Source organism: Nelumbo nucifera, chromosome 4 (genome assembly GCF_055504915.1).
Source record: "Nelumbo nucifera cultivar China Antique chromosome 4, China Antique-T2T, whole genome shotgun sequence".
Taxonomy (NCBI): Eukaryota; Viridiplantae; Streptophyta; class Magnoliopsida; order Proteales; family Nelumbonaceae; genus Nelumbo; species Nelumbo nucifera.
Window position 1 is genome coordinate 88,747,866 of NC_142652.1, and position 59,871 is coordinate 88,807,736.

The 59,871-nt window shown below is 38.4% G+C and overlaps 5 protein-coding genes across 8 annotated transcripts in view; 4 read left to right on the plus strand and 1 right to left on the minus strand.

Annotated features, from left to right (window-relative positions):
* The window catches only part of LOC104612464 (protein trichome birefringence-like 11), an 8,256-nt gene extending 7,342 nt beyond the window's left edge, over positions 1–914 (plus strand). The window contains exon 4 of the mRNA XM_010279882.3: positions 101–914. Within this exon, the coding sequence (XP_010278184.2) occupies positions 101–476 (376 nt within the window). The 3' untranslated portion in view covers positions 477–914. The remainder of the gene's footprint in view (positions 1–100) is intronic.
* A 2,501-nt stretch (positions 915–3,415) lies between these two features.
* On the plus strand, positions 3,416–12,834 carry LOC104612445 (RING/U-box superfamily protein). The gene is made up of 7 exons (XM_010279865.3): positions 3,416–3,651; positions 3,987–4,081; positions 5,653–5,732; positions 5,811–5,866; positions 5,996–6,108; positions 12,137–12,198; positions 12,418–12,834. Exons 1-7 carry the CDS (start codon positions 3,552–3,554, stop codon positions 12,707–12,709), a joined length of 798 nt encoding a protein of 265 aa, XP_010278167.1. The 5' UTR covers positions 3,416–3,551; the 3' UTR covers positions 12,710–12,834.
* A 1,800-nt stretch (positions 12,835–14,634) lies between these two features.
* AMI1 (amidase 1) lies at positions 14,635–19,746 on the plus strand. Of its 2 annotated transcripts, none has more exons than XM_010279846.3 (9): positions 14,635–14,987; positions 15,194–15,346; positions 16,675–16,799; positions 16,907–17,032; positions 17,696–17,878; positions 17,981–18,140; positions 18,292–18,460; positions 19,155–19,289; positions 19,385–19,746. In XM_010279846.3, the coding sequence occupies exons 1-9, from the start codon at positions 14,887–14,889 to the stop codon at positions 19,535–19,537; spliced, it is 1,305 nt and encodes a 434-aa protein (XP_010278148.1). In that variant the 5' UTR covers positions 14,635–14,886; the 3' UTR covers positions 19,538–19,746. The 2 variants fall into 2 exon arrangements, with proteins under 2 accessions (XP_010278148.1, XP_010278157.1); XM_010279855.3 differs by having other exon boundaries at positions 14,639–14,987; positions 17,993–18,140.
* Positions 19,747–19,882: 136 nt separating this feature from the next.
* LOC104586742 (aluminum-activated malate transporter 8-like) lies at positions 19,883–24,348 on the minus strand. Of its 2 annotated transcripts, XM_019195963.2 has the most exons (6): positions 23,918–24,342; positions 23,678–23,818; positions 23,279–23,551; positions 23,025–23,137; positions 22,531–22,674; positions 19,883–22,077 (listed from the first exon to the last, which is right to left on the minus strand). In XM_019195963.2, exons 1-6 carry the CDS (start codon positions 24,300–24,302, stop codon positions 21,751–21,753), a joined length of 1,383 nt encoding a protein of 460 aa, XP_019051508.2. In that variant the 5' UTR covers positions 24,303–24,342; the 3' UTR covers positions 19,883–21,750. The 2 variants fall into 2 exon arrangements, with proteins under 2 accessions (XP_019051508.2, XP_088759209.1); XM_088903083.1 differs by lacking the exon at positions 22,531–22,674 and having other exon boundaries at positions 23,918–24,348.
* Positions 24,349–48,238: 23,890 nt separating this feature from the next.
* On the plus strand, positions 48,239–59,290 carry TSC10A (NAD(P)-binding Rossmann-fold superfamily protein). 2 transcript variants are annotated; one of them, XM_088903349.1, is made up of 4 exons: positions 48,239–48,994; positions 49,839–49,986; positions 51,564–51,854; positions 56,513–56,969. In XM_088903349.1, exons 1-4 carry the CDS (start codon positions 48,461–48,463, stop codon positions 56,887–56,889), a joined length of 1,350 nt encoding a protein of 449 aa, XP_088759475.1. In that variant the 5' UTR covers positions 48,239–48,460; the 3' UTR covers positions 56,890–56,969. The 2 variants fall into 2 exon arrangements, with proteins under 2 accessions (XP_088759475.1, XP_010278135.1); XM_010279833.3 differs by lacking the exon at positions 56,513–56,969 and adding an exon at positions 59,129–59,290 and having other exon boundaries at positions 48,240–48,994.
* The last annotated feature ends 581 nt before the right edge of the window (positions 59,291–59,871 follow it).

The following is a 59,871-nucleotide window of genomic DNA, read 5'->3' on the forward strand; positions in this document are numbered from 1 at the left end:
TATTGCTACCTCAAAGATAATTTTTCCATTTCCATGTTTCAGAATGATACAAATAACCAAGTACATTTCTTTAGCAGACAAAAATAACTGGGTTTTGCAGGGGTGGAGATTGGAGGACTGGAGGGAGCTGTCACTTGGAGACGCTGCCTGAGCTGGGTTCATCATCGATGCCATCTGGGTCGTGGTCACAGTTAAGCATAGTTTCTGATGTATTATTAAGACACGCAAAGAAGTCACAGGTGAAGTTGGAAGTGTTGAATGTAACCCATATGACATCTCAGAGGAAAGATGGTCATTCATCGTTGTACTATCTAGGGTCGAAGAACAGCCCTGCCCCTCTCCACAGGCAAGACTGCAGCCATTGGTGCTTGCCTGGAGTCCCTGATATGTGGAATGAGCTCCTATATGCACTTTTGCTAAGGTGTGAGGCTACTCACATGCACGGTTCAAGAGAACCTTCTAAGGCACAGGTTTGATTCATGAAGAAATCCTGCCTGTTAGACGTGAGTCTAATTCATGGGAAGGTCTGAAGATCCCTAAAATTAACTGGAGTTAATTTGGAGCTTCTAGGAGAGTTGGATGAATATGCAGTTTCTGAAAAGCACACAAGGGTTTAAGACGCGCCATTGGTTGAACATCTATTTTGGACCTTGGATTATACTATATGTAAACCCAATTTTATGGGCATTCCAGTAAGCACTAAGCAGGGTTGGTGGTGAAATGTGGTTGATAGTATCATAAAGATATATACACGGTAAGGGATATCTATGTGTGACTGTGATTCGGTCACAAGCTTGTAGTTCCTCTAGAGAAAGTTACTTGTTCCTTGTAATTTGTATAGTAAGGGTTGGGATGTAAGTGGAACTTCTTATCAGTTTGTTACAAGTTCTCATTAAGGAATCTCAAGATCTTTACACTTTTTTTTTTTCTCAATCAGGATTCAGGGAGCAGAGGCATCTCCAGGCCTTTGTTTACTCAGTATGATACATTGATACTTGGGCCTTTGATTAAGGAGTTGAGATGTAATTCTTCTTCATTCTTCACTCCAATCGGATTGGTTTCTATGCTAAATTGCTAATCTAATTCAAATGGATTCTTTGGATCCCAATTTGAACTTGTACTGTTAGCATTTTATGGCTTAAATCAGGAAATTTTGAACTTCTTCCTTTTCAATGCACGGTATCAGTCCAACACTAATTTTGCAACTACCTCAAGTACAGGTACAGAATCAACACAATTAATGGCGGGTATTTGTTAACTCCATTAATCAACCAAAAGGTTGTGTTAGGAAGGATTCTGTTCTCTGCAAATTAATTAGAAAATAGAAACTAACCAGTAAATGATTCTGTTCTTCCATGAAAACATTTAATTTTGATTTACCATCACCAAACAGAGAAAGGAGGCATACTCTCTCATTGTACATTGTAGAACAAAAATGTTAAAAATAAAAAAAAAGCTTCCACCTCGCTACTCACACAGCTCTTCTTCTCCTCTTCGACTTGATCATCCCCATGATTGGAGAGTGAACCCTGAAATTCTTAACACATTTCTGTAACTCCTCTCTCCTCAACCCGCAAAGCACCATTAGAGCACAGGAACAAAACCCCAAAACCCAACCCTTAATCTCAGCCTTCCAGTCCCTGATCAAAAATCCCAGTAGAACAAAATTCACAACCCCCAAACCGAAACAAGTATCTAGTTCCTTTGCCAGAACCAACAGAAGAACCAAGGCACAAGCACCCAGCAACCCCAAAAGCCCAAATCTACTGTGCCACCGGCTCCGCCTTCTCCCCCACCCATCAAACCCTCCACCTCCGAGACCCTTGAGAAACCCGAGCCCTCCCCCATTTCCCCCGCCAAACCCTTCTCTGATGATAAAGTCGAGCGGTTCCGGTATCATTTTCAGATTCGATGCGATGAGCGAAACGCATTGGAGTGCAACTCTGCTCGATCTTTGCCACCTGGATGCGGTTCGCCTCCGGTTCCTTCTCGCAGCGACAATCGACGGATAACGATCCGAGAGATCGACGGATTTGCAAATCGAAGGGGATGCTCTGGTCGGCTGTATAAACGATAATGCTGTTGGTGCGTTTTTTAAATGGAAGAGGACACCATGGATCTGCATCGTCTTCGTTGTTTGTGAGGCGAATACATATACCACACAATACAGAGACCTCCGAACAAGCTCAAGAGGAGAAGGAAAAACAGACCGTTAGCTTTTCTTTTTCTTTTAACTTTATTTTTAAGCGTAGGCGCTTATTTAAAAAAAAAAAAAAACACCCATGTTTCCAAGAGCCATTTTTCACAGAAAAAAAGTTTCTGCCACGTACACAGTGAGAAAAATGTGATTTCACAAAAAACGCTCATGCTTCCATCCAAACTATGATCTTTGGTAAGGGGTGATTTTCATCACCGTTTTTCATGTATGTGCTGATGGGTAAGCACCGTATAGGATATACATCAGTCAACTATTAGAGAAACAGTTCACCGATGCTGGTGTTTCATGCATCGATGAGGTCTCGATTTTTGAGACATACCCGATTTTTTTAATAATCGATTGAACCAAATAATGAGATATATGGACGTTTCAAAATGTGGATCCGATGTGACATCGTTTGTTTGAAAAACAGCCACGATTCCAAATATCCCCTTGCATGAGGATATCAAGTAGTGGGCCCACCATTTAATGCTTCATCACGTATTGGGGTGGGGTCCACTGGCTCCATTTTGGTATCAATAGTTTGTTGAGCTGGGCCAAGGTGATGGTTAGGAATGGCAATAGGGCGGGGCGGGGACGAGAGCCTCCCCATCCCCGTCCCTGCAAAAATCTCCATCCCTGTCCCCGTCCCTGTTCCTGCTAACAGGGACAAGGTTATCCCCATCCCCATCCCCACGGGGATCCTCATTCCCCGTGATTATTTATAATGCTAACCATCTTGTTTTTGTTTTTTATTTTAGTTAAAAATAAAATAAAATAATTAACATTTATGATTGTATTAGAAAATATTCAACCATATTTTTAAAAATATTAATATATAGATGTATGTTTACATATTTACATTATTACATATATAACGTATACATACATACATACATATGCATATTTACATTATTAGTGGGGATCCCACGAAGCAGGGATTGGAGTCCCCATGAAGCGAGGAGTGCTCTCTCAATCCCCGTCCCCGCGGGGGGAAAATCATCCCCATCCTTGCCCCATTCAGGGCGGATCCCCATAGGGACTGGGGAAATGGGAAAAATTGCCATCCCTAGTGATGGTGGACATGGACACCGTGTCTTCTGTGTACATGGGCCAGCTGGCAAGTTTGTGAAGGCCTATGTCTCCGGATCAGGTAAAGCTGTAAAACTGTAAAAGGTCTTTCCGGGTTTTGGACCATGGGCTATCCGATATAAACCCGGCCTGTACTTGGAAAACCGGGACTAACTCCATCCGGAAGTCATGAGTCATAACTCATGAGATGAGACGGAACTTGGGCGCTGGAGCGTTCGATCATCGATGTGCATGAAGACTGAAGAGGGAGCACCGACCAGACATGAACCAGAGCGAGTCCTCTTCCTCTGCCGACCCAATCAACCCTTGTCCCATCTGCCTCGGACTTGTAAAGCAGGAGGCCTACTTGGATCGCTGTTTCCGTATGTCTCTCTCTCTCCGTATAATTCGTTCTTTCTTTCACTGATCTATTAATTCTGCGATTTTTGTTCAATTGCACGAGTGGGGTTGTTCTAAACTCTAAGAAAATTAGACCCATTGATCTAAACTCTATAATACTTTGACTTATTTATTCTATAATTTCTGTTCAGTTTTTCCCCATTACAGGGAGTGTCTGTTTTAGTTCACTTACTGGTTAACCAGTGGAGTGGTTCCGGGAATATAAGACTGAAGACAACATTCGTTTATAAGATATGAATTCTGAAAATATCTTTTCAAGTTCACCAGTCTGATATGTTCGACCTTTTAAAATTTGCAGACAGATTTTGCTACAACTGCATTTCTCAATGGGCCACTTTTGTTGCTACTCAGCATTCTCACTCACAATCTACTTTGAAATGTCCTATCTGCAAGGTTTGTTAATAGTCATAATTGCTTATTTTGCCGTTGAAAATGTTCCATTTTCTTTTTAAATGGTAATAAAATTGCTGAGAGCATTGTCTTACTGAGCTTTTACCCCCAAGTTATCAGAGTCTCATATGATATTCCAGTCTTTGTTGAAGGCTTTGTTTTTTTAATAATCACCTATCTAATGTTGGTTAGATCATATATTAATGAATAGCTGTAGTTCTCTCTATAGGAATATAGGATAGGGTTGTTTTCTTTAGCTCAAAGCAATCTATTTATTTATTTATTTATTTATTCTTGGCAACTAGAATTTTATTGAAATAATAGAACAATTGAGATACATACAAAGATACCAGGCATCCCCATCTTAGGCTGGTTGCCCACCTCATCCTTCTTTTTCTGTTACTATAGAAATTCTTTTACATTAATATTCTCCACCAGCCCCCAGAACAAATGTCCTCTATGGACACCCTGTTTTCCCAATAGCATCAGCTAGCCCACTGGCTGATCCATGTATCAAATTAATATCGATAACCATATCCCTTTCTTTTTATCTCCCTGATGATGTTTCTGTATTGCCATGTGACTAGGCTATAATTTTTAAGCCGGCTTGCCACCACTTTTGAATCTCCTTCCATTCTTCAAGCAATTTTATGCCTTAGGATGGCTTGTTACTCTACTCCTTGTGTCGAGATCAACAAATATGAAATGTTACCAGATTCAGGGATGGGCCATACTAAATAAATCCTTCATTCATGAACTGAAGCCAAATCTTGGTAGAAGAGGAGCACTGAGGGGCTTACTTATTATGGATATCCTTTCCCCTAGATATAAGACTGTCTTTGCTTAAAAACTTATATTAAGTAGAATTTCCACTTGAGGAAATAAATCTTTGTGGGAATGTTGGGCCAAATTAATCTTATTTGTATGGGTGTTTTTTTTTTTGATCAATAACAGCACTTTTATTAAAAGAGATATGTAAGATACAACCAGAGTGGAGGGGTAAAATGTCTTAACCCTCCCTTTCAAACCCGAAAAAACATATTACAGAATAGCTCACAAATTAGATCTTCCCACCCCCTGTTTAGCCATGGAGTTGGTACTCCTCTTAGCCCATTGAAACCTTATAGTCATGTTCTGAGTTAGTTGCTTGATTTTCTTTCTTTCGTTTGAGAACTTCCACATGCTGGACTCTTCCATCTGCAACCATCTAACAGTCAGTTGGGAGTCACCTTCCACCAGCAACTTGCTAATATTCAGCTGCTTAGCCCTTTTGTATGGGTGTTTTTCACCTCCAATGATCAACAAATAGCATGATTTTACCTAGTATACCTTATTTGGATTGGCATTCTAAATCCTCATCTTCTCTTAAGGATGCATTTGTTCATGGAAGCTAATTACTTGTTACATTTGTTTGTTGAAGCTGATTCATCAAACACAAGAAGTTGGCTTGCCAATTATTTCATTATTACTTCTAGTTTATTTCCACTACTTTTGTTTCTATCTATTTATGTTTAATCTGATAGTTTTCCAGTCAAGTTATCTTGCTCCATTGCTAAAATTTTCTTAACGTCCAGAGTGATAACTCTTCTATAATATATGGATGTGATGGAGACTCTTTTCAACGCCATTATATTAACCATGACCTTGGGAATAGGTACTAATAAGTATCTGTATCTGGTTTTCTTTCTTGCAAGTGCTAGAGGTTTTATTCTAATGGGCCTTTTTTTTGCAGATTTTCCTTGTCAGAAGCTCACAAATATAGATTGAGATGCTACTACAGTGAATCAGGTATCCAAGATTAAGAGCATTTATTTTGATTCTATGGTCTTTTCCATTTCTCCAATATTTGTGATAAATTATTTATTGTAGTAAACCCATTATTTGGAATTTCTTTTTTTAAATTTTTGTGTGCAACAGGTGCCATATGTAAAAAATTTGATGTTTTACAATATTGGAAGCGTCAAAGATATCTTCAGCCAAATAAGTGGCTTCAAAGTTGGTTGAGAAGAGAATTTCAAGTTTTGACTCAGGTATATGTCTGATCAGGATAATATTTTCTTGCAAATACTCTTGATTTGTTTGAGCAGCTCCCCAAGCTATAAAGTTCTTCTTCAAGCCATTCACTCTCTCACCCAGAACCTAAGATCTCATGGTTCAGTTCAGAATTTTAACTAACTGACCTCTTGACTTATTACCTTGCATTTGTTCTGTATATACCTTTGGTGGCTGGAAAAAGAAAGAAGAATAGTATAGATGAGAAAATGCTGTATATTGATAATCATCAGCATGTACTCAAACTGATAATCTTTTTAGCTTGGCAAATTTCCAATGATGATCATAGAAATCTACAGAATTAAAAAACATGAAAGAAAGTAGTTTATTGAAGAGAGAAGGAAGAGAGAAGGAGAAGAAGATAAGCTGAAAGAAAAGAGAGCAATAATCTGGCCGCCCACTTCACTTATTATTTATACTAAAATAATAGAACAGTACAAAGACAACTATGCCCTTATAGGGCGGAAAAACATAAAACAACATATATAACACTCAAAAGACATAATAAAATTTGGGCTCACATAACTACTGTGGTCCCCACCTCTTATCTAACAACTAACATAAAACATCTACTCAGAAAAACATCATAAAACTAATTAATCTTCAATACTCTCCCTCAAGTTGGGAGTAAATGTCACACATTCCCAACTTGTGTAGATCATGTTCAAGTTTGTTCCTTGCCACCCCTTTAGTGAGAACATCAACCAGCTGCAACTCTGAAGAGACATAAGGCAAACAAATTTCTCCGGTTTTACCCTTTCTCTTATAAAGTGTCTATCAACTTCAATGTGTTTTGTCTTATCATGTTGAATTAGATTGTGGGCAATATTGATTGCAGCTTGATTGTCACAGTATAACATCATAGGTTCCTTTGCTTTCATCCCAATCTCACTCAAAAGAGATCTAACCCAAAGAAGTTTTGAGACACCATGAGCCATGGATCTATACTCAGTCTCTGCACTTGACCTTGCCACAACCGCTTGCTTCTTACTCTTCCAGGAGATCAAGTTTCCAGCTACAAAGGTACACACTCCTGATGTAGATCTCCTATCATCTAATCATCCTGCCCAGTCTGCATCTGTATAGGATTCTAGCTTCAGATTCTCATGATTTGAGAAAAGAATGCCTCTGCCAGGGTGTTTTTTCAGATATGCAAGTATTCTCTCAATAGCTTCCCAGTGCTGAACCCGAGGTGCATGCATGTATTGACTCACAACACTGACAGCATAAGAAATATCTGGTCGTGTCATACACAAATACAACAGTTGGCCCACCATTCTTTGATATCTCCCCACATCTTTTACCAGTTCACCATCCACACCATTAATTCTATGACTTGGATCAATAGGAGTGTCTACTGGTTTGGTCCCTAGCTTCCTAGTCTCTCGCAGTAGGTCAAGTACATACTTTCTCTGTAAAATGAAGATCCCATGCTTGGATCTTGCAACTTCAATCCCTAAGAAGTATTTGAGCTCACCAAGATCTTTGATCTCAAATTCTTGCTGCAATGATTTTTTGAGATCATCAATCTCCTCCAGATCATTTCCTGTCACCACTATATCATCCACATACACAATCAGAATTGACACCAAAGCATCTCTCCTCTTCACAAAGAGGGTGTGATCAGACTGTGTCTGTGTGTATCCAAAACAGATGAGTGCCCCTCTGAACCTGTCAAACCAAGCCCTAGGTGACTATTTCAGTCCATACAGAAATTTTCTGAGTCTGCACACCTTTCCTTTACCAACATTTTCATAAAAGGCTGCTGGAATCTCCATACATACCTCTTTCTGTAAGTTACCATTTGAGGAATGCATTTTTGACATCAAGCTGGAACAAGGGCCACGAATAGGTGGCTGTTAGAGATAAAAAAATACGAACTGAACTCATCTTAGCTACTGGTGCAAAGGTTTCCAGATAATCAACACCATAGGTCTGAGTATACCCTTTTGCTACCAACCTTGCCTTGTACCTCTCTATCTTGCCATCGACCTTATACTTCATTGTGAATACCCATCGACATCCGACTGTCTCCTTGTTTGGGGGGAGATCAACTATTTCCCAAGTTTGGTTTTGACCAAATCATCCATTTCATCTTGCATGGTTGTTTTCCACTCAGGTTTGGAGAGAGCCTTAGTAACATTCCTGGGTATAGACACAGAATCCAGGGAAGAAAGAAAAGCATGGTAGGAGGGTGATAAGGCACTGTAGGAAAGATGGTGTGAAATGCAGTGGGCTGTATACTTTTTCTTCCCCTTACGAAGTGCAATGGGAAGATCAAGGTCAATAGGATCAGCTGCAACAATGGTGTTAGGGGCAGAAACATTATCATCAGAAAACATAACAGGCTCAAGAGGAATACCTGGAACTGTATCTGACGAATCTAGAGTTTCAGAAGGACTGACAGAGTGGTGTGGGTCGAGGATGTGTGGAGTCAACCATCATTTTCCGGCACTAATATTGCTGTGAGGCTACCCATAGTGGCTCAGGTAATAAAACTGGAGGTGCAGGTGCTGACTGAACTGATGGTGCAGGTGGTGGCTGAATTGATGGAGGCACCACAGAAACAGGAAGAGGAATAGATTGTGAGTTCTCCTCCCCAAAACTCCCTCCCTGAGGAGAACCACTTGAGAAGAAGAATGTGAATTAAAAAAAGGTAACATCCATAGTGACAAATCTGCTCATCGACACTGGGTCATAATAGCAATACCCCTTTTGGTTTTGAGCATACTCAAGAAAAACACATTTCTTGGCGTTAGGATCCAATTTCTTGCGATGAGGGCCAAGAATGTGAACAAAAGAAACACAACCAAAAACCCTAAGAGGTATATGAAATATCTCTCCATCTGGAAAAAGGAGGCTAAATGGCACCTTAAACCCCAAAGTCTGTGAAGGAACACGATTAATCACATGTACGGCTGTAAGAACTGCATCTCCCCAGAACTGCACAGGAACTGAATAACACACCATAAGACTCCTTGCCACCTCCACAATGTGTCTGTTTTTCCTCTCAGCAACTCCATTCTATTGCGGTGTATATGCACAACTGCTCTGATGAACTACACCATGTTCTAAGAGATATATGGTTAGGTCCTTCTCAAAGTACTCTCTGGCATTATCTGATATAAAAACTTTAGTTCTCACTCCAAATTGTGTGAGAACCATCTGGTGGAATTGTCATACTAAGTTAGGAACCTCATCACGTGATCTCATCAAATATATCCAAGAATACTGTGTATAATCATCCACAAACAAGAGAAAGTAGCGGAATCCTCCCATGGAAGGGATTTGATATGGCCCCCATACATCAGTATGAACAATATTAAAAGCAGAAGTACTTCTTTTATTACTTGGTTTAAAAGACTGTCTACAATGCTTTCCTAATTGACAACTCTCACACTCTAAAGTAGATAATTGAACAGATTCAAACAACTTTGGGAAAAGACATTTCAAAGAATTAAACGAAAGATGTCCCAAGCGGTTGTGCCAAAGCATAATCTGGTTTACTGACTCTGACCCACTATTACTGTTGCTGCTAACATGATGGCCTTGATGTCTCGGAATCTCATCCAAAAGGTAGACTCCATTCACCTCACGACCACTCCCAAGCATCTTCTTTGACACTAGATCCTGCAAAACACAATTACCAGGAAGAAAGGTCATAGAACAATTCAAATTTTTTGTCAAAGAATTAACAGACAGTAGGTTGGTATGAGGTCTAGGGACATGTAAAATAGAGGACAAAGTTATATCATTGGTCACTCTAACTGTCCCCTTCCCAGCAATGGGCATATGCGAACCATCTGCTGTAGAGATTTTGTCTCTACCAGAGCACAACTGATAGGAACTGAAAATGGTAGGGGCATTAGTCATATGCTCAGATGCTCCTGAGTCTATAATCTAGGGAGGTCCCTCCTTACCTGAAATGGATGCAAGATTCGCAGTTGCATATGAACTACCTGTATGTGCAAAGGAAGTGGTGTAGTTGGCTCCTACATTCTGTTGTCCATCTGGAAGGCTAGAGCTGGGTGAATCTTTCTTACTCATAAGTTGTCCAAACCTCTCCAATTCTGTTATCACTGCTGCTACTGCAATGGATTCCCAATCAGTTTGGGAGAGAGGGGCTGAAGAGTCTTCTATAGTGGCTACATTTGCATTTCCCTTCTTGTTTCTTATCCGAGCAGGCATAAGATTTTGATAAAGCTTCCAACAAGTGTCCCTGGTATGCTTAGGCTTCTTGCAATAATCACACACCAAGTCCTTATCTTCCCTTCTAGTCTCACTACTCCCCCTGTTTCCATTCGGCTTAGGTTTTGTTGTACCAACCATACCTGATTGGTCAATCTCAGGCTGTCTCAGCATTACATTCCTCCTACTTTCCTCTTTAGAGACAAAAGCATAGGGCTGAGAGAGTGTCACACCCTCCCTAGAAAGAACATGCTGCCTAGCAATGTCAAATTCAGGATTCAACCCTGCCAAGAACTCAAAAATCCTATTCCTCTCTACCAGTTTGTGATAAGTTGTTGCATCATTTACACTTTCCCATACCACAATTTCTAAGTGATCTATTTCCTGCCATAGGGTTTTCAGCATGGAGAAATACACAGCAAGAGGTTTTTCTCCCAGTTTCATACTTATCACCTGATTTCTTAACTAATAGGCTCTGGCTTCATTTTGCTTCTGAGAGTAGGTTTCAGTCACTCCATCCCAAATCTCCTTAGCAGTATTAGCCCATAGGAAATTTTTTGCAATATGATGTAACATAGAATTACACAGCCAAGACATTACCATGTAATTCTCTTGCACCCATTGGGAGGAGTCTGTATCAAGTTTCTTCTCCTCCCCAGTGAGATACCCTAATTTTCCACGGGCACCAGTAGCCATCTTAGCTGATTGTGCCCACTCCAAATAATTTGTACCATCAAGTTTTACTGTAGTAATGATCCCAGACCAAAAAATATCACTACTACCTCCAACACCCAGTCCCACAGTACCGATAGATTTCATCTCGGTATTCCAACTCTCCATTTTACTTCAAACAGTTCAACAATAAGAAAAAAATAGATTGGAGACCTTCAAAAAATAATTTAATACCACACACACAGAAACCAACCCTTCTGGAAGAAGAAAACCCTAGCTGGAGGGAAATCTCTCTCCTCCCCACGTCTCCCAATAGAGAGAAAAGTGAATCGATCACTCCGGGAGGCCTAGAAAATTTCAGAAACTAAACCGCCCTCTTCAGAAAATCAAAAGAAAACTAACAATACCTGGGCACTCAAGATCAGACAAAAAACAAAGAGTCCAACTTTTCTAGGACTCTTCCCCGTACTCCAGTTCTTCCTGATTTTGATGCCGAACAGTAGATCACCTTTATGATGTCTAGATCCCACCAAAAACTCCAAGAACTGGGCAATCTATAGCAGGTTGATCAGCCCTTTACTACTTCATGCAGTCGACTGATCTAGGGCTGCATGAGAATGCTTCAAGAAACCCTAGCCGATGCTCTAATACCAAGTAGAAATCTGCTGAATTAAAAATATAAAAGAAAGTAGTTTCTTGAAGAGAGAAGGAAGAGAGAAGGAGAAGAAGAGAAGTTGAAAGAAAAGAGAGCAATAATCTGGCCGCCCCCTTCACTTATTATTTATACTAAAATAATAGAATAGTACAAAGACAACTATGCCCTTATAGGGCGGCAAAACATAAAACAGCATATATAACACTCAAAAAACATAATAAAATTTGGACTCACATAACTACTGTGGTCTCCACCTCCTATCTAACAACTAACATAAAACATCTACTCAGAAAAACATCATAAAACTAATTAATCTTCAACAATGATGAAAAGATAGATTTTATCCATTGTATATAAGCCACCAGTATGGCTCTGTATTTATGGAATATGAACTAACAGTGGTCGTAATTCTTGTACTTCTGGTTATCCCTTTTAAGTTGCTTAGCAATTAAATCGGTTATAATTAGCTGACTACATCAAGTTCTTTATAGGAGGAGGACGTGGATATTATTGTGCATCACATACATGGTTTGGTTGAATCTTTTATGAGACGGTGAGTTTCACAATTTCACCCGAAAATGATTGAACACAAATATGATCTGGGTCCTACTCAGATTATCATGACCATCCAAGCAATGGCATTCCTTTGGACCATTAAAAGAATATGGGACTTGGATGAAAAAGAATTAAAATAAAGTCCACAGCTAAGGTAGTAAAGTGATCCTTTGAATTCATGAGCATGCTGAAGGATTTGTATTTATCTTTGTTGCAGAAAAGAAAAAGAAAGATCTAAAAGTACACCTGAACAAAACCAACAAGAGTTTAAAACTGCGGTTTCTGATGCTGCCAGGCCTTTTTTTACAGAAAGAACAGAACGGTTTGTAAATGAGATTGAACTTTTTCTTGCCTCGGGATTAAATATTGAAGCATACGACAAAGTTTACTTGGAATGTTTGGGTTTGAATGCTCCTGATGCAACTAGTAAAGGTGCAGAAGTACATGAACAAACACAACAGGTTCTCTATTTTCATCTTTTTGACGAGGATTCAGATAATGGTGACTGAAAAATGAATACATCAAAATTTAGAAGCACAGTAGCAATTTGTCACTTGCATGAACTAATGAGCAACAGAGATTTTGTTTCCTGTTGAAGGTCCTTATTTGCTCTAATGCAGAATCTTTGTTTTCATTTGCACTGTATTGAGGTGTTTGGCTGTGGAGGAGAAGTTTAGAAGGGATGGAATAGTAGGACCACTTTGTGGGTACCCATTTGATTCGAGTATGAAGAACATTGCTGGGATGAACTTGAACCTCTGAGTTGCTGAACTCAACCTTGGCCCTAATCCAGTCCACCCTTTGCTAAGGACAGGGTATGCTGGGACTTGGGGAGTCTGATAGAATTGTAGAAAAGCAAGCTTAAAATGGTTTAAGTAATTTAAAATTAAATGATACGAGGCAAAATGAGAGGAATGCCTTACACAAGTAAAGGATATTGAAGAAGATCTCACATACGATATGACTGCAAGTCGAGCCTGATCTAAGACCCTTCACCGGTTAATGAGCCTGCCTCATGGTCATGGGTCATGGTCATCCGTTTGCTGAGAGGGCTTTATTGTACATATATACTGCTGCAACAGTGCAGCCAAGAGATTGTTTCCACTTGGATAGCCAATGGGCAGTGAGGTGGCCATGGCCTTAGACGACTAAAGTATAAACTTGTGTTTCCACGTGGATGGTCTAACTCTATGGGCCATGGTCTAACTATATGCAGACAGGCACACTCACGTACATGCACATGTGCATGCAAATATGCATAGACATCCAATTAAATGATAGGGAGAATGACTGTTCAGCCCACCTCAGAATTCTTAGTCCTACTGTACAGGTGGGATGAATCCTGACTGTGGATTGATGCTAAATCCATAGGCAAGATGCGGTTTATAGGGGGGTATTAGTAGACTATGGACAACTGTAATTTCAGAATTCTGCATTGGGTTGCAGTGTACTTTGCAAATGATATTCATAAACAACACCCCACCATTTCATTTCACATTATACATATAAAGCTAAGCTACCGTATTAGGTTTGGTCGTTTTGGGTTGGTTGAGGTTGTTCAAGGCTATCCTAATGTCTTCCAAACATCACTTCGTATTCAACTTCGCCCAGCCCAACTCAAGTGCTGTGGCCGTGGCCCTGAACAAGTGAACATGCTGTTCGAATGTGTATATAGTTGGGTTAGGCAGGGCCGATGGTACATACAAGCCTAGCCCAACCTACCTTGGTTTGGTTTATTGGCAATAGTAACTTTCTGCGGCTTCCAGGATAGCTGGGTTCTGCATACAGATCAAGTTTCAAAGTTTTAACGGAGATCAAGCTTTTTGATGCAATGAAAAAGTGATTACTTTTGATTTTCTCTCTCCAAAAGTTGAAACATTTCAAAGTTTGGGGTACATTCCCATTTGCTAGTCTCTCACAGATAAATTGGTCAATTGGATAATTGATTTCGATTTTCATGTTCTTACCCTGTTATACTGGGTCTTACAGCAATCAAATTTTTTTGAAAAGTATTAATTATTAGATGATGGATACTCTCATGAAGGGTGAATAAGTTGCTTACTCGATTAACTTTTGACCAAATAAACTCACCTGCTGAGTAAAGTCAAAAGGGACAGGGCATACACTTAGACCCGAGTTAGATCTACCTGCCAACAAAATATGACCAAACAGCCTATCAATGTAATATGAGATTGGACATTTTACCAGATTTCACATCTTTGCCCCACAGCACATCCCCGCCGTGTATTGAAAACATTTCCCGATGATAATACTGGAACTGATGATGTCATCGTCATCATCGGGAGATGTTCCTAATACACAGCAGAAATGTGATGTGGGACGTTGTGGGGCGGATGCAAATTCATTTTACCATGAGACTGGGACCCGCCATGTTGGTGGAGTGTTGGAATGCATTTAGCAGGAGATCCGGATTCCATATAACCAGCAATCTATGTCCACCCAGTATTCAGGGAGAGAACATTTTACTACACCCAATAAGACATGAGCCTTACCAATCCTTTCTTAATGGATCCCGTTCTTATCTTGAAATAGAAAAGACAAAAATTCGTCCTTTTACCAGAATCCTTCTGTATAGTAATTCACACAAAAATTAGAAAAAACTAGATTTTATGTCAGTTGGCCTCTGTCTGAGTGGTGCTTCGTAGTACCAATAGCAAGTAGAAACATGGCGACGCTCTCTGATTTCGGTGCTTTCATGGAGAGATTCATCTTACATCCTCCTCAACAACTCCCTTTAAAAGGTCTTACTTTTGCTGTTAAAGACATGTAAGTCTCTGTGGTTCAATTGGCAACTTGTAAGCTGTTTTCTTTTCGATATCATACTTTGCCTTAATGACTGTTTTCTCGCTTCAATTTCACACATTCTCTATTTACGGTAATGGGCCTTAGTCATTTCACTTTTACATGTTTATAGCTTTTCTTTGATTGTAATTTGGTAAGTTGGTTCTGAATTCTGAAGTTTTTGGTAGCAGATTTGATGTTGAAGGATATGTCACTGGGTTTGGTAATCCGGATTGGGCAAGGACTCATGGGGCTGCCGTATCAACAGCTCCGGCGGTTTTGGCTGTCTTAAATGCAGGCGCCACATGTGTTGGCAAAACTGTCATGGATGAAATGGCCTACAGGTTAGAGCTGAAAATAAAATGATTTATCATCTCAAAACTGGTTGTGTCTTTATCATGGATAAGGCACCCTGATACTCGGATTCTCCCAAAGTGTCTACTTACATTGTATTGATATGGCTATGGATTCTATATCAGATTTTGTATAGAACCCACATTCACAGGAATTATTATTAAGGCTACATAGTTTTTCATTTATGCTCATCTGCTCATTCATTTATGTTTGATACTCAATCTTGAGATGAATTTTGTATATGTTCTGAAGCTATTGGTTTAGAGTTTAGACTTCACCTACTTGACTTGTGTTTTGTCTTTGCCAATTCGAGTTTTGACTCCAATGTTTTTGATTACCTGAATTTGTGTTTTCCACCAAAACTGTCATGGATGAAATGGCCTACAGGTTAGAGCTGAAAATAAAATGATTTGTCATCTCAAAACTGGTTGTCTTTATCATGGATAAGGCACCCTGATACTCAGATTCTCCCAAAGTGTCTACTTACATTGTATTGATATGGCTATGGATTCTATATCAGATTTTGTATAGAACCCGCATTCACAGGAATTATTATTAAGGCTACATAGTTTTTCATTTATGTTCATCTGCTCATTTATGTTTGATACTCAATCTTGAGATGAATTTTGTATATGTTCTGAAGCTATTGGTTTAGAGTTTAGACTTCACCTACTTGACTTGTGTTTTGTCTTTGCCAATTCGAGTTTTGACTCCAATGTTTTTGATTACCTGAATTTGTGTTTTCCACTGGAGCATTAATTATCTACCTGAGCAAACAATTTGCTAATGGGGCTTTTTGAAGTAACATTGATTGAAATTATTTCATTAACTTTTTATTAATATTTCAAAAAGCATAAAAATTGAAGGTTGCTTGGGAGGCAATCATTTTATTAAGTTTTTGTTAAAACTGGAAAAGCATTAATCCATTATCTTAAATTGGTTCATTGTGGAGATGGTAATGTAATATGAAATGTCATCCCTTTAAGATTTCAATTCACTAGCATTCCAACAATTAACCCATTTTAGGTGATGACATTGTTTTCAAGTGCCAAGGAATAACAAAATAAAGTGACCTTATTATATGTTAACTGGAATCGGAAAGGATAGTACAGCATATGGCATCGGAAACAAAAATTTACACTACAAATTGAAGTATCCGACATGATATGACACCCTTGTACAGGTGTCTGGCTTATTACATATGACTTACAGCCCCCAGTAATGCCAACACCATATGCTTCAATTCTTCATTTACACAGTTTTTGACTTCCACGTCACACATTAGCCCTCTATGATGACCTTAATTATTTCATTGCAGTATAAATGGAGAAAACAAGCATTATGGAACCCCTACTAATCCATGTGCTCCAGATAGGGTACCTGGAGGATCTTCTAGTGGATCTGCTGTAGCAGTATCTGCTGAGCTTGTAGATTTCTCTTTAGGTGATATTTCTTTTTCTATTCTTTCTTCTCCTTCCAGTAAGCTTGTAATCTTGATTTCTTGACATTTTCTTATACACATGAAGGCTGACTTTTGACATTTGTTGCAGGAACTGACACTGGAGGAAGTGTAAGGGTGCCTGCAGCATTCTGTGGAATTTATGGTTTCCGACCTTCACATGGAATTGTTTCTACTACTGGTGTTACTCCCATGGCACAGAGTTTTGACACTGTTGGTGAGCAACAAATATGAATCTTTAACTCTAGCTGCTTGATGACAAAATCTTCCAACCTTTACCTTGGTTGATGGTTAAGTTTGGTTTAAGCAATACTTCTACATGGTTGTCATTACAAACTCAGCTTTTGGGTCATGAGGTCTCACACCAACTCTTTAATCTGTGTGAATAAATAGGATTGCTGTATTTGATTCAGTTGTGGTTATTCCTGTTCTGTTACATCATGGAATACAGTCTTATGTTTATATTTTAACTTAAGTTTGTCTAAGCTGTAGAATTCACAGACCCAATTTTATCCACATAAATAGCATGTCTTCTGCAATATGTAAGAAATGCCAGGAGACCTTGGGAGATTCTGGCATGATGGTTGAAAACCTAACCATTTATTTTTCTTGTCTTTGATAATTTTGATGCTTTGCCAGTCAAGGATGTGCCTTCATTCTCATCGATGCAAGTGTATCAAAAGAGATTTGGAGGGAAGGGTCTTTTGTACTTATGCCTAACTGAATGACAATTTTTTTCTAGCAGTTCAATTGTTGCTATATTTTCTTCCTGCAAGTCTAATATCATAAGTTAGTATTAAGTTATGCAGAAATGACTTATATTTCCCTGAATTATTTTTGATTTTCCAACTCTCTTTGTTAACAAAAATTCATCATTCAGGATGGTTTGCTAGGGATCCTATCATCTTGAATCGAATTGGACACTTGCTATTGCAATTACCTGATATGGATCCTGTGCATCCTAATCGCATCATTATTCCAGATGACTGTTTCCAACTTCTGAGTATTCCAAGTGATCGAGTGACTCAGGTTCTTTTTAAGTCTCTGGAAAAATTGTTTGGAGGTAATGTCTTGATAATGTGGCATATATCCTTCAATTTGATGCTATTGGAGAAGTTCTGTTAGTATAAGTATCAATTTTTGTATAATCTAGTTATGTGCTTAGTGGTTTTTCCAGGGGAAGTTGTAAAACATATAAACCTTGGCGATTATGTTAACGATAGAGTTCCAAGTTTAAAGCACTTTATGGACAAAAGCAATGAACAGAAAGAGTATAACATACCATCTCTAGTAGCCCTTTCAAGTTCTATGCGGTTGCTTCAGAGGTCTGGATCCTGAATAGAACTGCCTGGCTTTCTAGGCCTTGAACTACTGCATTTGAAATGCAGATTTCATAGTTCAATTTTCTTGTGTTACAATATTTTGATTTCCCTAAAAGTTGATTTCCTCAAAATGTGATTTGTCCTTGAAGTATAGGTACGAGTTCAAGAACAATCATGGAGATTGGGTTCTTTCAATTAAACCTGATTTAGGTCCAGGGATATCAGAAAGGATCTGGGAAGCCATTAGAACAACAGATGAAAAAATCAACATCTGTCATACTGTGAGGAATGAACTCCATGCTGCTCTTACATCTCTGCTTGAGGTCTCTTTTTCTTTCTCTCTCTCACGCACATACATGCACAGAAATGGTTCAATGAACAATTTTTTTTTAGTTAACAATAATTCCATGGTCCAACTTTTTTGGATTTCTCAGCATCTTTTCTAATCCATTCTTGTTTTAAATATGCTTTCAAACTGAAATACACATACATCTATCCATATCTGTGTTTATAAACACACACACACACACACACGTCACATTTTGCTCATGCTCTCTTTCTTTAAATAACTAGTTATGGAACCATTGACGGAGCATTCAGCTTTCATTTCCCAAATTTTGAACCTGAAAAATCTAAGTAGTTGGATTGCTATATGGTTGAAATAATATCACTAAGGTACACAAGTGAAAATAAAGACACAAATGAAATGAAATTATCAAGTAGTGATTAATACTTCTCTTTTCATTGCACAAAAGATTTAATATTATTATTTTAGATCCTCAACGTGTTTTCAATGAATTCAGGTATTATTACTCGTAGAAACTCTGCACCAAGGTGGAAACGACAATGTTTACCCCTGCAAGTTATCTGAAATGTCCAGTTTTATTTTAATTCACTCGTGCTATTTGAAATCTATGGTTTTCACTCTTATAACCAAGTTCTAATAAGATAATCCTCTTCAGGTCACTTCTTTCAGTGCTCCCTTTTCAAATTTAATTTTTTAATAATTTTTTGCAGGATTTTGGTATCCTTGCAATTCCAACAGTTCCTGGTCCTCCACCTAAACTGCAAACAGAGGCAACTAAGCTTGAAACTTTTCGTGTCGGAGCTTTTAGCTTGCTCTCTATTGCTGGAGTTTCTGGGTTTTGCCAGGTAAGTTGCACTATCAGCTTATCAAGACAAATTGCCATGTATCACCTTACTCCTTTTTTTTAATCTAAAGATATATTAATACTGTTTCCAATCAGGTGACAATACCATTGGGGATGTACGATAACCTTCCTGTTGCAGTTTCACTTTTAGCAAAACATGGTTCAGATGGATTTCTACTTAACCTTGTTGAAAGCCTCTATGTTCCTCTGAAAGAACAGATCAAAATTGCTGAAAGCATGAATTATTGAAGTTGGTCTTTTGGTACCACTCATGGTTAATTCTAATTCCTTCTGTAAGAAATAAATCAGAGAGAGGAGAAGATACTTTTCATTGTTTGTGTCCTATAAATGTAAAAGCGATAATGCTTTACAGGAATTTGACCATGATGTAGTCAACCAGTCTTTTCCACAGGATAATTTCTATATGCATTTAGGGGCCAGGACCCGCTTTAATTCTATGCTTTGACAATCACAATCATTCACCAGGTAGGTATTTTAGCATAAGCAATTCCTCTGGGTAGTTAGCCTTTTAGTTTAACCTTGGAAACATTCTTGAAATGGGGAGCTAAGTTATGAACTTTGCTGAAATTCACAGTTCCAGTTAGTGGAAGTCTTTGTTGGTTCCATATGTAGAGAAAATGGTAAATATTGCTTTGGTAGGTTTTAGCCATTATATGCTCAAAACAAAAACTAAACCATATAGAAAATATATAACGCCATCATCATATTAAGGTTATTTTCTTTCTTTCTGTTTTTTTTATTTATTATGGGGCCACATGATCAAAGGAGAAAGAGAAATGCCTAGAAAAAATGATTTTTATTCTGAATGAAAGTGAAACTACATATGCAGTTGATTGTGTTTTGTATGAGTGCCACTGGACACATTATATCATAAAAGACTAAATTACTCTTAGAAGCAAATAAAAGGCCATTGCCCAATGTTGTCCATCTATCTAGGGTTTTGGGAAGGGTAGGCGGGATACGGTCCTTACCTTTGGGAGTGCTTATTTTTATTTTTAAGCAGTTTTCGAAAAAAAAAAAAACCGCTCATTTTAGGCTGGGACCACACCAATAAACACTTATATGCTGTTGGGAAATAAACCCGAATAAGTATTTTTTCAGGAAATATGCTAGTTTTGAATAAGTTCAAGATTTTGCCTTCTTTTCAAGTGCTTTTTGAAAAAGTAGGGCTGTTCACGGGTTGGGTTGGGTCGGTTTACTGCTGTTTTTCCAACCAATCCGACCTGATCAGGTTGCCTGAAAATGAAACCGAAACCGACCCTGTGTTAAGCAAAACCAACCTGGTCGGTTTGAGTCGGTTTGGATCGGTTTGAGTGCTTGAGTTGAGGGGATAAGGGAGTAAGGGCAGACCAAGTTAGAAGTTACCAAGAAAAGAGAAAGTCAATTTGTGTTAGAAAAAGAAGACTGAAATTTGGAATTTTTAAGAAGGCTTCTAATCTAAATAAAAAACACACCTAATTGTAATTACCTATTTGGTATAAAGAACCTTAGAGAATAGGATCTTTTCTTTAAACCTTCCAAAAAAATACAAGAAGCTATTACTTGCAATGCTTGCCATTAATGGCATTCCTAAAGAGAAGACTAGAAAGTAGAAACTATAAGTAACTATAAGTAACTAGAAAGTAGAAACTAAGTTAGGTACTAACTACTAAGTACTAACTAGGAACTAAGTCGGTTTGGGTCGGTTCAGTTTCGGTTTTCATGTGTGAAAACCGAAACCAAACTGACCCATCGGTTTATGCTTTTTAGTAACCCGAAACTGACCAACGCTAAAGAAAACCCAGCCGACTTGGGTTGGATCGGACCGGGTTGGTCGGTTTGGGTCTTCTTATGAACAGCCCTATGAAAAAGTGTATTGTGTTTCTGGCTCATCTTGGTTCACCACAATTTTCAAATTACCTATACTACCTTATATACTACCCCCATTTGAAAGAAGTGTTTTTTCATCAAACACTCGAAAGCATTTATTAGGATAAGCACTTAAACACTTATTTATCCAAATTAATACCCCCAAACATGGGCTCATTCTCAAACCCACTTTTTCATGCTTGCCAAAGATTTTACCATTGCACCAAGTAGTAGCTTTGCACTGTAAAGGGTCATTACCCAATGCTTTCCCAGCCATCTGAGTTCTTGGGAGGGGTGGACTCAATATGGACCTAGACTTTAACATTTGTCTTTTCAAAAGGTGGCAACTCTCAGATTCAAACCCACACTTTCATGCTTGTCAGTATGAGATTTTACCATTTTACCAAACAATAATGGGGATCTCTGGAGACTTCTCACTCTATATATTTTGATTGTACTGCCATAGGAATCCATCTCCTCAAGAATATGTCCATAATCTCTTCTATGAATAATCTTATTTTAATTTTTTCATCATTCCCAAGGGAAAACTGGCAATTGTGGATATTTGTAAACCAAGGGTTCATAATATCACTCTATTGAGAAGGGAAACCAGCAAGAACGGCCAGTTCTTCCACCTGTTCTGCCACCTTTTGTACTTTGTCCACCATCTCCATGAGCAAAAACACAAAGCTTGCCATTGCAAATGCGTCACGGTTCTCCAGCATTCCTAGCTTGGAGGGAGACATAGCAATACTCAGCTCCACTCTCATAGACTGCAATTCTGCCATTATTAACACTCTGGAGCGACCCTTCTTCATTTTCTCGATGCTATCTCCGAGCTCCTTCAGCGTGCAGCCCAGCAACAAAGCCACTGTTTGGCATGTCTCCTTAGCAGTCAGTCTGGCGGGCACCGACTGTGGCTGAAAACCATAAACACAGGAGTGAAGTTAAGACATGGGATTATTACTCTGTACAAAGTGTATTTGACAATTATCAAAGTTGTTCCTTTGATTGCTTAATTTAAAAAAAAAAAAAAAACAAATTCCAAGCTTGTACAGCCCAATTTTCATGGTTTATATGCAGCCTGAGGCACATCTGAGGGGACCCACTGCCCACAGGGCCATTACATATTGAGGAAGTTTCTCGGGTCAATATTCTAGATTTGGGTGTTCAAGCTACCCAATGGAAACTGTGGAACGTTCATTGTTTATGATCATCCACTTGAGTTGATATTGGTTTGAGAATCTCCTTTGTGGGAACCACAGAATGCTTGGTTTCTGTACCTCTCTCTCTCTCTCTCTCTCTCTCTCTCTCTTAGTGCTAGTAGAATTTGGTTATTAGTTCAGATGAAGCCAAGGGATTCACTTTCATGCCTGTCTGAGAGATTGAAGACAGCCTTTTAGGGAGATGATGGAAGCAGCCAACTCTCTAAGAGAATCTCCAATTTGTAGGTACTTGTTCCAAGGATAAGAGAACCCAAATCTTCCATGCCATGGTTCCCATCTTGCAAAATTTGCCTGAAAGATTAGACAAAATGGTTATTTCTTATTCCTTTAACTTTCATTATTTATTGGGTAGAGGAGATTTTCCAAAAAAAGGAGAAACTAAATGAGAGCAAAACCAGTCCAAGTTTGCCTAAAGTATTAAGTTCTGGGAGACAGAAACCCTCCAAAATTAGCCAGTGCACAAGAATTGAAGCAGAAAGCAAAGAAATAATGGTGCTAGATCGATAAAAAATCTTATTATTAGTTCATTGCATGGTGGGGTCTGCAGGGCCCACTACCATGCAGTTGATGAATACCAGTGCTCTTTCATCTTTGTCTGAAAAATCTCAAAATTGAGTCACTAACAGAGGGAATCCAGTTACCAGTGACTCGTCCTTGGACTTTGAGTATAGCACTGATTTGGAGCCATTGGAATTGCTTGTGCTCTGATTTTCCTTCTTTTCATCCACCTCTTTGAAGTATTCCTCCAAGCATCCTACAATAAAAGGAATGATATAATGGATGAAGCCTTTGTTTGTAAGAGGTGGTCAGAATGAAACTCAGGAGCAGAAACAGAAACTTCATATTTGGTTCATTTTATAGAGCCAAGTGTAATTAATTTGTTGGAACTGATCACCTTCAATGGAAGAGGCCAGACTATTAAATTTGGAGGCTGTCAAGCAATGAAGTTCATCACCAGCCCACATAGGAAATATGAATAAGCTTGTAAACACACAGATGGCGAAACCCATGGCGATTGTCGAAAGGCGTTCACGGGCTATCTCAATGACCTCCTCGGCACGCATACCAGATACTGCAACCAGATTGAAAGTTAGGATGAAGATCATGACCCCATAGTCATATCTCTGCTTGATGCTGGGAATTAGTCGAGTGTATGTTGCAGCAGCACCTGAAATATCAATTATTTTGTCACAGACAACATTCAAAAAATACTAAGCATTTTAGTTCAAATGTACCCAAGAATGATTTTTCTTGGATTAATTGTCGACTTTGTTATGTTGATGGATCAACAGACCAAGGATAAATACTGAAACGCCAACAGTGAGAGCTTTGCCAGATCCTCCAACTTCATGAGCTAAAATTGCTGCTAAACTGCCGAAGCCACCACCTAAAATAGTCCCAATTCCCCTATTCAAGCCTTTGCTGAGCATAGCACCTGACACACATTACCAAAACAACTAGTCTGCAACTCTGTACTGACCAATCAAATGCACTATAAGCAAAAATTACAGAAGATTCAACAACCTCAGCTCACCTGCATAGAACTCAAAAATGACCACTACAGTCATGACAGCCCACATGGCATTTTCTCCCACTTGCTTGTAAAGTGGATTGAGTGCAAAGAAGAGAGAAACCAAAACCAGAGCAGCTCCAACCTTGATACTGTGAATCAATCTTTTGTAGTCATAAATGCTTCTAGTTGCTGAAATATATGGAAGAGGAGAAGAGAAAAAGGATTGGACCCTGTTGATTTTCTTTGCAGGAGAAGCTCCCTCTTCATTTGGAATTGATATTACAGCTGAGTTCATGGCTGACATTCTTCTCTCTTGCACTTGATTGTTAGAGAAGTTGAAGTGGATGGGAATTAAATTAAGTGTATATATACACACACAGCAAGCCCATGAAGTGGGCATGAGCATTTTGCCTCCCTAGACATAGTTTTCGCTGAAAATGAAGACATGCATGGTGGGAAGTACAAAAAGGAGATGTGTTACTGAGCATGGTGACTAAGGTGGAAGACACGTGCCCTACACATGCTTTTCTGAACACTTGGGCTTTGCCACAATACTCAAATCTCTCTCTCTCAAATGGAGTTCACTTTTTGCTTAAGCGAAATGTAGTCATGCTTTTGATTGATTTTCCACAGCAGAGATCGGATTTGGTGCTCACAAAATTGTGTTCTAATAATTCTGACAGATTTTTAGCCGTGCATTGGGAATATTTCCTCATGAATAAAAAGATACTAGCATAGAGATATTTTCAATGCATGATTAAAAAGGGCTGTGAGAACAGTGTGAGCACAAGTTTGTGAGGATTGAATCTGCTAATGATGTACCCTAAGGCCATGTTTAGTTTGAAGGAAAAAGTAGGAAAAGGAAAGGAAAGGTAAGGAAATCTTTACAAATCTCGTATAGGTTTTGATATTTTTCCCTACGTTTTTCTTCAAACCAAACATAACCTAAAGAAGAAGATCTAGCATCAGCGGTCACTTAAACTATACTGTAAAGCCAACCAAGATATACCTCAAGTTCATTTAGTCCCTTGAGGATTCTCTCAGACACATGCATATGCATGTATGTACTGGTATATGAATTATATGTTATATATTTATGATTGATGTATGTGAGGGTAGGTCTTGGTGGAAAGGTTGGTTTGTTCCATGGTTACTTGGGTGACCAGGATTCAAATTTTGGAATCAGCCTCTCTCTCTCTCTATCTATCTATCTATCTATATATATAAATATATATAAGTAGGGGTAAGACTGTATACATCTATCCCTCTTCAAATCTGGCATTGATGGGAGTCTCATATAGTACTAAACTGCCCTTATATATGTATGTATATAATCGACATGTGTACAATATACAATACATGCATGTGCGTAATTTATCCACCGACCTTCTAACCTTCCAATTCCATTTATGGAATCCTACTTGTGATAAGGCTAAGCAAAAGTGGGAGGAGAAAACACAGACATGGACGGATGTATAGTAGAGTAGGATAAGAGGTTTAATCATTCGTTTGTTTATTTGTACATGCTAAAACCAAGAAGATGTTGCAGAGAAATGGCACCACCACTTAGACAACAAAGTGCGCTTATGTTTTGGGCCACCAACTCCTGTCTATTTACCTAAATAAATCATCCTGCTCTTAAAAATATCGCCTTGTTTTCCTAGACATGTTCTGGTATGTTTTAATTCATGTTCTTTCTTATCTATCATCAATTCATCATACATCCATCAAATCATCATACATCCATCAAATCACCACACATCCATCAAATTACCGTATCATCCATTATACATCCATAAAAAATCGAAGAATATGGTTTTGCTATAGGAGTGAGCACGGGTCAGCTTGCTCGGTTCCAAAGGTTTTTGGAATCGAAACTTACCTTTTCGGGATTGGTTTCTGGGGCTAGTTCTGGAGTTCAAATCAGCCCCCACAAGGCTGCGCCCCACAACGTCCCACAGCATATCCCTGTTGTGTATTGGGAACATCTCCAAATGATGAGATCGTCATTTCTGGTATTATCATTGGGAGATGTTCCCAATACACAGCAAGAATATGCTGTGGGATGTTGTGGGGTGTAGTCTTGTGGGGGCTGATTTGATCTCCTAGTTCTGGCCTTGGCAGTTCCAGGGTCTATTTGTGAAACTTGTTTTTTTAACTCCTACCACCCAATAAAATGGAACTTGTTATTTAAACAACAACAATAATGATGATGATATGGTTGAAAACTTTATTATTATAATTTAAATTTTGTAAATATTACCTTTTATATTATATGTAAGTATTTAATTGAAGAAAAATGATCAAATCACTTAAGAAACTTAGGGGGTGCTCAACCATGATCTTTGTAACCATGAGTGCTTAGGTTCAAATCTTTACATCCTTAAAATATCTTGTGATTTTAGTTAAGTTTGGTTCCAAGGCCAATTCCACCAAGGTCAACCAAGGCTAGTTCCACAAAGTCGGTTTAGGTAGAGTAAACCCTTAGACCCTGGAACTGACAGGGTGGGGGTTAGTTTTAAAAATTTGGAACCAAACCCTACCTAATAACAGATTGGGTAGGGCTTGTTCAAGGCCAGTTCCATTCGGTTTCAAGTAGAGCCTACTCATTTTCTCACCCCTATTTACTATGTGGTGCAATTACTCTTGTTTGGGAAAAATCATGGAAATGCAAACTTCTCTAGATCAATAGATCTGCAAAGGAAAATTCATGATACCGGAAGGACTTTGACCAATGTCACCAATTAAAACCCCCCATGAATTTGTTAAATAACCACTAGATTGGTTACCGCGATTATGTGGGTTACAAAATTCCCGGTATCATGTCTTTCTGGAATCATAGTTGAATCTGTGTGCAAAACATGTGAAAATGGACGTATTTTCATTTAAGAAATTGGAAAAGAAAAAAACAAAAAAAAAAACACCCTCCCTGTTTTAATATATATTTTCCCTTCCACTTCCTCTTCCCACTTTATTCCATTATCTCCTTTCTCTTCTCCTTCTTGTTCTGAATGTAAACTGATGAATCAAATTTTTTTTTAGCTAAGTACCTCGTCATTTGGTCCGCTTCCAAGTGGCCGATGACCCAGAGGCCAAAGTGGAGAACTTTTGCTAGATGAGGACCTAGATGCCAAGTTGACCAGGCTGAGCTAGGGGTAGATTAGGTGCCGAGCTGACTGAGCCGAGCTGGGCAGGTTAGGTGCTGAACTGACTGGGTCGAGTTGGGTAGGTTAGGTGTTGAACTGACTGGGCCGAGCTGCATATTAGGTGACGAGCTGACCAGAGGGCCGAGTTGCCTATTAGGTGTCGAGCTGACCAGAGTGTTGAGCTGCCTATTAGGTGTCGAGCTGACTAGAGTGTTGAGTTGCCTATTAGGTGTCGAGCTTACTAGAGTGCCGAGTTAGGGGCAGATTAGGTGGCGAGCTGACCAAGCAGAGCTGGATTGATTGTTGAGCTTCGTAATTCTTTAGAGACCTACAAGGAATCAATGTCAAAGGACCCGGGGTGGCTAACCCGACGAGGTCACTCCGATGCTTAAGTCAGTACTCTCATAGTAGACTGTGAGCTAAAAATCATAAAGTATGAGAGCTAGAATATGCTTACTTCCCCCCCCCCCCCATGCCATTGGGGTTGGTGCCTTTATATAGGCATTGTCTGGCGTGGGCTTCACGCACCGTATCCGAGATTTCTAAGAGGTCGCCTAAGTGGTCCAAGATTCCCGGAGGCAACCGCCATGCACGTTGACCATCCTCCGGAACGTTCAATACGTGGGCCAACTTCCAAGGATCGTGGGAGTGTTGGGATATGCGTGCCGAATTTGTCGGCGAGCACGTCTCGCAGGTCACTAGGTCGGCGCCTGTGCCAGGTTGCCAGTTCGGCGCCTGTGCCAAGTCGCCAGGTCGGCGCCTGTGCCAGGTCGCCAGCTGGGACACCATCATCTTGGCTAAGGCAAGTTGTTGCCTAAGTGGTTCCAGATGTCACCTAGTTGTTCCGAAATGCCATGTGTCACAATGTCATTGGGGGTCCAAATCCGCCCTCATCATTTGACCCCACTACCGAGCTGAAAGTAACTTGGTGAAGGGAGTAGATTGCTCCTTTTGGCCTAGAATGACTAATTCGATGAGCTCGTAAGCGTCGATCCAATTTGCTTCTCAAGTCGGAAGAGTCCAAGTGTTTGCAGCCTTGGGGTCTGGGAGCGACTCGTAGTCCACTCTCCTTACCCTTGGTTTTGCCCATGCCAAAGAGGCGACTGGGTCTTATGTGGCGCCGAGGTCTTTTATCAGCTCGGTACTTTAGCCCTTGGGCTCTGGGAGCGACTCGCAGTCCACTCTCCTTACCCTTGATTTTGCCCATGCCGAAGAGGCGACTGGGTCTTATGTGGTGCCGAAGTCTTTTATCAATTCAGCACTTTAGCCCTTAGGCTCTAGGAGCGACTCGTAGTCCACTCTCCTTGACGTTGCCCATGCCGAAGAGGCGACTGGGTCTTATGTGGTGTCGAGGTCTTTTATCAGTTCGGCACTTTAGAGCTATGGCTGCGTTGCATCAACCTCGTTAGTGGCACCGGTCACCCACTCCTACAAGAAGCTACTGAGAGCTCGACCTACGGGGGCAGCACTACTGACTTTAGGTCACCAGCTTGCATGGGAGCCTTGGAAGGCTCGACTGGCAGGGGCGTCAGTGCAGTCCGTTGGCCGCAAACTCCCGCGGAAGCCATGAAGAGCTCATCTTGTAGAGGGTACATCGCGAAGAGGACTGATGAAGCTTTATCCGAGTTGAAATAAACTCGGCAGAGCTGCTTAGTCTATTGGCCATCAACTTCCAGCATAGTCTTTGAGTTCATAAAAATTGGAAACTAGAAAGTGAGAGCTTTAGTTTCTAAAAGGTGAGGACTTAACTTTCTAGAAGAAGAGGACTTAGCCTTTTAGAGGATGAGAACTTAGCTTTTTGTAGTGTTTCCCACAGATGATGCCAATTGATGAATCATTTTTTTTTGGCTAAGTACCTCGTCATTTGGTCTGTTTCCAAGTGGTCAATGACCCAAAGGCCGAAGTGGAGAACTTTTGCTAGATGAGGACCTGGATGCCGAGCTGACCAGGTTAGGTGTCGAACTGACTGGGTCGAGCTGCATATTAGGTGACGAGCTAACTTGAGGGCCAAGCTACCTATTAGGTGCAGAGCTTCCTATTAGGTGTTGAGCTGACCAGAGGGCCGAGCTGCCTATTAGGTGCCGAGCTGACCATAGTGTTGAGCTGCCTATAAGGTGCCGAGCTAGGGGCAGATTAGGTGGCAAGCTAACCAGGCCGAGCTGGATTGATTATTGAGCTTCGTAATTCTTTAGAGACCTGCAAGTAATCAATGTCAGAGGACCCGGGGTGGCTAACCTGGCGAGGTCGCTCTGATGCTTAAGTCAGTACTCTCATAGTAGACTACGAGCTAAAAATCATAAAGTATGAGAGCTAGAATATGCTTACTTGCCCCCCCCCCCATGCCATTGGGGTTGGTACCTTTATATAGGCATTGTCTGGCGTGGGCTTCATGCACCGTATCCGAGATTTTCGAGAGGTCGCCTAAGTGGTCCAAGATTCTCGAAGGCAACCGCCATGCACGTTGACCATCCTCCAGAACATTCGATACGTGGGCCAACTTCCAAGGATCGTAGGAGTGTTGGGATATGTGTGTCAAATTTGTCGGCGAGCACGTCTCGCATGTCGGCAGATCGGCGCCTGTGCCAGGCTGCAGTTCGACGCCTGTGCTAGGCTGCCAGTTCGGCGCCCGTGCCAGGTCGCCAGGTTGGCGCCTGTGCCAGGCTGCCAGGTCGGCACCTGTGCTAGGTCGCCAGTTCGGCGCCTGTGCCAGGTCGCCAGGTCGGCACCTGTGCTAGGTCGCCAGTTCGGCGCCTATGCCAGGTCGCCAGGTCGGCACCTGTGCCAGGTCGGCACCTGTGCCAGGTCGCCAGCTGGGACACCATCATCTTGGCTAAGGCAAGTTACTGCCTAAATGATTCTGGATGTCACCTAGTTGTTTCGAGATGTCATGTGTCACAATGTCATTAGAGGGCCAAATTCGCCCTCATCATAAACTATTAGAAGATTCATTAATAAAGAAATTAATGGATCTGCATCCTGGTTTTTACCATGACTATGTTAATAAACTAATTATATGTAGTCTCACTTAAAGAAGAGAAAGATGGAAAATAAGATAAGAACGACCATTCCTCCATAGGTCAAACCAAAGTTTTACACAATGGCAAAGTATTAATCTTTCACTCCTCAAATTGAGTTGTTTGTTCCTGCTATTGGGGAATTGGGATGTTTCGGGGGTGGGAATGGGGGACGAAGATGACAAATATGCAGATGTTTGAAACATCTTCCATGAGAGGAGAAAGGAAATACTTGCCCATTATCATTTCACCTATTTTGCATATACAAATTACAAACAGGTGGGCCAATGTTTTAAAAATCAACCCAGAATCGGAATCGCTTTGGCCACTAGTTTCTGGTTTAGCAGTTTGGCCATTTGGTTTGAATGGATGGTCCATTCTAACTTAAAAAAAAAAATTAAAAAGTTAAACAATTAAAAAAAAAATCAAAACTGTTGTCTAAATCGGCGGTTTAACTGCCCAAATCAATGGGTTGTTAACTAAGTCAATGGTTTTTTGGCCAAGGATTGGGTTAAGGGTGAAATGAAACCGATTGCATGGATAGTTTCCGGGCCAAATGGTTGGACCATCCGAGTCAATGAGCAAAAAACATGAGGTGTCCTATCTTTACTGGGGATCTAGCAAGGAACCTAGTAGGTAGGTAATTAGCAGATCTAGTGTGACCCTAGTCTTAATTTGGGTGCATTTCTAGGGCATCTCCATGAATCAAGGACCATCATCATCGTCCAAGTTTTGTCCCAACTATACATTAATATCCTGTTTTGCCATTCATTCTATTTAATGCCATATCCATTATTGAATTATGGGCACTTTTAGTCATTTCCTTCCAACCTCATCTTAGGACTTCCAAGGGAAAAGTAAGGCTTTTGGTAGAATGATGTATAGATTCACCTTCCCCAATAGTTTACAAGTGCATGTCAATTAAGATGAGAAAAAAATTAAAACAAACAATAGAATGGAAACTAGTTATAATAATAATAGTAGCAAGCCTCGATCTCCTATAAGCAAAAACTTTGTTCACATAGCATTCAATCACACATTGTGAATATCTCATTTACATGTACATTAAGGGGGTGTTCTATTTTCAGATTTTGAGAGGGGGGAAAGTTGGTTAATGGGATTTTGGTTCCCATTGACCAAGAATCCCATGTTCTTTTTTCAGATTTATGTGGGGGATCATGTAAAGTTTATTTTCCTAGGTATCACTTACATGGGTAAATGATACCCATCTCCTAGGTGGGTAAATAACTTTCCCACCTAGGGGGAAGTTGCCAACACTTGAATGAGACAAAAGTACCCCTTTTAATAATAGATTTTTATGGTTAAAATGGTCATTGCCTTGTTTACATGAGAAATAAAAGAATATGGATAAATGTATTTACCTGGACAAGTATTTCTCAGGAAAAACTTACCCAGATAACTACATTTACCTGGATAAATAACTTACGAAAAACAAACAGAGCCTAAATTCAAGGGGAGATGTTCTCAAATGCGTAGCTTGTGAAAAGTGAAGTAGTGATAAAGTGAAGTACGCATCTTCAAAGTTGTTAAAGCCTTTAACAGGATTGACAGTATGCCTTAAAAACATGAAGTAGACAAATGAAATTGATTACTTTTTTATTTTACCACATAGATTCTCTTTATAACCTATCCTAAGCCACTTGAAAAATGACCTAAAATATAGATGGCCTTCTATGACATTAATCCAATTTTTTTAATAGAATGAAGTCCACATGGAGGAAGAGGATTGTATCAAATTGGCAGCGAGCATTAAAACTTTCCTGAATTGTAAAACATGGATTTTGTTAACCATCCCATATAGTTGGGATAAAGCTCAAATGATGGCCATGATGTCATTATCAACAAACTACAACGTTATTTGTGATGAGTCATCCCCATCATTTTCTGTTTATTGGCTCCAAGAGTTGAAACTTGCCAGATGTCCAGATGTCCGGTTTTTAGACATTAGGACCCACAATTGAGTAGTTCCCCACCTATTAATAGATTACCTGGCCAATAATTTGCTTTACCATACTATCAAAATCCATGATGCGGGAAAGGCTTTGATCAATCACAATCCCTATATTGATTGTGAGTTTTTCCAGTATCATATCTTTCCACATCATAATCGAACGACTCGAACCCTTCTTAAAATTACTCAATCCACTCCTAAGTCCTAATTTGATGTTCAAACAAAAGAACTAATTAACTCAAGTCCAACAAGCCCAAATCCTTGTAAAACTCTCCCAACAATATCTAACTAAGCACTAGGCTTTCTTTAAGTACAGAATCTCTCTACTGCAAACACAATCTTAATCTTGATCAACTACTTCCCTTTTCTTTATTCCTAAAGTCTCTCTCAGTCTCTTTCCCTTACCCATATACAACCGCCCAGATAACTATTTCAAATCAATTTGTTTTCCCCCATCACTTCCAAAAGCTTCTTTCCCACCTTTAATTCTGTTATCCCCAAATAACGTCAGTAGCCCATTCACACGTACGGCCCATCTATGTAGCATTGTTAATGTTGGGTGAACTAACGTGTCATGTGGAGAGAAATCTTGTCGACTGTTGATTGTTGACAGCCCAGGCTGTCTGAATCAAGACAGTCAATTTGCCCGTTCAATTTGGATAGCTTCAACTGTCGAGAGGGCTCTTCTCTCTCTACATGAACGGTGTGGGCACGGATTTGACCTGATATTGTACGGAAAAAGCTTATAACCAATCAACCGGTATAAAGTGAATCCGGCTTCATTAGCCTGTTCGAACAACTTTTACAGCCCTGCATTAGGAATATCTCCCTCTACTTATGTGCTTTACTTTCATGGATAGATATTCCCACTGCAAGGTTACAAGAGGCTGTTGGAATGGTGTAAGCATGGGCTTGCTCTGACTGAAGCCAATCTTTGATAAAGTAAGGGTAAATTGCTAAAGCCTTTCTGAAGTTTGGTAATAACAATTACCTTTCATGAATTTTTAACACAGTTGCAAGTAGATCCCTTTTGTTAGAATCTGCTAATAAGAGGCACTAAAATGTCCAAAACACCTATGCAATTACTATTGAGGTTGGTTTTTATACAAAAACAATAACAATAAAAAAAGAGAGAATTTACAATTGCATCTTTACCTTTGAGCTATTGATATGAAGGTCAAATTTGGAAAATAAATCAATTCTAGAAAAGAGATTGGAATGGTTTGGGCTGACCATTCATATGAAGAGAAAATTTGAGAAATAACATTTTGGTGAAAAGTAAGTGTAATGGGTACTTTGGACATTTTCATGCCTCTTTTTAGAGGATTTTAACAAAAGGGGGTCTACTTGGAACTATGTCACAAAGTTCAGGGTAGGTGATTGCAATTGTCAAACTTTAGGAGAGATTTTAGCAATGGTCAAAAACTTCAGGGGAGGTTTTAGCAATTTACCCTAAAAGTAATAACCAATTAGCGAATTTTCAACAAAATTCAGGAGGGTTGTGATTGGTCAAAACCTTTTTGATATATGTCTTTCCAGCATCATACATTTTCCTAAAAATAATAAATAAATATATATATAATTGGATGGTCCATGTCATCATGTCTCTCCTTTGAGAGAAGTTATTTATCTGGTTTCTCCATTTTTTGCATTTTCTTCTATTTTATTTTGTTTTAAAAATATAAAAAATAATCATTGTCATCAATAAAGCTTTACACTATTATCAATATATTATATTATTAAAGAAAGAGAGAGAAAGAAATATTATATTATTAGAGAGAGACTTAAGAGTGTATTAATGAGAGAGAGAAAGAGAAATATTATCTTATTAGAGAGAGAGAGAGAGAAAGAGAATTAAGACCCCATTTGGTTCGCGACAATAGAGGTCTGGAATTGGAATCCGAATGGGCTATTCCAATTCTAACTGTTTGGTTAAGTGGAATCGGAATCTCATTCTCATTCCTATTGGAATGGCATTCCCCCATATGAGGGAATGGCCATTCCGTGCCCCTCCTTTGGGAATGAAATCTCATTCATGCTTATTCCAATTCCCATTCTCATTCCTGTCTGAACCAAACAAATTAAGGGAATAGACCATTCCTATTCCGATTCTGGATGTAAACCAAATGGACCCTCAGAGTGTGTTAATGAGAGATAGAGAGACATTGGATGATTTATTAAAACCCCTAGGGAATGGAATTCTCATTCAAGAGAGCAATAATGCAATATGTCATTAGAGTCTATAAAGAGAGAGAGAGAGAGGTTTGGGTATTTTAGGCTCCCCTAGAGAATGGAATTCCTATTCAAAAGTTTAAAGAGATTATGACAAAAGTATTAATAAATTAATAACAAGAAAAATATATGAATTTTTAAATATAATAATATTATTAATAATATAATAATAATTAAGTAATAATTCTTATATATTTAATATAACAAAAGAAAACATAATAAAATAGTAAAGTATTGAAGTAATAATAAAATAACAACTCCAAATGAACCAAACAACAATCAAAATCCAATTCCAATTCCAATTCCAATTCTGTTTTTAAAATATTATAATAATTATTAATAAAAAATAGTTAAGAAATTTGGTTTCCTTCAAATGTTAATTAAAAATGTTTCAAATTCACTTAAAATCAAACTTAATAAATACTAATTAAGAAATTTGTTGGTTTATGTTTATTGTTTAACCTCAACCTATTAAAGATTGAATCTGATTCGGATATCCGACTTTTCCTTAATGGATTCAAATTTGAATCACCACATGTTAAATCTTATTGAATCTCTTTGTCGGATTGGATCCGGATATGCCCTGTATATAATAAGACATGTAGTGTAGCATGGCTATCCTTTCTCACTACCATTTATCTATTTGGTTTCCTTAAAACTCTGAATAAAAGGTTTCAATTTCACTTAAAAATCAAACTTAATGAACACTAATAAAAATAAGAAATTTAAACAATGATTAAAAAATTTGTTAGTTTATGTTTTAATAGCAAGGACCCATGAGATGCACAAAATTTTTCAACGATAATGGAAATCGATAACTATTATAAGGAAGGAATGCTATGTTGTTTAAAATAATTAATCTTTATTTTATTAATGCTATGATTTGGTATTTTGGTAGTTTCAATTAATTATATTAATAATTATTATCAAAAATAATAAATTATTGCTAATGATTAAGTGTTTTAATTTTTAACCTTATTAATAAATTATTGTTCTATTTTATTTATTTTAATTTTTTGACAATTGACCAATTAATAAGGTTTGAATATGAGTAGGAATGGCAATGTTCCCTGTCCTATTGGGTACTCAACACCGGTTGGGGATGGAGATTGCCTTGGTAGGGACAACAATTGATAATGATATCCAACCGAGGATAGGGACGAAGATGGGGGAGTGAATTCCTCTCCTCGCCCTAACCCCGATTATATATATAATATTATTTTTTATTTTTTATATCAGAATATATTTAAAATTTTCCCTTATTTTAAGTAAATATATTTTATGAAAATAATTTTAACTTAAAAATTATGGGGATTCAATTTCCCAACAAAGAACTTGTCTCCATTAGGAATCGGGGATGGAGGGTCATATTTATCCCTAGCGGGGATCGGGGTCAAGGACAGGAATTTGTTTCAAAGTCGGGATTGAAGACGGGGAGTATGGTCTTCACCCTGTTGCCATAGTTTTATAATTAACATGGGTGAGCCTGTCCCTATCCCAATCCCAAACAAATATTATTATGCTTAGGGTGTGGGCAAGGCTGGGCTACACAACCTATAAAATTGTTAACACACCTATTAATACACTATCAAAACCTAGCTTGAGATCTTTTATGTTTTTGGGTTCATTATGCTACACAAAGGGGGTAGCTCAGCCCCCATGGCCCTATAGCTCCTTCAGGTTCAATATTAATAATTTTTATTTAAAAAGAGTTAAAAACCCAAAAATAATGTATGCATGGATTGTGCTTAGATTTAATTCAGTCTAATTACAAATTTTACATTGCTCTTAGGGGTACAACTTAAGGGGTTGGGTCAGGTTGAGGATCAACCAAAGCGTAACCTAAAGTCTTAAACCTTGAGATTGGGCTTAGGTTAATTTAATTATTACTAAAAAAGTTAATCTATAGATTAATTTAATTATTAATGAAGTAAAATAAATAAAATAGAATACTAGTGGATAATATGAAAAAGTAATTATTTATTAATTAATTAGTAATAATTTATTATTTTTGTTAAAAATTATTAATATAATTTATCTAAATTACTAAAATTATTAATACAATTTTCAATTTTCATTGTTTCACTTTTCCTTGATAAATCTCATGCATCGTACGAGTCCCTGCTAGTAAAATTAAACAAAACAGAGACAAAGGAAAGTATCTGTTTGAAGAATTGCACAACGGGGAGGGGAGGCGTTCAGATTCAATTTCTTGACTATCCTTTATTGAGAAAGATCTCCATTGATGCATTCATACATACACATTCCCATAATAAGCTTCGCAAGAAAGACCTTGCAGGTAGCTGCCTTTCTTCAAAGGAATATTATCTTTCTTTTTTTTCTTTTTTTAAAGCCTAAATGTTAAACTTCATTATATTAGTGTCAGGGTATAATCAAGATCAACAATAAGAATAGATAAATAGAAATCAAGGTTCAAAATTTCAACATGGGGTCTATCATGTTGTATCGGCGGGAGGTCGATACTCTAAATAAAGCTCTTTTTTTTTTTTGAATTTTCGGCTATTTATTTTCAGGGGATAGGCAGGCCTAAGACTGTCCCTCACCTATTTTTGGAAAAAAAAACTAAAACAAATACATGTGCATGGTTCAAAGAATTAATTCACCCCTTTCGGCATATGAGGATGTATCGATACTTTAAACCTTACTAGTAAACATGTACGTGCATTTGCACGTGACAGTATCTCCAAGACAAAACTATTTACAATTCATGGGCAGTTTTTGAACAGTTTCTTAACTGTTATAAGTGAGCAGTTTTTTTAATGAGAGTAAATGACATATATGCCCTCTTTATGCCCATTGTATGTTGCTTAGATAAAGGGTAGAAAATGTCCTATGAAAATTCTATAAAAAATGGGCATTTGTTTTTTTATAGGTAATATAGATATAGATATAGATTAAAAACTAAAAAAGTAATATAAGACTAAACAGCAAAAACAGAAAAGTAGAAACAGAGCAAGTAAATTATTGGACTAAACAGTAAAAACAGATAAAGCTATTGCACTAAAAAAACAAGTCAATTGAGCACCAAGAGTAAACATCTTGCGAGACCTCTGCAAACGATGCCACAACATCAAGAAATAGTAATGTTTGCGAGACATTTACAAAGAAATATTATCATTCAAATAATTGAATTTGAGAATCTAGATATCTTCATTCAAGATCCATGCCAAATTCACAGAGGTTTTGATGAAACTGAACAAATCACCTTTACCAATGTTGGAACTGCAAATCACAGAGGTTTTGATGAAATATTCTCTTGCATGTCCACCAATTTGATCATTTAAATCAAATTATATAATTTTTATCACTATATTGAAAATATAACCAAATTAGAATGAACTGTGCAGGGGAAATGGAAATGGTCAAATGCTGTCATTAGCAGGTTGTATTTAACAAGTTTTAAAATCGAATCGAACAACGAATTGGTCAGGGGTCCAGTTCCCGGGTCAAATAGTTTAATCATTCAAATCAAACGGATAGCCCATTCTAACAAAAAATAAAAAATAAAAAATAATCAAAACCGTTGAACAGTTCAAACGGTTCGACCGCCCAGATTAATAATTTGCTGATCAAATCAATAGTTTTTGACGAAATAACAATTCTAAAGTAAAATGGAACCGGCCATCCAGGTTTTTCCCATCCGATTTTGAAAATCATGATATTTAATTATAAAACATGCACTGAGAAATTTTAGAAGGGCCAGAGAATTTGGTTCATCTCAGAAGAGTTTCAAACTCAGAAAGCTTGTTATAGAAAAATAGAAAATGAAAATCTACTGAGCCAACCAAGGACACATTTGTAAAAACCTTTTAATAGAGGGGGTAAGAAAAGAAAGAACATTTGGGCCTACTAAACTAATGCTATAAATGGATCAGGTCTCGTCCGGGTCAGGGTAATCAAAATTTTGATACGATATATCTCATATTGGGGAGTATCGTATCATATCGTTGGGGTCCTAATACACCTATGTACAGGTGTTTCGAGAACTCCTTTTTTTTAATAGAAAAATATACTTAAAAATATAGCCCCAAAAATCAGATTTTAAAGAAATTATTAAAAAATATAAATATGCATGATTTAAAGTACTAATATGCCTCTGCCGATTATCATTGGGACACATAATGCAAACCCAGACCTTTTTATAGTTGGGCCATTTGGGTTGGTCTATATGCCCGACCCATTGACAGCTCTATACTAGAGTAGAACCATCAGAGCAATGAGAGAGGCTCCACTCTCCAGGTCTGGTCAAAAGAATTAGGAATAACCCATTAATTTCCATTTGGAAGTGATTATTGGGTAAATAAATACTTATTCTAATAAGCGCTTATATGTGTTTGATGAAAAAGCACTTCTTTTAAATTGGAGTAATATAGATATTTTGAAAATTACATGAAGGGCCAAGATGGGGGCCGCAAACACAACAACCACTTAAAAAAAAAGTCAAAAAATTGAGCTTATTTCCTAAAAAAAGCACTTTTTGAAATTATTTCCCAAATGCAAATAAATGGGTATTGGTGTAGTCCCGACCTAAAATAAGGACTGTTTCCAAAATTTAAGCACTTATATGATATCAGTTACTTCAAATCAGGCTTCTATTTTCTTCCATCTGTTATCAGAAGGGTTTAAAAATTTCCAAAAATCAAGCGAAGTGGGAGAGATGGTAAAGTGTGAGGGGTTCGTACCCCAATCTACAATCACATCACTGCCCACTTAGTGGAGGGGGAGTTCTTGTCCATGAAAAGCTTCTCCACAAGCTAATGTTGGCCAAACGCCTACATCAACCTTACAACCCAAACAGCTGCAGTAAGCTATCATCATATCTATCTAGACCCTCCCCTCCTTTTAATCTGCTACCAAAATAAAAAAAATCAAAGAAGAAACATTATGGGGTGACTGGTTAGGCTTATCATCTAGTTATCTCTTGATTGACGGATTAATCTGAGACTATGACAAAATGGAGATTGTGGTGCTGTAAAGAGAAGAAGACAAATAATAAGTGGAGAGTGGGGATTCCACTACTCCATCTTAATTCTTTTTTCCACAGATTTTTAGGATGGTACAAGCTCTCTCTGCACTTGTTTAATTACTACATTGGCTAAGTTTAATTAAACAGAGAAAAAGAAAAAAGCAGATGAAGCTTCTATGAAAAAGATATTATTTTTGTCCTGTTTATTCTCAGATAGTTCAAGAAGGAAAATGTCACACATCAATCAAACAGTTTTGCTTCCACTAAATGCGGCCTCTAAGTGCATCATGTCTCTTGCAACCTTGCATTGAAAATATATTCCTATGAAATAAAACATATAAATACAGAGATATTCCTAATGCAAGGTTGTAAAGGCTGTTCGAACAAGTATTGCAATGACTAAAGCCGAATTCATGCTTATGGGGTATGGCAAGCAAGCAAGCAAGAGGAAATGAGCAATCACCACTTACCACACCCCACCCCTTGTGTGGTGCCAACATGTTTAAACCCTAATCTCGACAAGTGGGTGCTCCCAATCTAGTGAAAAGACTCAAGTTTTTCTCCAGTGCTTGGTGCTGTCCTTTTCATCTGGAGGGTTGCTCTGCCTTCAAGCAATGAAATTAGTGGGTGCCCAAATTGCTGTAATGCTATTAAAGTTGCACCAACACCCAATAATGGTCACTTGAATGGCAAATGGTGATGCCCCTAACGCTGAAGCAACTGCCTACCAGATGTAGCTTCAACATACCCCTGTATTTTCGGGCCAATATCGATGCAGGTGCATATGTCGGTTGGCGCGTATCGGCCTGTATCATTAAACACTTTTATTTTTTATTTTTTATTTTTTTTCAAATCGGTTCAGGGGTCGGTTTAAGACCCGCTTATCCCCTGAATCAGGTCAAACCCCAAACACCTACTGTAGAAACATATCAAGGGATCGCCCATATGATATTTATTAACCGATACACCCCGTTGCAAAACTTGAATCCAAACCCTTAATGATTGGTGTGTATTTGCTGTAAGATTGCAGTCAGTGATTAGAGGCTGGGAGCAATGATCCTTTAGGCCCTGTTTGATTTATCAGAAAATAAATTTCTTAGATTCTGTTTGATTAATCAGCGAGAAATAGAGAGTTGAGGAGAACTTGTTAGATTGTAATTAATAAATTCTAATGTTCAGAAGTTCCCCTCAACAGGTTCTTAGCAATGATCCTTTAGGCTCAATTATGAAGCTTTTATGGGTAGAATTTTGATTACTGTCTCATGGCAAACTGCTAGCAAATTTCAAAGAGAAACTTGTTCAATAGGAAGAGGGCGAAGTTGAGATTTGTGTGTGGTTTTTGGCCTGCCACATGCACACACAGTTTGTTAATGTGTATGCTCTTCCTAGTTTTAGCCACCTGGAAAGATAATGTGACCAATATAACAGCCCATCAATAAGGAGTTGTCTTATAGTTTGAACTTTGGCTTATCCCACCCAATTGTTGGGTTCCCAAAGTAATATTGTCCATTGCTGGGTTTTAAACTCACTTATTTTATGAATATATTGTAATACTTATTATATAACTATATATTTATTTTAACGACATTCTCAATTGTGGTGAAATAAATGGCTGAAATACACAATGGCCCTGTTCGCTTTTCGGTAAGTTATTTACCCGAGTAAATGCAGTTACCTGGGTAAGTGCATTTACCCATGTTCTTTTATTTCTTATGTAAATAAGGCAATGACCATTTTAGCCATAAAAATTCATAATTAAAAGGGGCATTTTTGTCCCATTCAAGTGTTGGCAACTTTTCCCCTAGGTGGGAAAGTTATTTATCCACCTAGGAAAGTTATTTCCAGGTAAGTGATACCCAGAAAAATAAACTTTCCCTAGTCCCCACATAAATATGAAAAAAAAACATGTGATTCTTGGTGAATGGGAACCAAAATCCCATTAACCAACTTTCCCCCCTCTCAAAATCCGAAAAAAGTACACCCCAAAATGTCAAATTTTCATCCAAAATAAATTTGTATGATATTGGGCTTTACTGAGCTGTGGTTTTTAGTAGTTGGAAGCCCAATCCGATTTTGGATGGGTTGGGTTAGGATCAAGGCCCTGGGCAACCCAATTTCTTTTGTATCTTTATAGTATTAATAAATGTGTATGTGCCTATACGTGACAATTTTAGATAACAATAATAATTTCAATATTATTATCTGTTTTGCTAGAAATTATCAAAACCCATTAAAAAAATAATTAGCCAAAGCATGGTGTGCTAGTGGATTTAAATTTTATATTTTATTTTTATTTGTTAATAAAAATACTTCTTATCTATCATATTCGTCTATATTTAATATGATAAATATATAACATTAGATATTTTGGAGAGAAAACCAACCCATCTGAGCCACTTGAGAGGCCCTGCTACGTTACTGTCATTGCTCTATCGAGCGAACAACTGAACATAGATCAGGCCAAGAAGGAGACCTAAGGTGGGTTCTCAAGTCGGGTTATCGTTGGGATATTCGGGATAGGTACTATTGGATGGTGGCTGGCAACCTGGTTGGATGGAATCCCTTAGCTGAGTTTTTCAGCAACGGCATCCTGCAAAAGCGGTTGAGGCGAAACGAGTCCGGATTTCCTACTAACTTCCCTGTATTTTCCTCTCTACCAACCCATTTATAATTTTTTATTATATTATTTATACATATTTTTATAATAAATATTATAAAGATAGAAAAACCAAAAATCGATAAATTAAACCGTTCAAGCAATTAATCGACTGGTTTTGATTCGATTTTCTATAAATCAATACTACTGGTTTGATTCACAAAAAAAGCCCATAATTCAATTATCCGCATCGTGAGCATCCCTAATTACAAACCACCCAAAATTATTATACTTTTATTTTTAAAAATATTTAATTATTACAAAAAAATAGGTATTTCTTTAAAACAATATCTAACAAAGGGATTAATTAAGGCATTAGTCAATGATTATACTATATAGGACTTAGTGACAGCTGGAATAATTTTAATGGAAATCCGAAGGCTTGAGAAACATAAACTTGATGGACACACAAAGTGATTATATGACCACCGAATAATCACTACAATAGAAATGAATCAAATTTGATATATAAATTCAGGTTATCAAGGTTGATAGATCCAGTTTTGTGGTTAAATAGAGTGCTGAGAACTGGAGTTTAATTAGCATGTATAATGGAATGTAGGTTCGGCATTTTGAATAGCACAGTAACTAATGTTATGGTCAATCGGATTTGCGCCATTTGAGCCACCTGAGAGGCTGGAAAAATATTGATTTTGGGGAGAAAATAAACCCATTTAAGCCACCCAAGAAGGAGACCCAATATGGGTTTTCGGGTTGGTTTGCATTGGGTATTCGGTTTGGGTTATCGCATGCTATCCGGTTTTACTTTTTGGTTATCAACTTTTTAAATTTGATTTCCCGATTATTGTTCACTAATTAGTTTTTGTTTGTTAATATTTCAGTAATTTATGAGAACAAAATTTGGGTAAATTACAAAGACCCGGCCCCGTATTACGGGGTGTGTGACAAAGACCCCTCTGTATTTTGTTTTGTGACAAAGAGGGTTAAAATTGTCCGAATAATTATTACAAGGGTAGTATGAGGATTAAAAAATATTACAACGACAGACTTCTCATCTTTTTGGACAGCCAAATGAGGTATTTGTCTCACGATCATAGCACAGGGGGGGTCTTTGTCACAAAACAAAGTATAGGGATGTCTTTGTCACAGACCCCATAGTATAGGGGGGTCTTTGTAATTTACCTTATTAATTTTTTGGGGAAAATTAAATCTTAAATTATTTATTTTAGTTTTCATAATACTATTTTTTAACTTGTATTAAAGATGAAAAACAATCCAAAAGTACTCAATGTATAATTTTGTCAAACTAGACACGGATACATCGCCACATCAATGTGTATCAAACTGTATCCACCAATATGAAAGCGTATCATATCGATACATACAACTCGTAGAATACATATCAAATCGCACTGTATCATGTATTCATGATTATGGATACGGATTCGATACACCTCATATCAAGAATATCTTATTGACACCTTAGTCCTTGGGTGAAAGTTGAGACTTGGCACTCATGGCTGGTTCACATGGGTCTTACAATTAATGTGAAGTTATACCTGGATTAACCCGACCCCATAATTATTGACATAAATCAATATTGGGATTTACATGTGAATAGTGTATGGAATTAATTCGTATTTGAAATAATTAAGTGGTACAAGGGACTTGTATATAAAAATAGTTCATCTAATAACTAATGAGGCTTTTGTGCTATAAGTAGTATTTTAATTTATATTTTATGTGTAAGTATCCCGTTAGTGCATCGAATGAATTGTCTCAGGGTGATACGATTTTGAAATAGACTATTATCATTTTTATAAGAAAAGAATTGTGTGATTATTTGAGGCTGTTGATGTGATATTATATTGTTCATTTAAAAAATAAGATTTATATGTACATATGTATATATGCCCCTCGTTTTGGGCAACTCTCCTCAATACACAATAACCATAAACGGAGACATATAGTATACAAATTTTATTTGTCACACGCAAGTGCCGGTTCATGTCTCTAACCTTTCCTTTTAAGACTATTAATCTGGACCAATGAAAAGCCCATAAATCTGGACAGTGGGAGCCGGTTTAGGACCCCTCCATCCCCTGAACCGGTCAGACTCTCGATACATCCACTGTAGGGGTGTATCTGAAGGATCCCGGAACAATATGTATCGATCGATACGAGCCGATATGTAATGATACTTTAAACCTGTTGAGGTAGTATTTTTACTTGATTTTAATGACAATGAGTGATGTTTATTGAACCATCTCAATTAAGGTCTCTTTATCAAAATACTAATTTGCCCTTAGAATAGGAGTTCAGCTTCGGTCAGGGCAACGCCCGTTGGAAGTATTGTATTGGGAATATCTTTATATTTATGTGCTTTATTTCATGGGAAGATATTCCCAGTGCAAGAGGCTGTTGGTATGATGTGAGCATGGGTTTGCCTTGACCGAAGCCGATCTCCTAGAATAGTTAAATAAGAGAGGGAAACTTTTATATAAAAAATTTTGAAAATAAGACCATTTATACTTTTATAAATGGTACAGATTTATAAGTAATTGAGTAGTATAAATATAGATATATGTAAAAATATATTGATATCTTTAAATATTATTACTTTTATGTGATTTTAATTTTAATGAGACCCAAGAAAACCATATTATAAAAAAATGAAACTTAAATTTTTGTCATAAATTGGTAGAGCTGTCAATGGTCTGATTTATCCAATAGAACCGAACCGATCAAACCGACTATGTAAGTTGTGGTTCTGTGTTTGTTTCCCAATTAATAATTGGGACTGGACTGGTTGTTGCTATTCCGAATCAATTATCTATCCAATAATATGAAAAGGTCTCCTGATTTTATTGTACTTCTATTATATTTTTAAGAGTAAATTTCATCGATAGTATATAAGATGATTTTGGTTACAATTATCAGCGTATAAATAGTTTACTATTTAGTATTTATCATGGTTTTGAAAAATCGGACAAGAAATAGAACCATTTTGGTCACTGATTCCCAAGTTAAATGGTCCAATCACCCGGTCCAACCCTGGGTCGAATGGTTTTGGGGTCTAAAATCAGACTCAAACCCATAATTGTTCTTGGTCAATCAATCCAACCATCCGGTCTGATTTGTTTTTTAAAACCATGGTATTTACTATCATTTTTGTCAATGTTACATTATCGAGTCTAATTAGGCCATACCCAATTGTCTTTGATGAGAGGTGATTTGGCCCTCCAATGACATTGCGACACATGGCACCATAGAACCGTCAAACAACACCACATGCTCCCTTGATGAGGGGTGATTTTGGAGCACTTTGGACACGTTGCACCCATTTCGACTACCTTGACTCCACCTCAGTAGGCCGACTTGCACCCCGAAAAGTGTCAGATCGACGTAAGAGGTGACTTGCCTCCGCCGACCTAGTGAGGTGGCGGAGTTAGCGGCTTGCACAACATGGCAGGCGACCTACTTCACAAGTGGGCTATTGTCTTTGACTCCTCTGGACTCACAAGTGACTTGCCTCCCGCTTGCTTCAGAGGCAACCAGATAAGCATTATTGCTTTATGCGGAGTCCGCCTTTGGAGGTGAAATCACCACTAAACCAGAAGGGACAGTGATCTCGGATGCACTACGTGAAGCCCATGGCAAGCTTTACCTATATAAAGGCATTCAATTCCTCAAAAAAATGTATGAGCGATTTAACCCTCAATCACACTAGCTCTCTCACTTTCTAGCTCTCCAAATACTCATTACTAACTTAAGCATCAAAGTGCCCACCACGAGTAAAACAATTTGGACACTTTGATTACAACTTGGACACTTTGATTTCTCTCAATTTGCAGCTTGATTAGGCGACTTCACCAGCCCCGCGTCTGAGCTGTCCAACAACAAAAAGCACTAGATCGCACACCATCAGTCCTGATTAATAATTGGTTAGGTTTTGGATATACATTTGTAAAACCGATCAATAATCAATTTGAAATTGATGCATCCTCTCTTGAACCAGACCTAACCTAGGGACAATTGGTTACAAATTACATTTTCTATGGTCGGGTTAGGTCAAGTGAAGGATGAGGCACCTTGGGTCACCAACCAAACCCGGTTTGAGTGGCATCCCTAATTGATGCCTCACAGTCACATCAACAGGGCATCCCTTCCAATGCCTGTTTGGGAGGGCTTTGGAAATGGCTTCTAGCATAAAAACCAGATTCAGTCAGTGCAAAGCCCATTTGAACAGCCATCGAAGCTTTGCATTGGAAATATCTCCTCATAAAATAAAACATAAAAGTACAGAAATGTTCCCGATGCAAGGCTATGACGGCTGTTCGAACAGTTAAGGTGAAAATTTGGCCTCACATGAAAACCTCTAAAGCTATATTAGGTGAAAATTTGGAAGGCAATATGGGCATTGTGACCACCAGAATTGAAAATTGTGACTGTAACATGAAGCTACTCTAATTAACTTAGGTCTAGACTTATTAATGGGCTGGGCTTTGGGCTTGACTTTGCATTATTTCAGGCTCGAGCTTTGGTCTAGGTCCATTAAATTTTTTTGGCAGAAGCCAGACCCGAGTCCAACCCACGAACAGTCTACTTACGTCCCATTTGGGACAGCTTTTGGATTTGGATGAGTTGCAATAATTGAGCCACTCTAGTTGAGCACCAGTTTTTCCAAAGAAGCCCATAATACAATCATGGTTTTGGCGTTCAAAAAGCTCATATTGACTTTTTGGGCTTTCACCAAACACAACTTTTGATATTTCCATATGAGACTCGGCTCAGAATGTTGGAACTCAACCGCATCCCAAAAGCTCTCCCAAATAGGCATTTATTTCGAACACATATGTTTAACCAAAATGACTCAATTAACATAGCTCGCCTCAAACACAGAAACCACCATTTCAAACAGAGCCGATTGCTTACCTGCAAACTCTTTTCACATCCATACCCACCACAAACTATACGCGTGCATTAATAATATACACGACCGTAATGGAGTTCACATCTGCGCCCCACAGTGCCCCACAGCACAGCCCCATCTTGTATTCAACATCTCTCGATGATAGTATGGAAAAGATAAAGACAACATCGAGAGATGTTCCCAATACAAGGTTGGGATATACTCTGGGGCGCCCCTTTGTGGGGTGCAGTTCAGCAGATGTGAATTTATTATAAGGTGAGAAAAAAAATTGAAAAACCAAACTGATTAAAATCGAACTAAAAATCGGTTAACCGAACCAGCTGATATATATATATATATATATATATATTGAAAATCAAACTCAAAAGTTCCAAGAAAAAGGCTGGAAGTCTTGGATTGGTGACTGCCGGTCTGTCTCTTCGAAAGCCAAAACTTTCAACCTTTCTCTTTTTCTCTTAGTTCTCACTTCTCTACTTCTTACTCTCTCGATCTCTCCTACCTAAACTAGTAATCCTCTCTCAGTTCTCAGTTCTCTTCTCGGCTTCTTGCTTCTCATCTCTGCCACATGGCCCGCACCAACCACCAGCACCAAGCGGCAATGCTGGTCGCCAGTAGTTCTCGACTTCTCGCCTGTAATCTCCGTCGTGTGGCTCGCACCAACTACCAACACCAAGCGGCAACGCCGGTCGTGGCTCCGCCATCATCTCTATAGTCTGTATCTCTCTTCTCTCTCTCTCTCTCTCTCTCATCTCCCCTCTCTACGACTTAGCCAGGCGCCACCTCTCAAGCTCTCACCGCGACAGCCTACAACAACCTCTAAAAATAACTTTGTTAGAAGCATCATGGCTCGATGTGGGATTTGAACTGATGGCCAGCATCGACAGGAGAATAACAAATGGCCGGCACTGACAGCAACCACCGCCGATCCATCGACAGTTTTAGATTTTTTTTTAAGTGCATAAAAAAACCAAAAAACTGAACTGCAGTTAACTGGTCCACCGGTGAACTAGTTAACTGATTGAATCGATTCAATTTCGATTTGGGTATTTAAAAAACCGATCAGATCGGGTCGATTTGAAAAAATACCCTATGATTCAGTTAACTAAACCGTGAGCACCCCTAATTCACCGTAGTGTATTGTGGCTGTGGAAACCAGTTGTGTGTTTGTGGGTAGGAAATTTGAACTCCTGAGTATTCTATAGAGTTTGGATCTCTTACCACACCTATCCATGCCTCGTTACACTGCATCTGTAGTGTCATGAGGTAGGAATTTTGTGAATAGGAGATCCCGAACTAAACCGGTTTGGTGACCACTTGGCCAGAGAGTTCACATCTGCGCCCCACAATGCCCCACAGGGCACAGCACATCCCCACCTTGTATTGAGAGCATCTCCCGTTAGCAAGTATATCACTGGGAGATGTTCCCAATACACTGGCGATGTGCTGTGCCCTATGGGGCATTGTGGGGCGCAGATGTGAATTGCCGGCCACGCTGGGCGATTTGTATTTGCTCAGCACTCAGCTCATAGAAAGACTAAAGTTCAACGGTTCAACTCGAGGCTAACAGAGTACAGAACAGAGGGACGGACCGACGGATATCTTCCATTTTGTTTGTGAAAGGCTCTCCACTCCACTGTCACTCTCCAACTCTCCAGCTCCCTGAATGGCGGACACAAGCCTTCTCTTTCTGGTTCTCATCCTCCTGCCTCCTCTTGCTCTCCTTCTCACTCTAACCATACTCGTCCGCCCTCGTCCCGTCAAGATTCCGATCAAGGGCCGCCATGTCTTCATCACCGGTGGATCAAGTGGTATTGGCCTCGCCCTGGCCCACCAAGCCGCATCAGAGGGTGCCCGAGTCTCCATCCTTGCTCGCAAGGCAGACAAGCTCGAAGAGGCTCGGAACTCCATCCGCCTCTCCACCGGTATCGATGTCGCAGTCTTTAGCGTTGATGTCCGAGACTCCGATGCCGTCCAACGAGCGATCGATGAAGCGGACCCCATTGATATACTTATATGCAATCAAGGGGTCTTTATTCCCCAAGAGCTGGAATTGCAGAGCTTGGAGACTGTTAAATTCATGATCGATGTGAACTTGATGGGAACTTTTCATCTCATTAAGTCTGCTCTTCCTAATATGAAGAACAGAGGGGATCGTCGACCTGCCTCGATTGCTATCATGTCATCTCAAGCCGGTCAGGTATGATGTGCTTTTCTTGTTCCCTCTCTGATGAATTTAGGGATGTAGCTGCGCACAGCGTCTGAAATTTTCATTGTTTGTTTGGTTCAGATAATCGTGTGTTGACATGCATTTTCAATGGCAGATTAAATATGTACCTTAGCGCTTATAAACATTTTATGGTTGCATTAATATCAAATGTATATTGCAATATTTACTTAGTGGAGAATGATGCTCCTTTGCCTAGAATATCCTTTGCTTTTGTGGTATTTTGAAGTCAAGAATCCTTAGCTGGTGCGCCCTTTTCTTGTTGGGCTGTTGGCAGTGTTTGCTGTCAGAGATACTTGTTTTCCTTATCTTTTTCCTTCTTTGAGCAATCCGTTTCTTTGTGTTAACTTCCGTCTTACATCTATCAAGTGAACTTCATTGGGAGTTCTCAAGTTATTAACATTTTTCTTTGTTGAGAGCTACATTTCGAATATTCTTATCCTTTTGTGCAAGCTGGGTGAACTTGATTTTGTTATGGATTTGATAGCTTCCTGAATATGATCCATGAGAAACATGTTCTTTAGCTAGTGCATGTTGAAAACTATTAACTTTAATCTCAACTGTCCATCTTAATAAGTAGATTTAATTACTTTTGCCCTTATAATCTGCACCAGCTATTACTATGATTCTCAAGACACCATTGCAGCAGGGGAAAGTTATCCATATGTGTGTAAATGTGTATTATTTGATTGATCATTGATCACATTTCAGGACTCCAATGGCTTGTTGGACTTAATGCTTTAGTTCTTGGGGCTTCTTGGTAACTTTTTCTCCACCATGTAACTAAGTCTTTATTCTGCAATATGTTTCATTGTAGGTGGGCATCTATGGTTACACAGCTTATTCAGCTAGCAAATTTGGTCTTCGTGGGCTGGGAGAGGCATTGCAGCAAGAAGTCATTGCAGACAACATTCATGTATCACTTATATTCCCTCCAGATACTGAAACTCCAGGCTTTTTGGAAGGTCTGAAATCTTGCTTTGAACCTGGTGTCCTAATGTTCTTCAAGAAACCAAAAATCCTTCTAATAAGATACTTTTTAAAGATTTTTTTGGGTTGCATGCACATCTTGAATGCAAGAGTTCATCTTTGGGTAAAACCATTTGGATGCACATTGTTTGGAAGTTACAACACTTTTCTAGTAGATGAAGAATCAACTCTTAATTCGAAAACCAGTAAAACTAATAAACTCAAGAAATAAGACCTACATTTCAGGGTCATACCTTAGATACTCTAAGCTCTGAAAACTGGCCTTCTGTATGTGGCATTTAATATTTGGGTCATGTTGGGTTCATCCCTACACAACCTACCTTATTTCTTTTATGCAGAGGGATCATATATTTGACTTCTGCTCTATATGACTATATCCTTGTTATATTGTTGAATAATATTTTCTGCTTATTTAATTCGATTTTCAAAATTTTTTCTGTCATAACCCTGCAACTGCCCTCTAGCCTGGGTGGCCATTTATATCTGTCACCAATTTGGACATATTGTAACCAACCCCAATATTCCTATCCTAGATCTAATTACCTTTACACCCTTTTATGCAAAATTGACTGGCCATAGAAGCTCCTATATTTCACCCTAAGAAGCCCCCTATCTCGTCCCAAAGCCTTCTACTAATCCACAGTCAAGCAATTAAATTTATACAGCCTAAAACACCAAACCAATGAGAGTAGATTAGCTGAACTTGATAGTTGTCTTACAGGCTTGAGACCAATTATTTTGCTCCTCGCCAGCCATAAAGTGCATAAGGCCCACAATAACTCAATTTCTCACTTGCATTTATGGCTGGTTTGGAGCAAAATGATTGTCCCACAGCCTGTAAATAGGGGCGACCATGGGCCGGGTTAGGCTTTGCACCTATAATAAGGACTATAGCCTAGGTCCTGGCCCGGGTTCTGGACCTATGTCTTTTATATATAAAATATTACAAATATATAATATTTTATATTGAATAGCATATACATTTATTTTATACATTACACAAAATAGAATATTACATATAACATAAAATAACATATATAAATATATACTTTTATGTATAAAATACATATATTTAAATATATGCAGGACAGGCTGAGATTATCACCCCTACCTGTAAAATATCTAGTTACATATAACATGTAATAACATATATAAATATATACTTTTAAGTATAAAATACATATATCTAAATATATGCAGGCCAGGCTGAAATTATCATCCCTACCTGTAAAATATCTAGTTCAGCTAATCCATTCTCCAAACCAATAGCCTTTACCTCACAGACACTGTCGGCTAACAATGATTAAATTAAAACCTAATTATTTTCTATCAATCCCCTACTTTAAAAGTTCCAATCCATGAAATTTATCCTTAACACAGATTCAGATTTTCTCCCAAGGAGGATCAATCACAGGGATTTCCCTTGTCTTCTACCATTCCTAACAAACTTTACTTTGCTACTACAGCTCTCAAGGATTTTTTCTTGCTGTTTCAATGTATTATCGTGGTGACATTCAGTGAATATTTTACTAAATATGCTCACTTATTGCAGAAACCAAGACAAGACCACTTCTAACCAGTATAATTGCAGCCTCGTCTGGTGCAATGAAGGCTGATGAAGTTGCTAAAAAGGCTCTAGATGGCATAAAATCAGGGAGATTCATTGTCCCTTGCAACCTTGATGGATTCTTGCTGTCTATTGCAACTGCTGGTTTATCACCACAGAGATCACCCCTGATGGCATTTATTGAGGTGGTTTCTGCTGGTGCTCTACGTATTGGAGCTCTGTTTTTCCAATGGAATTGGTATGGAAGTATAGCAAGGTGGCATGCCCAAAAGACTAGTAAGTAGTCTGCTGTAGAATGTCTCCCTTGGAGAGTATGCCTTCCCTTTCTTGTAGTGTTAAGTATGATAATTTTGTTCTCTAGTTCTATGTACATTTGACATTGTTAAATGGTGGATTACTAAACATGTAAGGTCTAATATGTTGTAAAATATTAATTAAAGATTCATGTGACATTTGTTCAAGACAAAAGTTCATGATATTGCAAGTTGATCATATAGATCTTTCACCATCGATATATTTTCGAAGTGTGTATGTGCTTCTACTTGCAATCTTATTCGAGCTGAATTTATTGCTTCCAGTTTCCTACATTTGGTGCACATTTGCGCACAATTAGTATTTTGATGGATTAATTATTGTGGAGTAGTGTTTTTCTTTCTACTGTACTATGAGCTTTGTTTTTCCTTGTTGATTTTAGGTGCATAAAGAACAGCCTGTAATCTTCTCATCTATTGCTGACCAAGATGGATGTTATTAATTTGTTTTCCTCTTGGAAATATATTACAAATTTCCCACATTATTCCATGCCTTAAAGTGAATTAGTTGTAGGGAATCATTATGACAAATTTATTATGTTAGCCTTTTAGAGTCATCTCAATCCACAGAGCTGTATTTATGATCTTGAAGAATTTCAGACTTTAAAGGCTTGGCATAATGATCATGGAGAAGCAACTTGGGCCTGGCTTAAGCCAAACCCAACTGACACAATTCAAAATGTAAGTTAAGTTGGGCTTGCCTTTTACACATCATATTGGCCTTGGTCTGGAAACAACGACAGTATTTAAAATGCATAGCTAGATTATGCCTTTAGCATCCATACTGTTTGTATTCTTGTGGGACTTGGCTGAGAAGAGAAGAGAAGAAAGAAAATTAGTACTTTATGCATATAGCAGATTCATTAACAAGATATGGGGTTACAAGGGATAATCTTGTATGGGAATCCAGGGCCAGGAGATTAGTTGTAAAATCCTTATTGTTTCTTTTGTTGTTTATTGGGGTTGAAATAGCCAAGTGTCGTTCTCTTTGTACCTTGCACTTTATCTGTCTGGAGTGGAGGGATTTCTTTTTTCAATTAATGAAACTCTCTTTACTCTTGCTGGTCAAAAAAGGAAAAATAGGTACATACATAGTTTTTTCATGGCTTGATCATTACACATTCAGTTATATGTCCTAGATATCTGACTAGTACTTTAAAGAGGACATTCAAGGTAAGAGCCAGATCAGGGTGCATTCTGGTTTGGTTAAACTCTAAATTGGACCTAAAGGTCAGGTGGGGTTGGTATTTTCATGGGCTTGAGCCACCAGATTCAATCCTGAACCTAGCTCAGTTGCATTTGGGTAAAGGCCCTTGGAAAACTGATCCAACTAAATCCCAACTATGATGCATATTTATATGCTTGAATTTTAATGTATGCATAACCAAAATAGTGATGATTTAATGAGTTGTTTTCATGTTATCCCTGTTGCTTCTATCGTTCGCTATCTAGAAGCTTCAACAACATAAAAAATTATGAACTTCTCCTTCTTTGAATCCAATGAGCAATAGACATGGTAAGGATGTAATACATGAGAGTGTTCTTATCTAATCATCACTGTAGCCGAAACCCATAGGTTATGTATTAGAATTATGTATGAAGCATAAGAAGTTCTGATTCAGCTCTCACCATCATCAACCCAGTCTGTTGGGGTTAAGTAGAATATACATAATTTGAATTTGATCACCTTACATTGATTCTTTTGTTTTGTTGGGGCTTACTGCCCATATGCATTCTCTATACTGGTTTCCCCTATTGCATTTTATTTTTGATAGAAATTGGGGGCTTATGACATGACCATTGTCTTATTAAGTTTCAGACAATTGGCCTTCAACCCCACAATTGGCCTTAGTTTCTACCAAGTCCAAACAGACCATGAGGGTAGTTGACTAGTTCTACCAAGTCCAAAAGGAGCAAACCGGCCAGTTAGAGGAGAGTGGAAGAAGAAGGAGAATCAGCTTAAGACAAGAATGGGAAAAGGTGGTAAGGCGTGAAGAAGTGTATTGGAGACAAATCTATCAAAAAAAGAAGTGGAGACAAAGATCAAGGATCAAATGGCTGAAAGAGGGAGATAAAAATTCTAGATTCTTTCAAATATATGGTTTTGGGAGAAGGAAAAGGAACCCCATCTCAAAAATAAAAATTGAACAAAGAGAGACGGAGGACCCTGAAGAAATCTCTGAAGCCTTTGTAAGCTTTTTCAAAGATCTCTATTCGAAGACTGAAAGTAGACACTTTTCTAAGCTCTTGGGAAGGCTCAAAGATTTCAGAGGTGAGTAAAATCTGGTTATAAAGGGAATTCCAAGAACAAAAAGTGATGGAAGCAGTCTTCAATATGGACGGTGATAGGGCACCATGGCTAGATGGATTTCCACTTTTTTTTTCTATCAGACTTGCTAGAATACTATCAAACAAGATCTGCTAAAGGTGTTCAAAGACTTTTACCACTCGACCATAGTAAATAAGGGGAACAATTCCAACTTCATTTCGCCTAATCAATTTGCTTTTGTTAAAGGGCGGCAAATTGTTGATAGCATTCTGATAGCAAACAAATGTGTGGAAGAGAGGAAAATGAATGGCAAGCCAGGGGTGATTGTGAAGCTAGATTTGGAAAAAGCATATGACAAAGTGGATTGGGAGTGCTTATTAGAAATCATGAGGCTAATGGGGTTTGGAAGAAGATGGATTCAGTGGGTGGAGGGATGTGTTAAATCCATGTGGTTCTCAATCCTGATCAATGGGCAACCTAAAGGTTACTTTAAGGCTAGTAGGGGATTAAAACAAGGTTGCCCCCTTTCCCCCTTACTCTTCACTCTCGTAATGGAAATATTCAGTCAACTAGTGAAGAAGGAAAATCTGATAGGGTTGGTGAGGGGTTACGAAGTTGGCAGAGATTCAATTCAGATGACACACCTTCAATTTGCAGATGACATTATGCTAATTCAGATGACACACCTTCAATGTTGTCAATTTGAAAGGGTCATAATCTGTTTTTGAATGGATTTCGGGGCTTCGTGTTAACTTCTCTAAGAGCAGTATTGCAGGGCTGAACATAGTAAATGTTCAGTTCCTAAACAAATTTAAGGAAATTTTGGGTTGTAAAAGTTGAAAGCCTTCCATTTTCCTATCTTGGAATGCCTCTTGGAGGGAATCTGAAGATTCAAAGTTTTCGGGACCCAGTAATAGAAAAATGTGAAAAAAATTGGCCACATGGAAAAGAGACTACTTGTCCAAAGGCGGGAGACTCACCCTCATTAAGGCTTCTTTGGCAAACCTGCCCACATACTATCTCTCGACCTTTCGAATGCCAAACAAAATTGCCAATCAGCTTGAAAGGCTTCAAAGAAATTTTCAGTGGGAAGGAAGTGGGGAAAAGGGATCTCATCTTGTGAATTGGTCCCAGGTGTGCAAATCTGAGGAGGATGGAGGCTTGGGAATAGGTCATTTGAGAGAAAAAAATACAGCTCTTCTAAGTAAATGGTTGTGGAGATTTTCTCAGGAACCGAATGCCCTATGGACTGAGACCATCAGCAGCAAGTATGGGAAGCACGCCAACGGTTGGGACTGCAGTTTGCACTTGAACCGGATCAAGGACATAAACCCTTGGAAAGGTATACTCTCAACCTACCAAATTTTCATTCCCTATATTAGGTGCAAAGTGGGAAATGGGGATAAAATAAAATTCTGGACTAATGTTTGGTGGGGTGACTCTATCTTGGCTGTATCCTCTCCTCGCCTCTACAGCCTTACTCGAAACAAAGAAGCTCCCATCTCCCTTGTCTTATTCATATATCACTCTCAGTTCAACTAGAACCTAGACTTTAGAAGACCTTTGAGAGAAAATGAACTTGAGGAAATATCTAGATTCCTACACACTCTCAGAGAGGTGTACCTCTCCCAAAATACCCCTGACGCTCAAGTCTGGACCCTACACCCAACAGGTAAGTTTTCAACTAAGTCCTGCTTCAGGGCTCTAATCAAGGAAGAACAAACAACCGAACATTTCCTTTTCAAGACAATTTGGTGTACACACATTTGACATTCCCTCCAGAGTTTGTTTTTTTTTTTGTGTGGGAAGTTAGTCTGAAGAAGATCAACACTTTGGATCTCCTCTAGAAAAAGAACCAAGGAAGGTCCTATATATCCCCACATGTATGCTGTTTTTTCTTAAAAGCTGGGGAATCAGCCAATCATATTCTGATCCACTGTGAGGAAACTAGAAAATTCTGGATTTTCTTTCTCAATCTTTTCAATTTTAGTTGGCCCGAAAATGTGATAGACTGTCTCAGACAATGGACAACAAGAGGGTTAAGCAGAAGAGGAAGGACTTTATGGATTTCTGTAGCGCATGCTATCCTTTGGAGCATCTGGGAAGAGAGAAATAACCGAATTTTCAACAAAAGAAAAAGAAACTTTGAGGAGCTCTTGTCTATTATATCTTATAGAATTTTCCTTTGGACTTCCAACTCAGTTTTTTTGGAGTTTCCTTTTCTGATCTTCAAAGAAATGCTGCAGATTTTTTTGTTTTCTAAACACCAGTCCTTAATCACCCCCTCCCCCACTCTTCTGTGGCAGAAGGGGAGATAACCATGTAATTTGATGGAAGTGCGTTTGGAAACCCAGGTGCAGCAGGAATTGGTGGAATTTTTAGAAGAAGAGATGGTACAATTAATTGGTCCTTCAGTGGACTGATAGGGATAGCCTCTTCAACAAAGGCTGAAATCATGTCAGCACTAACCGGAATCAGGATTGCAAGAGATCTGAGCTATCAGAACATTATCATAAAAAGAGATTCAGCAAATACCATCAAGTGGCTAGCTGACCCTGGCAGTGGTCCATGGGCTTTAGCTCATTTCCTGGCTGAAGCTAGAGATATCCTATCTAACTTAAATGCACAGCTGGGTTGGATCCCTAGGGAGCTAAACTCTGATGCGGATGGCCTAGCAAAAGCTGGTGCTCACAGGGATTTCTTGTTTAGTGATAGCTTTCTTCCTACTTAACATCGGAGTTGTAATTTCTGTGTACATCTTCTTATGTACCCACTGTTTCATTAATAAAGTTACCATCTTTTTCAAAAAAATACCTGCATAAACTGCATGAATAGCATATTGGAATCCTTCAGTTTATGAAGCCTACCTTGATGGTTCTAAGCCAACTGATTAGATGACCACAATTATCGACCATTCTTTAAAATCTTCTTGGTTGCTTCATCAAGAGCAAGTATTTAGTTCTTAGGTTCACAAGTATGAAAGTTGGATTTCCTTTTCCTCTCTCTCTCTCTCTTGGTTCTTCCTTGGGTGTGTTTCATCAGAATTTTGTGTGTGTGTGTGTGTGTGTGTGTGTGTGATGAATGAATTTCATCATACAAATGAAATTAATTTTAAAAACAATCATAAATATGAAATGAACAAAACAAATGGCTTATTTTGCAGGTTCAGCTGGGTCCATTGTAGCCCAGGAGACCTCTTTATTGGACCTTATGAATGTTGTCTTCCACTGTCTTTTGATGTTCATATATAGGTCCCCTTATAATTTGTATATCATAAACAAAGTCCTAATATTTAGATATATTTTGAGGTACTTACCAGGGTGGAAAGGAGGGAAATTATGGCTTAGTTTAAAAACAAAAAGTATTATGGAGTGACCCTAGACGGTGTGGAGCAATAAAAGTATTGGAGGATTTATTTTCTTCAAAATGGTTAGTTTAGTCTCCATAGTTGTCAAGGCGACGCATGGGTGCCCGCCTAGGCGACAAGCAGTTCTGTATACTGTCTTATAAAATACTTTTATATTGTTATTTTTTTGAGATTATAATTATAAAAGACATTATTAAAGAAAATATTCATTTTTCGTGTTTATAAACTAATTTCTTTTTATTATTTTCTTATTTGTTAGGGTTTAATCAACACAAACATTGCTAACTGCTGTATTGAACCCTCAAAGACTTAAGAATCTGAACCAATAAGTAGGGGAAGAACTTAAAATTTTGTCTAATCAACACATTTCTTCTTCCACATGTTCTTCTTCTTCCACATTTTCTTTTCTTCTTTTCCTATAACAAAAATAGGGGTTCAGCCCCTATAATTTTTGAATTTTCTTTTCTTTCTTCTTTTTCTTCTCATAAATATGTTGATTTTCTAGACTTAAACATGAAGTTTATAATTTTCTTATGAAAATTATGGATAGTTATTAAGGAAAGTTGGTTATGGAACCTAGAGAACTACCCTAGGATATGTGGTTTTTACCTAAAAAATCCATCGCCTAGGCGACAAGGCACCCCCCTGTTGCCTAGCCTCGCCTTGGCGCCTTGAAAACTATGGTAGTCTCTATTCCTTGTAAAATGAAAAGCACAAAATACATGAGAATTCAAGGGACTGTCCTTTCTTTTCTCTTCCATTAAGTTGTTTTAGTCTACTTTTAGTGTTTGATTCTTTGATGATGGATCACTTTTATTGTTTTTCTAATTGCCACATATCTAGGGAAGCAAACTAATATTACCCATTTTTTCTTTTAATAACATTCACAATTTAGGTGGCACTCTCCTAATCGCCTAGGTTACAGAGCACTCCACTGTGACCAGCCTCAATTTCATGCCTTGACAACTATGTTCACTGGTTAAGCTGAAACAATTTTCTTTTGTATGCTAGGGCGGCAATCTTTGTAAAAGCATAACATGTATTTTATTTAGGTTAAGTTGGTATTTACTTATTTGTGGTCTGTTTGGTTTGCGGGAATAGGGGTCTGGTTCCAATTCCAACCATTTGGTTGGGTGGAATCAGAATTCCATTCCCATTCCTGGTGGAATGGCATTCCCCCCTATTTGAGAGAATGGCTATTCTCTCCCCCTCCTTTGGGAATGAGAATCCATTCTATTTGATTCCGATTCCGATTCCCATCTGAACCAAACCAATGGGGGAATGGACCATTCCGATTCCGGTTCTGAGGGATTTCGATTCTGATTCCAACTGCGAATCAAATGGACCCTTAATAGTCTAGCCTTCTACATTAGTTTTCAACTTATTCCTTTCCTTGTACCATCTGACCTCGTAAGGTAATTGAAATGTAACGAATGAATTTCTTTCTTGATGACTTCTCTCCATTCATCTTTAAATTTCCTTTTTTCTTTGTTTTTTAAGTCAGTGCTTGAAAGCTAAACCCTTTTTTATTCAGGGCTTGAATGCTAAAATTTCTTTTTTACGTGCATCCCTCATAATTATCCTAACAATTCTGTGATTTCAGGGGCTTAAGGTGATGATGGATGTTGATACTTGTTCCTTTGAATGATTGATGGTGTCCATGTAGATGGCTTTTGTTTCTCTTGCTAAGGCCATGTAAGGTATAGAAGGCAGTGTTTGTACCATAAACCAGTTCCAGATGTTGAGGCACCAAATTGTTTCTTCATTATCGATGTTTCTCTCTGTGCCAAACCATTTTTGTGGGTAGTGAAAGAAACTAGATTAGCCAGCCAAGCTGGGGATACACCCAAACGATGGTCTTATACTCTTATTTCCATCGATCAGCATCTCCAATATGTCGAGCTGTCCCAAATCTGCCATAAAGCGTGTGGGAATTCCCACACTGTCGAGCAATGTTCCAATACTAAGACCAGACCAAATGGTTGGATCATTCAACCTGGGATCCGAAAGGCATTCCGGTTTTTTAAATCTCAGTTTTTATATTTTAAAAAAATCGGAAGAACCAGTTAAAACCCGGCAGAACCATTGAAAACTGGTCGAATTTTAACGATCCAACCCACATAATCCTTAAAATGTAAGTGGGATGATTCAAACCCAAGACTTCAAACTTACATGTACAAGTGCCAAACCATTAGGTTTTCATTCATTTTATGCTTTGTAAAACCATTCAGGTTTTATGTCCGTTTTGAGTCTTAAAGCACTGCTTGTAGGAACAATAGTGCTAACTGATGGCCTTGTTAAATTCAAAACAACTCTCACGGGGTTTTTGATTGGTCAAAACTCTTC

What these genes read in the sequence shown, in the direction of transcription:
- LOC104586742 (XM_019195963.2), bottom strand. Translation starts at nt 24,302, where the DNA reads ATGCTCATGCCCACTTCATGGGCTTGCTGTGTGTGTATATATACACTT. An exon ending in CGTTTCAGTATTTATCCTTG is followed by an intron (nt 23,552 to 23,677) that starts GTCTGTTGATCC and finishes TTGATATTTCAG; the next exon opens with GTGCTGCTGCAACATACACT. An exon ending in GTCTTCAATCTCTCAGACAG is followed by an intron (nt 22,078 to 22,530) that starts GCATGAAAGTGA and finishes TATGGTTTTCAG; the next exon opens with CCACAGTCGGTGCCCGCCAG.
- TSC10A (XM_088903349.1), top strand. Translation starts at nt 48,461, where the DNA reads ATGGCGGACACAAGCCTTCTCTTTCTGGTTCTCATCCTCCTGCCTCCT. An exon ending in AACTCCAGGCTTTTTGGAAG is followed by an intron (nt 49,987 to 51,563) that starts GTCTGAAATCTT and finishes CACTTATTGCAG; the next exon opens with AAACCAAGACAAGACCACTT. An exon ending in GTGGCATGCCCAAAAGACTA is followed by an intron (nt 51,855 to 56,512) that starts GTAAGTAGTCTG and finishes TTGGAAACCCAG; the next exon opens with GTGCAGCAGGAATTGGTGGA.
- AMI1 (XM_010279846.3), top strand. Translation starts at nt 14,887, where the DNA reads ATGGCGACGCTCTCTGATTTCGGTGCTTTCATGGAGAGATTCATCTTA. An exon ending in GCTTGTAGATTTCTCTTTAG is followed by an intron (nt 16,800 to 16,906) that starts GTGATATTTCTT and finishes CATTTGTTGCAG; the next exon opens with GAACTGACACTGGAGGAAGT. An exon ending in TCTATGCGGTTGCTTCAGAG is followed by an intron (nt 18,141 to 18,291) that starts GTCTGGATCCTG and finishes CTTGAAGTATAG; the next exon opens with GTACGAGTTCAAGAACAATC.
- LOC104612445 (XM_010279865.3), top strand. Translation starts at nt 3,552, where the DNA reads ATGAACCAGAGCGAGTCCTCTTCCTCTGCCGACCCAATCAACCCTTGT. An exon ending in ATGCTACTACAGTGAATCAG is followed by an intron (nt 5,867 to 5,995) that starts GTATCCAAGATT and finishes TGTGTGCAACAG; the next exon opens with GTGCCATATGTAAAAAATTT. An exon ending in GTTGAATCTTTTATGAGACG is followed by an intron (nt 12,199 to 12,417) that starts GTGAGTTTCACA and finishes TCTTTGTTGCAG; the next exon opens with AAAAGAAAAAGAAAGATCTA.